The sequence below is a fragment of the Equus caballus genome, chromosome 5 (assembly GCF_041296265.1).
Source record: "Equus caballus isolate H_3958 breed thoroughbred chromosome 5, TB-T2T, whole genome shotgun sequence".
In the NCBI taxonomy this organism is placed as follows: domain Eukaryota; kingdom Metazoa; phylum Chordata; class Mammalia; order Perissodactyla; family Equidae; genus Equus; species Equus caballus.
The window spans coordinates 78,484,735-78,556,823 of NC_091688.1; the positions used below are offsets into that span (position 1 = coordinate 78,484,735).

Below are 72,089 nucleotides of genomic sequence, written 5' to 3' on the forward strand. Positions count from 1 at the left end.
AACAACTGAAAGTAATGGTTGCCTTCATCAGAGTAGACTGTAGAAACTTCCTGAAAAATTCTGATCCACACTCTAGAAAGTTTTAACATGACTGAAGTAAATACTGTGTTAGTTGAAGGAATCACTTTCTCCTCATAAAAATGGATCATCTAGTTCTTGACTATTTGGAGCCTACAATTTAATGAGGTAGAATAGAGGTGAGCAGGGAGAGAATGTCAAGTTCATTCAAGACCTAGTGCCTTGGACCTAGATTTTTTCCCCTTCCAGGAAGGCTCTTTTTGTCATTTTCTTCTTCAGAGAATGCTCTGCTGACAGCTTGATATAAAGCAGTCACCCAGTTACTCTCTACTGAATCCCTCTATTTTAATTCTCCATGTAGTGCTCCCCAATGTCTGATAATTTTCTTGTTTATGAATTTTGTTTGTTTTATTGTTGGCTGTCTCCTCTCACTAGAATGGGGGAAAGAACACTTTATTTAACATTATCTCCAGCACAATGAACAGTGGCCAGCATGAGTAGGAGCTCGATAAATGTTTATCAAATAAATGAATGATGGGTAGCTGAACAGGAGTAAAAAAGAAAATGTTTTATTTTGAAACAGATTTGCAAACATGTTGAATGACCAAGCTTGGGATATACCTCACATGAGAACTATAAGGTGGCTATGTTTATCATTCTGCATCAAAGAAAAGCCAACGTCAGTTGGCATCAATATCTTGCCTCTTCTGAAATTAAATTCTCTCAAATGACACACTGGAATAAGTGTATTCCTGGAGAATTCCTTCTTTAGACATGACAAATTCCCAGAGATGTTAAGGGTTTTGAATCTAATGTAATTCATATGCATTAAACCCCTTTATTGCAACATGTCTCAGATCATCTGATGAACAAGATGCATTTTTGCTGTAGAGATGGAGTAAGCAAATCTCTCTTTCAAAAGCAATATGACCCAGGGGTGTAGTAGTTAGGTTCACGTGTTCTGCTTTGGCAGCCCAGGGTTCGTGGGTTTGGATCCCAGGTGCGGACCTACACACCGCTCATCAAGCCATGCTGTGGCAGCATCCCACATACAAAACAGAGGAAGACTGGCACAGATGTTAGCTCAGGGCCAATATTCCTCATGCAGAAAGAGGAAGATTGGCAGCAGATGTTGGTTCAGGGCCAATCTTCCTCACTAAATTCCCCCTCCCCCAAAAAACGGATCTGAATTCTTGGGCTGGGGCCTCCTCTATATGACCCAACTGCTTTGGACTCTGACGCATGGGGACTGACATATCATCTTCAGACAATCAACTAAAATCTCAGTTTTGAAATTTGTGTCTGAAATGAGTGTGAAGACCAAAGGGATGTGGTTGCAATTCTGAAGCTAGAAGCTATGGCCAAAAAATAGGTCAAGAAAAAAAAAAAAGACAAACAAAAGCTGCATAGAACTGGGCCCTGCAAGGACAAGCCCTACTGGTTCACCACACAAGAAGGATTCCTCAGGAAGCCGCAGGAGTGGGCTCCATTTCAAGCCAAGCCAACCAACTGAGCACTAAAGACAGGCTCACATAATAACAGCTTTAGTAACAGTTACACCAACTAACATCTATTGAGTGCTTACTGTGTGCCCGGCACTCTGCCAAGTGCTTTATATGCATCGTCTCATTTAATTCCTCATGATATGTGCCAGTGAGGGAGGGATTAGTAATTTCTATCGACAGGCCAGGAAACTGAGGTTAATCAACTTGCCCAAGTACAGCTTTTCCTGACTCTGAAATTCAAGGTTTTAATCACAACCTCTCCAACTTGAAACGTCATTGTGAATGTCATGAATAATGATAACGGTTCTAGAGAGGCCAAAAAAGGAAAAAAAAAAAAAAAAGCACGAGATACGAAAATGTATAAATATAGATATATTTCATTTGAGTCTTCCTACAATAAAGAGGATCAAATGTTTAACTCAGGAGACAATATGTGGTACAGCGGAAAGAGCAGAGCATGTCAGAGCCTGTATGTGTCCTGCCTCGTTCCTGCAGTAACCATTAGTGTGACTGCAGCGCCCTCACTCACCTTCTCTCTGTCTCAGTTTCCGAGTCTATAAAATGGGACTAATCCCTGCCCTATATGTTCCAGTCCTGAGAAAGCTTCCTGAAAGGCCTGACAAGGGAAGGATTGTAATTTAGATTGTCTAAACAGTTTCAATCCATTTTAGCCTTCAGTACTTTTTTCCACTGCCCACTAGGTACACGGGGGAAAAAAATGCCACAATATAATCACAATACAATCAAATTCTCATCTGTACAACAGGAAACCTATATCATTTTCTATGGTTTACATTGTGCTTTTTCCCTTTAGAGGAATACAAAAGGGAAAATCTTATGATCTATGCTGAAGAGGCAGCACGAGGTAGCTTGGAAGGGGGGTGGACACCACGTTCTCACCTCACAGCCATCATGGGGGGCAGCCAGCAGAGTGTGGCAGCCTGTGCAACACCAGGAGCCGAGATTGTGCCATATCCACCTACTGAAGTTCCTTCAACATTTTCATTATCTGCTGTATAAATTATAAAGCTTCAGGATAATATTTCTTTGGTGTTTTCTAGGTAGAAATCTTGGATTAACTCCATATTTATTATATTCAGATAACATGGAGAGGGGTTTCTTGGTCAGGCTGCCTGCCCCTGAGAGGTAGATGTCAAGCGGGGAAAGGGCCCCGGCACCGGGCTGGGGTCTGTGGAGCAGGAAGACTGAGGGGCCTAGAGGTGCTGAGGGAGCTCAAGGCTGGGTTTGAGGGAGGCTCCATGGTTGAAGGGTGGAGTGCAAGAGATGCTTCAAAACAACATTCTTCCTTCCGCAAACGTTGATTGTGTGACACATGCCCAGGCATTGTCCCGATCGCTGAAGATGCAGTGATGAAGACAGTCTTTTATGGTCCGGTTTAAGACAGGCTTTTGAAGCAATCAGATGGGCTTAAATTCTGCTTGTACCACTAATTAGGCGTGACCCTGGGGAACTTGCTTGACTCTTTGAGCTCAGCTTCTTTGACTAAAAACTGGGGACAACCTCACAGTTATGATTGTGAAAGCTCAGTTAGATTATGTAAGTGAAGCATTTAGCCCACTCCCGGAGGTGTAGTGAGGGCATCACTGTGCCACTGTCAGCCCTACGACATAGGGACTGTGTCTTGGATGCAGTTTGAATCCTCAGTGCTTACCAGGGACACAGAAGGTACTGAAAGAATTATCTGCTAAAGGCTTAAAGGTTAATAGAGGAGTCAGATGGGAGGCCAGGAAACAAGCTGAGGGTCTGGAACAGGATAAAAAGTCAAAATGTCAAGAACTAGAAAAGGCAGAAACAGGATGTAGGAGCAGAACCTATAGAGTAACTAAGGCTACTTGGGTGGGGAGGGTGCCTCTGCAGGAGGTGGCAGATGTACGAGTGAGCATGGAATAAAGCATTCTGGCAGATCCTGGGGTCTCCCTCTCAGACCAGCCTCATAGACTATTAACACTCCTCCTTGCTTCCACAAACACATCTTGCCTCTCTTCTAGTAACCATTAATGGTTATAATAATAACAAACACAGTTAACTAGCAGAGCAAGCAGGTCCGTTATTAGATAGTTGCCTACTGTGAGAAAGACAGGCTCTTGAAACCATATTCCCAAACCAGGGCCCAGTTGGGGAGGGAGGGGACCCTGGGGCTGTGGCTGCTCAAACTTCCCCTCTACCCCTTCCAGCCCTCTACCCCACCTAGCTCCCTGATTTTCCGTTTAAATTTGTGCCAATGCAATCGTCAATAGAGCAGGAGCTTTAGGATATACCAATCACCAGGAGATCTTGTTAAAATGCAGATTGCTTAAGTAAGTCTGGGTGGGGCCTGAGATTCTGCATTTCTTAACAACTCCCAGGTGAGGCTGATGCTATTTGTCTGAGGACCACACTTGTAGCAAGGATCCACCATTGGTTCTGACAACGTGACTGTATGTCAGCATCACCTTGGTTGGTTGTTTAAATTACAGACTTGGAGGCCCCAGTCACCTCCCCGATGGGCCTCGAGGGCTCACCAACACTGCTCTGAGACAGGTCCCCTTGAGGAATTTCCACTTGTCTTTGCCAACAAACCTTTTCTTTGGGTTAAGGAGTATCAAGAGAAAATCAACCTGTTAACATTAATGAACACACCTTAGTCTACACACAGGAGAAGGCAGCAGGGACCTGGCCGTTCTGAGATGCGGGGACACTGGGAGGGTAGTGGCTCTTCCTGGTATGAGGAACCCCTCTTGAGTTTTTCCTTCAGACATCCTGGGGTTTAGTTATGAGGCTTTGTGGGAGGTGGACAATATACTGTGGGGGTGAGGGGGGGATGTGGAAAAAAGTCGTCTCTGGCTTTAGGGCATTTTCAATTAAATCTGATAAGATTTCAGATCCTTTCAAAGCCCCAACTAAACACTTGCAAAAGAAATCAAACAGAACACCAGGGTGCTGAAAACAAAGTAGGGAACTGAACTAGATGGGGTTAGAAGAGAGAGGCTTCCAGGTAGAAGTGAATTTCACACTGCGCTTTGCAGGAGATAATCCAGGGGGATTAGTGGAAGTGGATCGAGGAGTTTGCTGAGTCGAAGGATTGAAAGGCAGAGGTACAAGAGGCAGGAAGGAACATGTTCCAGGTGGGGGCCCCTGAAAAGCCGTCAGGTTTTAAAAATCGAGAAGAAACACCTGAATTTATCAAGGACTCACAGGGCACTCTCCTCTAACAGCTCCGAGCGCCTGGGGCGGCGGCGGGACCACACCGCGCCCTCCAGCACCGGGATGGTCCTGCAACACACTTGCCAGGGCTCTTGGAGACCTCCCCGCGGTGTTAGTTTGATCATTCTTGCCCAGCAGTAAAATAACACCCAACTAACGAGCTGTCAATCGCAAACTGTTCCAACCTTTCTTCCCTCCCAGCCCCTATTCCCATCAATCCCGGAGTAGCAGACGTGAAAGGTGGAAAAAAACCAGATTTTCCACGCACTACAGAGCAGGGTCAAGTGTAAGGCACAATGGGGCTTCTGAGGCAGAGAGGAAGGGCAGAGAAAGGGCTGCTCTCTGCAAGACAAAGCTGGGGGAACAACTGAGTCTTTGCCTCGTTGACAAAGGAGAATGAGGGACTCGCGCCAGGCTGGCTTGAATTGACTGGAGAAAAGTAACTTTTGTAATTCACGGCCCTCTGCGTGCTACGGAAACGCTGGCGAGGCAGTGAGACAGGCATGCACTCTGCAGGCAGAACGATCATGAACCAAGAGACAATTTCAGGCTCCAGGGTCAAGGATGGGGTTGCCCAAGGCCCGAGGGTAGCCGCAGGGAGGCAGGGACTACTTGGGAGAGGTCTGGCCGCCTGTTCAGGCCTCAGGGTCCACGGATCCCCCAGCACAGCCCACTGGGCTGGACCAGGTTGTGCCGGCTCCGCCCGCTTATATGATCACGTGAGGCAAAGTTAGCCAATCCAGGGGTGTCGAAGAGAGCTGGGAGGCTGCTCTGTAGGGAGGGAAGGCAGGAAGAACAGGTGAGGGAGTTGCAGGAGAGAACCCAGCGTCCTATCTGTCAGCTGGTCAGCAAGACTTTCCTGAGTGGTTGTGCTGGGTTAAGCTCAGTGAGTTTGGCTCTCACGGCCTGACTAATGGGCTTTGGGGCACAGGTAGTGAATAACTTAGCAGGGATGAGGTGTACTGAAGACTTGCCCTCAAAGCCACCACATGAAGCTCAAAGAGGAGGAGACATCCCTGATAAGTGGCCGATATTGGATTTCTCATCAGTGTTGGTGGGAGGCGCCAAGTCAGAGATCATGGTTTAGAACAAATAAATGTGAAGTTTCTTACATCCAAGTGGTCTGGGAAAATCCATACTGCTTACGTAGTACAAGCCTGTTGTGGTCATATACTAAATGGGGTGGCAGTTGAATACAGCTGTGGCGAGGTGGAAAGCTCTCTAGGGGCCAGGGTGATCACGACAATTTTGTGGAAGAGGGCGAACTGGAGGTAGGTGCTGATGGATGGGCAGATCTATGGATGGGCAGAGGAAAGTGGAGGCATTCCAGGAGGGAGGAGGCAGCGTAACCAAGACCCTGAGAGGAGCATGGTGAGTTCGAGGGGCTTTAGCAGGATTAGACTGTTTGGAGTTTAGCAGGTGCTCCGAAGAGCATGGGAGAGAAGAGAGCACAGGCAGCTGGGGTTTAGAGAGGAGCTCACTGCAGGACCTCACCGTGCTTAGGAGAGTCTCAGCTGTCAGGGTCTTCTCCTAAGACTCATCCTCAGCAACTTTGGAAGTTTAGGAGATCTTTCATCAGAGTTCCAAGCAGTTTAGTTGATTTTCAGTTCCCCCTCACTGAATCCCCATGGAAGGGGGCCAAAAAACCAGGTGCTACTCCTCTGAGGTCCTAACCCTCTGGTGCTGAGAGGATGAGGCTGCTCCAGAGGGGTCTTTGAGAGGCAAATACAGGTGTCTTATGAGCTTCAAGTCTTTTAGGCATGGAGTCAAGAAGGCAGGAGGAGATGCTGAGGGGACACCCTAAAGAAGGAGAAAGGTTTTGAGCACAGGACTGGCTGTGGGGGTGGGAAACTAGGCTTTAAGGCAGGGAGCAGGGGTTGGGGAGAAGAGAGATGACAAGAGAGTCTCAGGCCACTGCTGGAAAGTTGCCATCCTGTGAGATCCTGGGTATCTGCAATACCTTCTCCTTTGGAAGAAGCATCAGGGCTCCCTTTGAAAAGAGAGCGTCCAGGGTCTGACAAAGGATGGGGCAGAAAAAGGCAAGAATGTTTGGTCTCATCGCTTCTATTCAACTTTATACAGGAGGTCCTAGCCAGTACTAGTGGGCATGAAAAAGACATTAAAGACATATAGATTGGAGAAGAAGTAAAATTGTCCTTATTTGCAGATAACATGATTTTGCATGTAGAAAACCCTAAGAAATCTACAAAATTCTGCTAGAGCCAATAAGCAAGTTCAGTAGAGTTGTGGGATACACTATTAACAAACAAAAAATGAAGTCAAGAAAACAATTCCATTCACAATAGCACAAAAAAAAGAAGAAAATACTTAGGAATAATTTTATTAAAAGAAGTGCAAGACCTATACACTGAAAACCTCAAAACATGCTAGAGACCTGTTCATGGATTGGAAGATTCAATATTATCAAGATAGAAATTGTCCCCAAATTGATCTATAGTTTCAATGCAATCTATGTCAAAATCCCAGCAGGTTTTCGGTTTTTTTTGTAGGACTTGACAAGCTGATTCTAAAATTTATATGAAAATGCAAAGGACCTAAAGATATCAAATAATTTTGAAAAAGAAAAACAAAGTTGGAGGATTTATTATAAAGCTACAGTAATCAAGATAGTGTGGTATTGACTTAAAGATCGGCATACAGATCAATGAGACAGAATAAACTCCAGAAATAAACCCTTACATTTACAGTCAATTTACTTTTGACAAAGTTGCAAAGGCAATTCAGTATTCTTTTCAGTAAATGATTCTGGAACAATTGGATATCCATATGCAAAAAATGGACTTATTTCCTTACCTCACACTATGTGCAAAAATTAACTCAAAATGAATCATAGACCTACATTTAAGAACTAAAACTATAGCATTTCTAGAAGAAAACATAGGAGAAAGCCTTTGTGAACATGGATTAGGCAAAGATTTCTTAGATATGACACCCAAAACATGATGCTTAAAAGAAAAGTATTGGTAAGTTGGACTTCATCAAAATTTAAAACTTTCACTTTTCAGAAGATACCATTGAAAAAATGAAGAAGCAAGACACAGACTGGGAGAAAATATTTGTAAATTGTATATCTGATAAAGAACTTGTATCCAGAATATATAAAGAACTCTTACAACTCAATATGAAGATAAATTGATTTTTAAAAAATGAGCAAAAGATTTGAATAAGCACCTCACCAAAGCAGATATACGAATGTTCAATAAGCATATGAAAAGATGCTCAACATCATTAGTCATAAGGAAAGGCAAATAAAAACTACAATGAACTATGACCACCTACCATTAGAATGGCTATAATAAAAGTCTGATGATATCAAGTATTGGCAAGGATGTGGAGAAATTGGAACTCTCATACATTGCCTTTAGGGAATATAAAACAGTTTAGCTAATTTAGATAACAGTTTGGCGGTTTCTCAAAATGTTAAATATATATTTACCATATGACCCAGCCGTTCCACTCCTAAGTATCTACCCAAGAGAAATGAATACATATATCCACACAAACACTTAAATGTTCCTGGCTGCATTATTCATAATAGCCCCTGAAGGGTAGCAGAATATGCCCCTGCCAAATATGCCTCTTTGGCATAAGGATTATTTTGAGAAACAGCAGACACAGGAGAAGGTCTGAAAACAGAGTAGAAGTTACCCTTTGGTAAGGGAAATTTACATTTATAAAGGAAGTCTCCATTCGTCAGGGTGTCTCCCTCTCTATCAGGAAGAGAAGGATGACTCTAAATCACAAGAGAATCTTATCAATAGAGAAGGTACTGATTGAAAGCTGCACAGCAAAACTTCCCCTTGTTTACCGTGCTTTTCCTGGGAACCTCCCGGAGTCGGCCGCCACCCTACCCACTCCACACGTACAACTTTGTTTTGTCTTTAGCTGAAGATGGTATTTAAGATGGTGGTTTAGGCCACCTCAGGGAGTTAGTCATTTTTCCTTGGGTATCTTCTATGTATACATGAGGCCTACATGTTAATAAACTTCTGGGGTCTTTTTTTCTCTTATTAATCTGTCTTTCATTACAGGGGTTTCAGCTAACTCAGAAGAGTGGAGGGAAAGTTATTTTTTCTCCCCTACACCCCAAACTGAAAATAATCCAAATGGCTGTCAAATGGTGTGTAGATAAACAGAATCTGGTACATCCAGACAATGGACGACTAGTCAGCAATAAAAAGGAATGAATTACCAACACATGTAACAATATGGACGAACTTCAAAAATACGCAAAGTAGAAAAAGTCAGCTACAGAAGACTACATTTTGTATGATTTCATTTATATGAAAATTTTAGAAAAGGCAAAAGTATAGAGAGAGAAAGCAGATGAGAGGAGTTAGGTTGGGAACAGCGATTGCCTGACTATGAATAGGAGGGAAATTGTTGGTGGGGTGGAAGTGTTCTAAAACTGGATTATTATGATAATTGTGATGATTGTACAACAGGATAAATTTACATCAATGATCAAACTGTACACTTATGATGGATGAATTTCATAGGATGTAAATTATACATCAATAAAGCTGTTAAAACAAAGGACAGGGAAACTCCTAGAGAGGTGTTTGGGGAGAGGGTGTGTGTGGTTGTCACACGAAGAGAGAGAACATCTATGGGAGATAGTTATGAATTTAAGGCAGCGGAAAATCACAGGGGTTCTGGAGCCAGAATGCTGGGTCTGATTCTCGGTTCTGCCACTTACTACCTGTATGAACTTGAGACATAGCACTTAATTTCTTGGAGTCTATGGAAAGTGGGGCTAATAGGAAATACCAACACAGTTGTGAGCATTGAAGGTAATGTATATGAAGTGCTTAGCCCAGAGACTGACAACATAGTAAGTACTTGCTGAGGGAAAATTCTGGACCATTTACTCCTACGGAAAATTCAGGGCTTTGTTGTAACTGTAGAATTATGGGCTCTCTGGGTATGTTGTAGCAGAATTAAAGCCTCTCATTGACTGGATTTAGCAGCTTTATTAATGAAGAAGCTTGGGACAATGGGCCGAAAGCCTTGGTTTCCAATACTGGTTCTACCACAATCACACCATATGACCCTAATGGGGTTCCTTAGCCTCCCTGGGTTCCCAAGTTATGCCCCATCTTCCAAATGGGGTTGTTGGGATGCTTCAGAAGTCAGAGCTCATTGCCAACCTCAAAAGTGTCCTGTGTAGGTAATGATGGCATAAGCACAGAGTGGGGGCTGGGGCCTAGAATGAGAGAAATATAATGTGGCCAGGGTCACTGTGCCTATGAGCTGGGATATGTGAACATCAGCCTAGCAGGAGGCCATGGAAATTTTCACAAACCAAAATTGGCATTTGGAGCTGAGCTGGAAAGCTGTGAACACAGGATGTTGCTGAAAATGGTGCCGGGCAGGGTTGCTACCTGAGGTTTTGGCAGGCTTCACCCCCTGCCAGTTGATTGCAGAAGGATGTTGGATCATCAGGAAATAGGGATTTGAAAAGATCCCACAGGAAGGTGTGAATAACAACAGAGGCAACAAACAAAGCCAGCCAGGCCAGGTCTGACCAGGGGGTGTGGGGTTGGGAGACAAGTGAGTTCTCACTTTCTTCAACACTTGAGTAGCTTCTAAGGAGGAGCCCAGCTGGCATTCAAAGATGGCTTTGTGATAGAGTCCTTCACCTCCCCTCCTCCACCATTAATACTTCCTGGAGGAGGAGAGAGAAAAGTAGCGGCTTGAAGGGACAACTCATTTCTGGCTCAGGATGCTGGCAGTCCTCCATGTAACGGTTTGTAGTGGACACTTGCTATAGTTTTGGATGCCCAGCACATGCTCCTACTTTTTTCTGGTAAAACCACTTGGATTCCTTTTTCAGGAGTTTCCTTCCCCCATTATGTGCAGTTTTGGTGGGGCTGTCAACACAGGGACGCTACCTCCTCTGTCCAATTAAACTCTCCCTCCTGGACTCTGAGTTGAGCTGGGTGATGGCTGAGAGTGGAAAAAAACCGTTGAAGAGGATCTGACTCCATGGCCCTCGCTCAGCCTTAACTACACTTGCTGCTTGAATCCCAGCTCCACCTATTTCTTAACTCCTCTTCTATTTTGTGAGTCCCTGATATCATTCCAATACATTCTGTGTTGCTTTTGTTAGCTGTGGCCCATTACTGTTTCAAAGAACAGACATAGAACATGGCTATGGCACTCTTGCTTGGAGCAGTTTTCATAGAGGACATGCAAAGGGAGCAGAAAGAGCCCAGCTTCAGTCACCACCTTCAGTCATCTGACTCCTCAACTTTCTAACCATGTAACCACAGGTAAGTCACTAAATCCCTCTAAGCCGCAACTTCTGTAAAATGCAAATACTGTTACTTTGCAGATCTATTAGGATTAAATGTATTTATCCGTTCGTTCATTTAATATGTACCCAGCAGCCACATTTTCTTGGCACTCTATGAGGAAGCAGAATACAGAAGTGAGCAAGACAGGCAGAGTTGAGTCCCTGTCTTCATGGAGCATATACGCCAATGGGAAGAGAGACCCTGAACTTACATTTACAAGTCTGATGATGTTATAATAGTTCAGGGCACTGTGGGAGTGGTTAATAAGGAATCCAGTAGACAGCCACATATGGAAGGCCCTTCATGAATGTGACTTCCTTTTCCCCTCCTTCCTCCTGGCTGTTTTCTTCTTCATCATGGTACATTCACCACTGATTAGTCCACTCATGTCCACGTGCTTACAGAAGAACTAGGACACTCCAGAGAAGCCCTGATTTGATTCAGTGACTAGACATCTGCCTATTTTGTTTAAAGCACAAGTTGAAAGCCACTCACTCCAACAGATGGGCCAACTTGGTGCAGCGTCCTTACCCCGCAAAGGAGTCAAGGCAGGTAAGAAGGTCAAGGTTAAGATGATGAGGAAGGGAACAAGAAGGCACTAACACCTTTAAAATTAACTGCTTCTCAGGTTAACAAGATCTGGTAGGAGTCAAGATGGAAGAGGCTTGTCTAAAGTTGATATTGAAAAAGCAAGAGCAGGCAATGTCCCTGACCCGCTAGGTATATTTCTAGCTTCACAAAGTCTCAAAAATGATTTATAAAATATTAGCCAGAAAAGACCTTAAAGGACATTTAGAAAGCTCCTTCATTTACAGATGAGGACACCAAAGTTCACTGGAATTAAGTCGCTTATCTGTGTCCGGGGTGTGCAAGCCTGTGACACCTTTAGAGAGAGGCAGTGAGAGAGCCCGGACTGGGTCCTTTTTCATCTGGATAAGTCCTGATGGATGCATCCCCTGAGAAACAGTCTAGGTCAACCTCCCAAAGGGCAGGGACCAAGGGAGTGATGCTCTGTGCTAGGTATTGGGGAAGGACAAAGACAGTAAGACACCAGTCCTTCAGGGTTCTTCCGACATAGTTGGGGAGCTGAGACATACACAATGCTATGTAATCACACAGAGTGACAATACATGGGAACTGCTTGTTGGTTATGGTCACATGGATGTGCTGGTGCCATTTCCCTCTTGACGTCGCTGAAACCCATCTCATCATTTCTGCCTACTTTTCTCCCAAGTCTGCTACTGGAGGTGCTTTCTCCTCAGATGCCTGTATCTATTAACAGTAACACTATTTTCCAATCACAAGGGTTTGAATTACTGAAGTTAGTTTTTATTCTTGTCTTTCCCTCATCCCCACATCCAGTTAGTCACTAGATCCTGTTGATCTGATCTTTAAATTCTACTTCATCCTATCCAAAAACACCAGAAGAGTATTCCTAATATACAGCTCATATCATTTCCTGCTCAAAATCCTTCAGGGTGCCACAGAATTTGTAGAATGAAACTCAAACCCCTTAGCTTAACATCTGTGGTTCCTCATGATCTAGTCCAGCTCCCATGTCCTCCCTCAAGTCCTGCTACTCTCCTACAGAACTATATCAACCATGTATTATTTATTTATTTTTTTGCATATCTATTCTTTGACATCTGGGGCCTTGCTGACCCCAGAGGGACTGCCCCTTCCAAGGCTAGACAATTCCTAGAGATGGTAAACAACTAGCCCTTGAGTGCACATTTCTGACGCAAACTGGCCAATCCAGAGCCCACCTCCCTAACCACCTCCCCTGTCAGGCTGTCATACTCAGGGCCACTATTCCTCTGCCCAAAACACCCCCGGGTCAGGTACCAAACAACTAGGGACAAACCCTGTGCCCCTGAACTCACTGAAATTATTCAAACTAGCCAATCCTAAACCTGCTTACCTTGTTGCACCCATTCCTTCCTTTGGAAACCACAATAAAGGCTCTTGCGTATGTTTTCCCCTGGTCCTTCTGCTTCTTAACTGTCCCCAAGGCTTCCCCACGTGGCCCCCTGTGGTGCGGCATGCCCCTCTCTCCTGGGACATGTGAGTATAACTATCTTTTCAATAGCAGTCCTCTAATAACCTGTTGGCCTTGTCATACCTAAATAATAATGAAACCCATACTTTAAAACGAGGAAGCTGATGCTCCAGAGAAGCTCTCTCTGCTTCCCAGAAGGCCCCTGCTTTCCTGCACCCATATCTTTGCCTGTGCTGTACCTCATTCTCAGAATGAACTCCCTCTGCCATTTCTGCATCTTACAATTCTATCCATCCTTCCATGTACTCTCACCAGCATTGGCCTGAATCCCTGATGATTTAAAGATGAGTGTGTGAGGCTCAGAGTGGCTTGTGACTTGAACTGTATTACACAGCAAGGAGAAGGCAGTGTCAGGTCTCAAAGCCCGGTAGGCTTTCTTTGTGCCCTTTTCAATCATTGTATTGGCTCAAGTCCTGTGAGTATGTGCAACAGAAACTGACCTTAGCCAACTTGAGCACAAAAGAGATTTCCTGGAACGATGCTGGGCCAGCACACATAATTGGAGGACCTGAAGGACTAGACTCCAGGTGAAGCGACACAAGAGCAGCTCCAGCGATGTAAGCCTTTGAATCTTCCCTCAAGATCCCAGTCTTTACTAGGACTCAGCTCAAGCCCACTTTCTTAAAGTTTCAAATATCTGGAAGTGAAAATTTGAGGGACCCCACCTGGTCAGATAAAAGCCCTGGATCAATCAGCTGTGCTGGGGTGTGTTTGGGAAGGGGCAGGGTAACAGAACACTGACATGATGATTGGGGAACCACTCCTATGTATTAGACAGTTCCCCAGAGAAAAAGGGAACTGTTGAGTCCTGGGCATACACCCCAACTTGAGTCTCCTACAGCCATCTCTCTAATGTTTTAAATAATAAGTTCCCCCAAATAAAATTGGGTATTGGAAGGGTTGGATGAAAATAGCTCCACAGCATCTTTAACAGTTCCACAAATCATCATTGAACGCTTACTCTGTGCAAAGTACTAAGCTAGACACTGGGTGGGGAAAGGGATGAGGTTGGGATTGGAAATCAGCAAGATCTGGCGCAAGGATAAGACAGGCCTATAAATCATGACAACGCAGGGCAGGGTAAAGGCACGACAATGCAAGGCTCCAAAAGACGCACAAAGTGCTATGAGATTTTACAATATGGAGAGGTTCCCTAACATTCATATCCAGAGGAAAACCAAAAAGTCAAGTCCAGATTTTCCTTCTTATTGGAACTTCATCATATGCTGGAGAAACCATACATGACTCCACATGGAAAGGAACACAATGTTCTTATTTCCACCTCCTGCAGCCCAGCTGCCAATTCAAACATCTGTCGCCCCTTAAACGTGCACTTAGGGAAGCAACAGGTTCAGGGGGCTCATGCGCCCTTCTTAGATGGACTGTATAAACACGGTATCTGAGAAGGAAAAAGGGAATTGCCAGAGGAGTCCTGCCTATACCCCTGCGAAGATTTCAGATGTTAGTTCCATCAAGGAGACACGTCTGAAAATCCATGAGCACAGACAAAGCCCTCTAGAATTCTTACGGATGGGGTTAAGGACAGAGACTTTGCTGATAACATCGCTGTACAAGGAGAGTTTGCTGCAACATTTCATAACTCAAGAGCTGCAGGCCAAGGCCACGCTGTTGCAACATATTTGGATCCTTCTCATGGTGTGGTGGTGAGAGAGTGAGAATATAAACATCTCGGTCCCACTGGGATGATCAAAACAACCTTGCTTTATTGAGCACCAGGTGCACCTCATGACCCCTCAGGGTCAGGGAAGATCAGTTTAGGATCTGATATGAGGGTGGGCAATGCAATGGCTTCTTCACTTAGTACTAATCCTTTTGGCTTGTCTTTAGTCAGTGGTTACAGCAGGAGGCAGGGGCAAAGGGGATGCAGAGGAAGGGAAGGCTGAAGAGAAGCAGGGGAGCAGGGCGATTAAGGAGGGAGGAGGGTGCATGTGTCTGGGAGCAGAGGGAAAGGGAAAGACTGGAGTTGTTTAGCGTGGTTTTCACTATTGAAGTGGAGGAGAGTAGGCAAAACAGAGTCAGTCTCACTTTTAGCAGTAGAGAGCAGGGAGGTGATCAGTTGAGGGAGAAAAGGAGCCAGTCAATTAATATTTCTGTAGACCCACTATGTCAGGCACTGCTGCATTTGCTTCAGCTTGGGAACTTAGGGACAGAGAAGCCTCCAGCATTCGTACTTGGAGATTTACAAAGACGTATCAGGCCTCTCTTCACCCTTAACACACACACAGGCTTCATCTCTAGGATGGAGCTTTTAGCCGGGTGTTCAGCCTCCACCACCGGGTCGGACAGCTTAGAAGGCTTTGTGTGGAGGATGAGTTGTCATGCTCACAGTCAACCTCAAGGCCGTAGTCAGCACTGGGGGAGTTGGGGTGGGCAGGGGTGCACTGAGCTCGGGCCTCACAGTCACGCGAAGGAAGCGCAGGGCCTCAGATTTAGATTTCTGACAGTTATCTCCAGGTGAGGCAGTCTTAGGCTAAACTATACAAAATTGGTTTTGGAGGTTAAAAAATGATTGAACATCAACCATTTCATGTGGCTTAACTTAATACATAGTATACATTGTAAATTATATACATGTTAAAGATGTTAATTTGTTAGATGAAATATTAAAAATTATCACTTCCGTAAACCTGCTTTGTCATCTTGTCATTCTTTTTAAAATAATATGTTGGGATCTTCAAAAAAAATGAAAGTTACCTAGGCTCTTCTTGACTCTGGCCAAAGCCAGGTTCTACCTTTAGCTTGGGACCCTCACAGAGGCCTCTGACACGTGTATATGAGCATCATATGACCCGGCGCACAAGAGCTCAAGACCCAGAGCACGTCTTTAGAAGAGCTTCTCATGTCCAAGTCTATGAGTCTTTTTCTTCTTCTGAATGCTACACCTCAGCCCCATTCCTTATAGCCAACTGTCTAAACCCACATAGGTTCTCCTGTTGGATATTTTTATGTCACCATATCTGTTTGGTCACCAGATGGCTGCTCACAAACATCTTCTCTTTCTCTTCAAATCTTCTGTGGCCTCCTAACTGCTTGCTCTGCAAACCATGTTTAACTTCCTACAAAGTTTGACATTAATTCTAAATTTCTCGAGAATTCAGGCCAACATAAGACCTATGCATTTAGTGTAGCTGCTGTCAGAAGTCCACCTGGCTGACTCTGAATGTACAGATGCTGCTGTAGCAAAAGAAAACCTAGTAAAGGTCCCTGCTACCATCTCTCCCCTTCTGCTTCTCTGAGCTCCTCAAAAAGCAAAACCAAATCATTTGCTTCACCGTAGTAATACTGTGTGCATATTATAATTATGTGTGCTCATTTTTCAACAAACATTTATTGAGGCCTGATTACATGCCAGGCACTGAAGATACAGTGGTGCATAAAATATACATGATTCTTGTTGTCACGAAGTTTACAGTCTGGTAAGTGACACCAGCAAGAGAGACTGATACTATATGCTGCAAGTGCCACACAGGAATGACTGGAGGCTCCAGGGTGCTGTGGCAGCACAGTCATCCCTTACCATAGGGTTTTAGTGTTAGCTTGTCCTAAACACTGTTCTAGATTCCAGAGGAAGAGATGATAAATAAGTAAACCAGGAGGTCTGTTCAAGGAGGCAATACTTGAGCAGGGTACTAAATGAGGAGCAGGATCCAGGGACTGGGGAGGAAGGGTGTTGTGCATTGCACTCAAAATAAGAGGTCAAGGAAGGCTTCCTAAAGGTGGTGATGTCTGAACTGAGCCTTGAAGGATAAATATCAACAGGAGTTATCCAGATGACGGAGGCTAGCATTTGATGGAGAACTGTTCCAGGCAAAAGAAGCAGGATATGCAAAAGCCCAGGGAAGAAGGAGTAGAACATATGAGAAATTTGTGCTGGAAAAGATGAAGGTGTAGCAGATGACCACTAGCTCCCCCTTTGCCTGGTAAAATTGTTTTAATTGTGTAAGGGCCAGTATTTTTGTGTACATTCTTTTCTGTTTTAGTAGCCTTACTGATACACTAGTCCAAACATGTCTGGATAGATGACAGAACATGACAAAGTAACTCCTGCCATCTAGTGGACAGACAGAACATCACAATGCGTGGAAAATTAGCATTTACTACATATAGTTTCAGGCTCACAGCATCTCAGATTATGGTAATTTTCCACTCCATAGTTTGAAAGTCCTGCTGTGCTAAAAAAAAAAAAAGTTAAGAAATATCTAAGAATATTGTCAGGCCAAGCTCCCCTGTTGGAGGGAGATGAAGGGAAACCAGGGGAATAAAGGAAGGAGGGAAGGGAAACAATTACGTTCTGTGTCAACATTATACTTAGGGGGCATGCTCTCACTTATTCCTCCAAACGATGAGGTACGCATATAAACTCATTTTGCAGCTGAGGAAACCAAGACTCACTGTACAGGGCTGACTCCTTTGTGTTATGCTACCTCTAGTCAGGGTTCATTCTTACTCAACGAAGTGTGAGTAAGGAGCATTCGTTTCCCATCTATACTTTTAAGTGTGAGAACCTCAATGAAAATACTCAAGGCCCCATTCGGTCCTCAGGAGACATTGGTAGACTCTCTATTTTACTCAGTAACATACACATCAGCTGGTTCCTAAAGCAGAGGAAGCCTCAAATGCCCCATGTCAGACATATTTTCAAAGCTAAAAACAGGAAAGCATTTCTAACAATTTCACACTACTTCTAGTTGAGAGACATTCTTAGAAATGCAATTTGGATGCAGAATTGTTGCGATTCTCAGAACACATCAACAAGGACTGACATTTTTGGAATTGAAGCTGTCTCAGAAAAATCCAAGATGAATAGCGTCCTGCATGTATGAAGATGCATCACGTTAGCGAAGGATAATCAAGTGTGCATATAGTGACTTCCCGTAGTACTTTATACCTACTTACAAGTTCTTAAAACATTTTTTTTTTTTTTTTTGGTAATGGTGCTTAGCACACAGTAGGAGCTAAAAACATGACTGCAATTATGAAATTTTTCCTCATACGCCTCTTATACTAGGATGTGAAAGGTTATTACAGACTGTCCACCAGTTGTTCTCTGTCTGCACTGAGGCCAAAGCAATAGGGATGGAGCACCAGCAAATCAGAGGTGCAAATAGGAGTGCAGAGAAATTAGAAGTGACAGGGCTGGGATGGGGCTGGGGAGCTGGGAAGTCTTAGGACAGACTACCAAGGGAAAACAGCATCATCTTGTAGATGTTCAAGAGTAAAAGGGGCTATCTTTAGGCTGGGATTATTCTGGTGGGGTTTGGAAATAACCCCTGGTGTCAGGCTCGTAGTCAACTCCAAAGTTTTGACTGAGTACTTGAGTCTCTAATGTGGTAAGAAACGTAGGCCGGCAGGGGGCCTGGGGGCAGAGGCGGGATGACACGACACACATGAAACAGTTTCTTCCTTCCAGAAATTTATAATCTGGACATAGGAAATCAAGGGAACGATCATTTGGATTGGAACGATCAGGGAAGGTTTTGTAGAGGGAGGAGTCAGACTTCTGATAGCCTAATAAGAATGAATACATTCTGGGAGATAGAGAGGAGGAAAAGGCATTGTAGGTAATGGCAACTAACACTCCAAAGATCCCTTCACAGCTATTGTGAACCTAAAGCCTGGCATCAAAATCTTGCCTTCGTTTAAATTACATATTTATTAGGGGTTGGGGGAAGGGTGGGAGGAGATGGTCTCTACTAGAAAGAGACTGTGAAAGGAAGAATGAGGCATCTCATTTTCCTTACCATTTGGTGTCACTCCCTATCAAATAAATTGTACGAAACTTAGGAAAATAGGCACCCTTATTAAGAGTACACATTTGGAATGGCCATTTATCTATGGAGTCTCAAAACAGAAAATTAAAATGACAGAAAGGACACCCACAGAACACCTGGCATTCATTTCACAAACTTGGGGGGAAAGTGTAAAAAGGGGCATTGCTAACACTTCTCTAAAGATTACTCATATATACATAACAAATACAGTGGGACTGGTTTTTTTAATCAGAACATTTGAGTGTAGGAAGCCCAGCAACATGCCAGAAGAAATAAAGAAACTTCTACTGGGTAAAAAAGCATTAAGATGAGTGTCTAGAGAAATTCAGAGGGGGTTGGATCCCCAGCCCCTTGCTCCTTTTGCTTATGGACAGAGCTGAAATAACAGTGTGAGACTACAGAGCCATACATCTGTTTCTGATTTACTGTCTTGGTCTTGTCCTAGTTGGAGTCATTTCTAGATCATATGCTAGTCTTCAGAGAAGTTACAGAAGGAATTTACACAAAGGGTGAATATATAATTAAATACACAGATACAAAAACACCATGGATAGAATGTAGATAAGAAACATATGCAAAAATTCTGATGAGAAGGAAATTATCAGATGGCTTTCATTTTCTGATTTGTGCTACTCACCCCTCAGCTCAAAGATGTTGATTTCAGGATGTCAGAAGCCCATCCATGATTCATCTTCTTGGGTTCCCTACCTAAGTGACATTCCTCTGAAGTGGGCTTCTCTAAATCTACACCTAGAATCTAGAAGCTGTTATTCTCTATTTTCCTTCATAAGACAGCATTAAATTTTGTAGTACTAAAGCTGTTACTTTCCGCAAAGAATTGCTTCAGTAGGGTCCAAGATAGAATCTGCTTAGGGGATAGGTGAGCGTAATGTGTTCAATTTAAAAGGGCATTTTGCACATGGTGCATGTGTAAATCGAAATTCTAAACCATTTATATCTGTTGTCTACTCATCTTTTATAAAAGATATGTACACACTCTCCAAATAAGGTTTTTGCTCATCCTTCTTAATTCTTTTCCATAAATTCTTAATTTTTTAAAGCACTCAAAACAGAGGTTGATGACAATTTTATTCTTTTTGTTCATTTTTTTCTATTGAGAAAAAAATTAGCACGTCAAATTAAGCCTGAACTATTTTGCAATCACTTTTCTCAACTTCATTTTCATAATTTTTTTTGCCCAACTTGCAATCGCTTTCCTAAGATCATGCTTTTCACTTTAGATATCTAAAATGTCATTATTCACTAAATATTTGCCTTAGCACTGAACTTTGTGGTTACTTTGTTGAAAATCTTGCTGTAATCTGACACAGCATCAACTATTTGTGATTACTTATCTAGTACATGGGTGATAATACCCACCTTCCAAGAAAGGCAGTTCAAACAATTTGACAAAATTAGGAAACGGTAACATCAGTTCTAAGAAACAGGGAAAAATCTCCACCGAGAGTTGACATTCCTGCCTGGTGTCAGATAGTGTTCTTTAAAGACCACAGACAGCACGCACAAATGTAGGCGGAAATAATACATCTGCAGACACTGGCAGACAGCACCACCCGCCAAATTTGGCCACAGTTTCTTAAGATAAATAACTTTTTGGTGACGCGTAGGGCTGAAATTACATAAACAGCAGAAATTACTAAGACATAAGCCTACGAGTTTTGTGGGTTTCACAAGATTTTATGCAATCAATATTCTGACATCTGTAACACCATTTTGTTTCTAAAAAGCTGATGCCAGAAATGTGAGATTAATATCATTTGATGACTTTTGTACAGATTTTGAAATAAACTAAGTTTAATCCTTTGGAATAACCATTCTTGAACCACATTTTTATTTAGGTCATTAAGACAACCATAATCATCTCCTTATAAGGAAAAGTTTCATTAAAATGCTAGAGCTGCAGCCTGTTTCAAAAACCAATACTTGTAGCTTGTTATATTAATAGTTCTAAATGTCTAAGGCGTATTAAATGAAAACACCCTTAACAGTTTTATCTCAAGAGTTTGAGCAATAAGAATTTTAAAAAGCTGACATGAAAAATAGCTAAATATTCTGGGAACTTCCATTACAATAGGAAATGGCATCAACCACCTTCTTAATCTTTCCCTAGAAGTGGCTATTTTGCCTAACTAAAATCTTTTTTTTTTTTTTTTTTTTTTTTTTAAAGATTTTATTTTTTCCTTTTTTTCCCCAAAGCCCCCCGGTACATAGTTGTGTATTCTTCGTTGTGGGTTCTTCTAGTTGTGGTATGTGGGACGCTGCCTCAGCGTGGTCTGACGAGCAGTGCCATGTCCGCACCCAGGATTCGAACCAACGAAACACTGGGCCGCCTGCAGCGGAGCGCGCGAACTTAACCACTCAGCCACGGGGCCAGCCCCCCTAACTAAAATCTTTTAGGGAGATATCTGCCATTATAAAACGGTGTTCAGAAGGCTGAAAACCTGAAGAATATGTGTATGGAAGCTCCTTGCTAATTTTGATCATAGCACCCAAAACCGAGGCAACATTCTCTAGCGGGATTGGAATTCCCTGAGAACTAATCTGTAACACTGGATATCTTTTAAAACATTAGCTCCCTTCAACTCCCCTTGTATATCAACCAAGTTCAATTCTAAAAGTGACTTTAATGAAAGGTGGAGTATTAAACTTCCTGAGAGTGTCTCCTTCCCTGCACTTTTGGTAGTTACATTTTTCTTCTTGTTAATTTTCTGAGAATATGTTAACTTGATTATGAGTCATATTAAGTTTTTTTTAGCTAAGACTTCATTTTAATTACTGAGATGGTTTACTGCTTTACTATTTGTGACAAATATCCCACAAAAGAAGTTAATGAGCACCTTTTCTATAAAAAAACTCTACTTTTATCTTTCACATTTTACTTGAGCCAGGTCAGTATTTGTTAATCAACTACCTACTATACGCTAAAGAGAGAGTATTCATCAAACCCAGAAGGAAAGTACTTTGAGTGGTCAATACTTTTTTTTTTTTTTTAAGATTTTTAAAATTTTTCCTTTTTCTCCCAAAGCCCCCGGTACATAGTTGTGTATTTTCAGTTGTGGGTCCTTCTAGTTGTGGCATGAGGGATGCCGCCTCAGCATGGCTTGATGAGTAGTGCCGTGTCCACACCCAGTATTCAAACTGGCGAGACCCCGGGCCGCTGAAGCAGTGCACTTGAACTTAACCACTTGGCCACGGGGCCGGCCCCTGCTCAATATGTTTTTTAAAAAAGGTACTTTTCAAATAAATAGTCTGATATAAAAAATATAAAAGAACTTTATTAAACATAAAAATTCAAGAACATTCAAATTTTTTTTTAAGATTACAGCATGAGAAGACAGAGCAGATCAATGGTAATGGTTTATACATATACTATACTTACCAAACACAGTAGGTAGACATACTGACTTCAATGCTCAAAATAACAAAATGAATGTTATATGTCCCTAAGCTGTTTCTATACTCTATATCTACTAAACGGGAAACTTCTCAGCAGATCCACACCCCCAGACTTATTTCCCATAGGAAGTTTGATATGCTGTCACTGATATTTATCATTTTGAAATGTAGTAATATATAAACCTCTATTTTCGGTCCTTTTCTATTTTGCCTACTTCATTCTCTCTCTTCCCAACCCACCCAAGACTCCAGCAATCATCCTTCTCTTAGCAGGACCAACTTAGTCAAAACAGGATACAGAGATCTGAATGGCTCTAAGCAGAGGAAATATCTCCAATAATGTTCTCAATTCTGTGTTCACTTTTCCTTTCGGCAGTTACCTAATTACACCTAAGATGATGTGAAAAAAGAAACATATTCAAAGCAAAAGAAAAAGATTTTGGACTATCAATCCTCACATTGGTCCTGCGGCTTCCCTTTATCAACCAGTGTACACATTAAGTTCCCAACTGTAAACACATGCAATATTTAACAAAGTGACCAAAAACTTCGTGGAAAGCACCATATAATTTCCAAGGAAATGTGTTAGGTTGGGGTAGAGAAGGCAGAAAACTCAGGAGAGAAACCATTAAGAAAATCAAAGCAATTCACACAAAAAATGCTTTCACAAAATACTTTTACAAATGGATAAATATATTCAATTTTAAGTGATACTTCCCGCCAACATTTTCTCATTAATTGGTTTAGTGTTCATAAAAGGTACGAAAGAAATAAAATCAAAGGTATGATATATGCTTCCAGAAGAGGAAATTATCTACTTTACCTACAGAATGGTTAGAGCACCAGCACCAGGTTGAGTTTTCCAAAAGTACACATAGCTCACAGCTTGAAGAAACCAATAAACTAAGTCTTTTGACTCATTTAATCCCTATCACATGCCTTAATTATAAAACTTGCATCTCCAACTCCTGTGTACTAGGCTAAAACTGTTCCTTTTTCTGCATATGGCAGTGACAAGTAATTAGGGACACTACAGATCTGCTTATACTTGGGTAGATCTAATCAAAGATCATGTTGTTAATCCAAAGAACTATCCCCGGCATTTTAAGTAATCTTAATCCATATTTCAGAATCTGCCAACAGAGTAAACACTAAAATTTTAAAATAAATTATTGTTCCTGCCCTGGTCTCTAATCAAGAACTTACAGATATTACAAAGAACTCTTTTTCACTGCACCTTACAATACACAATAGCAAATGTTAAATGAAGGAGGATCACAAACTCATATCTTTAAAAAAAGGATGCAACAAAGCTTCTCCTGCTGTTATTCTTGACGCTGGATTTAGATCAAGAAGTTTATCAAGTAGGTCATAAGCTTCATCAGGCACCTCATCCCAGCCCTCTAAGTTGGTAGAACACACATCAAAATGACCCCCACAACCATTACTGTCCCCTTTACACACTGAAGTCCCTGAGGGCTGTGCTTGAGGTGTTTGTATAAGGTGAGAAGCTTTATGGTCAGTCTTCTCTGAAACAGTTGGGTCATGAGAAGCAGGCCCCTGTATATCACTGGTTAATTTGGAAGTCTTAGAATCTATACCTCTGAGCTTCTCACAGAGTTTTCTCAAGTCTTGTGCAGGGACTTCTTTGCTACATAATATTGATTTGCCTAAAGAGAAAAAATACATACATTTTATATTATTTGAATATATCAGAAGCCTCTCTCATGAGAAACATGCAAGTCCAACCATGTGCTTTGTAGAGATAGTCACATTGGGTATGAGATAGAGCGCCACATGCCATATTTGTGTTTTGCATAACATATTTGAAGGTCAAATCATAAGTGGGAGATAGTAAGTAGAAAGCAGTGACTTACTAAGTCGTCTAAGAGATTCACATGATTCTGTCAACTTCTCCAGCTTCATCGTACCCTTCTGTAATCTTTTAGTCAGCTGCAGCTGCAGCTCCCATTCCGTCTCCTCCTTCCAAGCTTCTATATGCCTTTGACTACACGGTTCCTGTCTTTGCCTGGGATGCCCTGCACTCCCCAGTATGCCCAGGATATCCCCACTTACATCACCACTCAGATCAAGAATTACCTCTGTGAGACCTGCACTCTCAGAGTTGATCACTCTAAGCTTGTGTTGCATCCTGTGAAGATTTCTATTCTTAATTTTGCCATCCTGTATTGTAATTGAAAAACTGAATGACTATCTTGCTTACTAGACTATGAGCTCTTTGAAGACAGGGACTATCTTATTTATTTTTGAATCCCCAAAACTTCGACAATGTCTGATATATACTAGGTTCTCAACTAATGTCTGTTGAACTGGACAAAAAGGCATTATTCAGCCTCTCATGTCTCAGCTCAAACATCACATCCTTATAGATGCTGTCCTTGACCAATCTATCTGAAACAGCTGAGCCTTCTTCACGTCCTTTCACCTTTAATCTTTTTTTAAAGATTTTATTTTTCCTTTTTCTCCCCAAAGCCCCCCAGTACATAGTTGTATATATTTTCAGTTGTGGGTCCTTCTAGTTGTGGCATGTGGGATGGCGCCTCAGCATGGCTTGATAAGTGGTACCATGTCCGCGCCTAGGATCTGAACTGGTGAAGCCCTGGGCCGTGGAAGCGGAGCGCGGGAACTTAACCACTCGGCCACGGGGCCGGCCCCACCATTAATCTTTCTCAATACCACTCATCTGTCTGACAGTATATTTTTGTTTGTCTCTCCCACTAGAATTTAAGCTCTTTGAGCACACAGACTCAACAATAGTACCTGGTGCACATAAAGTTCCAATAAATGTTTTTGAATGAATTAATGAATAAACCAGATCTGTTTTTAAAAATCCAAATGTCAGGGCCAGCCCTGTGGCCGAGTGATTAAGTTGGCGCACTCTGCTTTGGCGTCCTGGCAATTACTGGTTTGGATCCTGGGCACGGACCTAGGCACCGCTCATCAAGCCACCATGCTGTGGTGGCATCCCACACAGAACTAGAATGACCTACAACTAGGATATACAACTATGTACTGGGGCTTTGGGGAGAAAAAAAAAGAGGAAGACTGGCAACAGATGTTAGTTCAGGGCCAATCTTAAAAAAAAAAAACAAATATCTTTGAAACGAGTTCACAACAGGAGTATCATCAGACATGGGCAAAAATAAGTTAAGCACACAAACGTACTAATTTTGCCTTATATTTCCTTATTGAACAGAAATGTGGCTGTAAACGATGAGTAGCACAGCATTTAGACTTCTTTCTCGGGTATGTTGATTGCTAACAAAGAAATTAATCTACCTTTGGATGTTAAAGAGTTACTTTTACATATTTCGATCTAACTACTGGGTTGGAATACTAAGAGAAAAAAGGTAGGGGATGGGGAGACAGGCAGGGAGGAGACAAAGGAAACAAACTACCAAAAGCTAACTTTGTTGAAGATACAACATGCCAATCCTTTTTCACTTTTACATCTATTTTATCATTCCTATTCTCTTGAGAAAACTATGGCCAGAGGAGAATAGTCATACAGTTTTATTCCTTAATTTATAGGCTACTCTGAAGTCAAGAAATAACTAACAGTATGTGTTACAGCATGTCCCCAAGTTACACAACATGCCTAAATTATTTTCTTACATGACCAAAGAGAGGGCTCATTATCCAGGGAAAATAATTTAAACTAATACATTCAATCAAAAAATATTATGTTACAGACTACCAGGTGTCAGGTATTTGTTTTAGCTCAAGGTTTTTCCTTTGAATGTATTCGACACAATTCAACAAGTACTTGATGACAAGCTACAATGGGGTCTGTATTCAGCCCAAGGTTATAGTAAGATCTGACTGAAATAACTACAGAAGTAACACTAATAACATGGAGATAAGTGCTACATAGCATTATTTTTTTTAACATGAGATCTGGGGTCTGTATTCAGCCCAAGGTTATAGTAAGATCTGACTGAAATAACTACAGAAGTAACACTAATAACACGGAGATAAGTGCTACATAGCATTATTTTTTTTAACATGAGAACAAGCATTACAACGATAAATCTCTAAAAGCTCTTGCCTGTTATCGTGACACTTGCCCGGGAATCTGTGTGTCAGATGTTGCACTTCTATTGTTGGTCCTCACTGTAACTTTCACTACAGATGGCAGAGATGTAAGTTCTTCAACAAAATGTTTTGGTGTTCTCTGATGAAATTCATGTTCATGAATTTCTTGTGAAGTTATTCAATAGTACATCAAAATTTTCTCAATAAGCTGAGAATAATCATACTCATGTAAAAGTATACTTTCCAAGGTATCAATCTTGCTTCCCATTCATGGTCACTTTTCCCTTGTATGTATGTATTATTTCACCCTATTATCCTCAGACAAAATTTTCTTATAATAGGTGTAAGAAAGGTACAAGTTGCAGATTGATCTTGCTGCAAAAACATTTTTTTGTAAGCCTCTATTATGAGGCTTTCTTCACAACCACGACTAAGTTTTTCTGGCTGATTAGACCACGGCACTGGTGCTTAAGCAAGGGACAATAATTTTCACAGTGGTTCTTAGAAGTAATTCTTGGTCAAAATCACTTATGTTTTCAAACTAACAAGCCTGGACCCTTCCTACACATCATATTTTTCTGAATCACATTTTCCAGGAAAGGGTAAGATGAGAGATGCATACGATTTCTTGAAGTTTCTCAGATAATTCTGATATGCAACCTGATTAAGACCCACTGATCCTGGGACTGGGCACAAGGCAACCCAGCTACTTTTGAGGTGCATTGACTAAAATTTTGTCCCAAAGGGGTGTTCCACATTGTGCAGTAGTATGCTGACTCAATCACATCCATCCACTTTGGAAAGTATTAACTATAATTGTGCATGGCGAATAGCAGAAGGTAGGCATTTGAGTTCAAGTTGCTGGCCAGAGCCAGGCTGAGAGAATTCTCAGGTGCCCTATGAGGTACAGTGTATATCCCAGTCTTGAAGTACAAGAACTTGTGTAGCTAAGGAGATGACTTCCTATGTCCAATATATGCTTACAAGAATACTCCATCAGTAAAGGTGTTCTGTTCACTTCTCTTCTCTGCTACCCTAACTCCAAGAAACCTTACAACTATTGTCTTTCTTACTGCAGTCCTTATGCTGTATTATAACTGTTTGTGAGTATAGACTAAGATCATTTAACGTAGGCCAAAGAGCACCTGATGCTTAATAAATACACAATAAACAAAACCTGTTATTAAAAATAGTTATGTAACAAAGTCAAACCATAACTACAGGCAGTTGAGATTTTATTCCTTATTCTTGTTTAAGATTATAAAGTTGAACTCTAAATAGTGAAGTATAGCATTTTGTACTTGATAAGATTAAACGACTACACGTAGAGAAGTGATAAATTACTTTCTGATTACACAATGCAATTAATTTCCAAGCAACTGAGAAATTTTCTACTTAACATCAGAGAACTTCATGAATACAGGCTATGTTTATTTATAAAGAGAATTTCATAATAATTTATTAAGTAATTTGTAGGAGATAATAAAAGGCATTTGTTTTGTTCTATAATATAAAACTGCTTACCAAAAGTTTTAGCAGCCTGGATAGTTTCCCTGGATCCACGAATTGTCATAATTTGAGCCAAAGCAGTTAAATCATCACTTGCTTTATAAAATGGATATCGTCCACTAAGCAAAGAAAGGAATATCACACCTGCAGACCACATGTCAATTGCTGTAACAGAAAATAAACTTTAAACAAAATCCCAAATCTATAATTTTTCATCTACATCAGAAGTTCTCAACCTTTACTATGCATTTGAATTATCTTGAGAACCTTAAAAAAAATTCTGAAAGCCAGGCCCAATCCCTCAGAAATTCTGATTTAACTGTTCTGGGGTAGGGCTCAGGCATCAGTATTTTTTAAAAGTTGCTTAGGTGCTTTTAATGTAATTCCAGGATTGACCATCTCTGGCCTAACATCCTTAACACAAAATACAGTTTTCTTTCTTGAGCAACATGTTGGTGAGTTTAAAAGGATATTTTATCATTAGAAAACACTAAGTAAATGCACATTTTATAAGATCAAAAGAAATCCAAAAATAGCTATGTGGGGAAAAAACTGGATGCTTCTCAAGAATTACACACCAAAGTAGTGAAAGTGTTTCATTTTAGTAAAAAGTACTGAACATTAGAAGCTCTTCTTCAGCCAGATGCTAATGGTAACTTTTGTGATAGAAGCTTTAATCTCCAGACTTCTGGCAGATAAGATTAAGACCAGCTCAGCCTCATGTCAAGAAACGCATTTTTTTTCTTTTAGGTACTTCTCTCCTAATTGTTGGCCTCCCAGTATCACCAATTATTTGCTCTCTATTCCCTCGGCCACCGTATCATCTGCCTTTCTCGGTTCCCTTCGTACCTCTGCCTGCTCCTTCAACGTTTTCAGCATCAACCCTTGAGTGCTGAGGTTCCTCGGAGTTCCAACCTCTTCCCCTGCATACTCTCCCTGACTGGCCCATCCATTTCATGGCTTCAACTACCATTTATACAACAATGACACATCTATATTTCCAGCCCAGACTTGCCTGAACCTCAGACATACTTTTATTCTGTCGGACATCTCTATCTAGATGTCCCACAAATATCTTAAACCAATTATGCCCCCAATCAACTTTATCTTTCCCTGTAAACCAGTTAAACTTCTTTATTCTCCACCTTGGTTACTGGTATCCATCCAAGTTCCTCAACCTAGGAATCTGATAAACATCCTGCATGCCTTCTCTCTCACCAACCCCCACTCAAATCCCATATCCAAGTATCCACCAAGCTCTGCTTTTCCAATTCTTCACCTTTCTTTTCATTCCTATTACTAATGCCCTCATTCGGGCTTTCATCACCTCTCACGTGGACCACAGCAGGCCACCACTCTCCAAGATCTATCCTCTCTGCAAACCTGCCAGAACACTCCATCTGGAACACAACCATTACCATTCTCTTTTCCTTGAATAACTTTCCAACACCTATAGGATACAGTCCAAGACGCTTAAACACGTGTGATCTGACCTTGTCTACCTCTTTCTAGGTTTATTTCTCATCATTCCTTGACTTCCATCTTACATTCTAGCAACAATAAACTTGTTTCCTGCATGATTAGACCATGCTGTTTCTTGAGTTCCTCTGTGCAGGCCTCAATGCCAACCTCTCCACCCCAATTTTACATTCTCTTCAAAGAGATTCTCTTCCATAAACTTCCTTCCATAATCCCTTCAGTGAAGAATAGTTAGAGATCCCTAAAATATCTTGTATAAAGTTTTATAACCAGGGGCCAGCCTGATGGTGTTAAGTTCAGTGCGCTCCACTTTGGTGGCCTGGATTCATGGGTTTGGATCCCGGATGCGGACCTACACCACTCATCAAGCTATGCTGTGGTAGCATCCCACATATAAAAAAATAGAGGAAGATGGGCACAGATGTTAGCTCAGGGCTACTCTTCCTCAAGCAAAAAGAGGAAGATTGGCAACAAGTGTCAGCGCAGGGCCAATCTTCCGCACCAAAAAAATTAATAAACTGTTAAAAAAAAGTTTTATAACCATACTCAACAGATTATTTGATAATTATTAGAGAGTGTTCCCTGACTAGAGTGTAAAACACAAATAGTTTCATTCACTTTTTTGTATCATTAGCAAGCACAGAATACACACAATGAATGAATGCATTTCTTTAAAGTCCATAATCCAAGTGAATAGCAGGATTCATCTATTCAATAAGATGTTCCTGGGTTCTGGCTCTATGACAACTTCTTTACATCACAGACTTTTTTCTCTTTCTAAAATCCTTTTAATGCTATTATATTGTATTACTATAACAAAAAATAATTTCAATCAAACACACAATCATATGTACATCACAGAAAACTTTTGAGGTATTAGGCAAACAGATAAAATGCTATAAGTCTTACATTAGCAAAGATTACTAAACACAATTTTTTCCCCCACAAAGGCGATATTAACAAAATCCCTGATAAAATCATCTTATAAAAGATAAGCAAAATGCAATCTATAGAAAAAAGTTGTTTAAAAAAAAGGCAACACTAGAATTAAAAACTTTCATAAATAGCATTATCTCAAAAATGGGAATGCCACACTGTTAGAACCACTTACATAATTTAATTAAAAGCAGGAGAGCTTAAGTATTAGTGATAAATAGACAAAGATCATAAAATAAAACATACCTGGGACAGTCAATTTTAATAGGGTTCTGAATTTCTAGTGCAACATACCTGTAGTCTGATTGGGGCACTTTGTCAAGACCTCTGGTGCTCTGAATCCCGGTGTACCTGCCCGAGGGGCAACCTGTTGCCGCCTGATGACAATGAAATAAGATTACTCTAGTTATGTTAAAGTCTAATTATTTAAGACCAAAAAGTAACATTTATCAATTTAGTTCACACTAAATTCTGCCTTGATATCTACATAAATAAAAGTTATCATAAAGCAGACAATAATCCAGTGTGATAAAAATCCTAGATTTTGCTTCTACCAGTCCTCCCACCCCGCCCTGCCACCTAGTTCCCAGGCCTTATTCCAGAAAGGCTTGAAGGTAACTTATAGGCATAAAAAAAGATAGTAGATGATAAGACCCATAAAAGAAAAATAGAATACAACAGGAATTCAGAGGTAAAAAAATCCATTTCTGTTTGGAGTGACTAATTACTGATATACTTAGTCACTCACATACTTGAGTTAACTGGGAAAGGCGCATGAAAGCCAAGACTTGAAAGAAAGGGAGGAATTTATGTGGCAAAGAGCTGGAGGTGGGAGTGAGAGAGGAGCTTTATTATTTGGTTCTGGTTATTCCACAATGGCAGGAATAAAGAAAGAAAACAAGATAAAATCAGCAAGCAAAATGTGCAATTCTAAGGTTCCAAAAGAGCTATCCCCTGCATCAAAATTATTTGCATATAAGAGCAAATGTGTTTTCCAAAGAGCATACGCATGGTAAATGAACAATACCTAACTATAATTATCATGTGCTCTTCAAGGTACCACTCTCATCAGTGCCTGTGTTCACAGAACTGTGCTGTTCCTGACTTTCACACACTAAACCAACTGCCCACCAAAATCAATGCAATGTCTCTCTTGCCTTGCAGCATGCTGGTGATTTCACAGCACCATTAAAACACATTACCTTGAAAGGCAAATACTGCAAACTTTATCTGTTGCATAACAGTCACAGGTCAGGCTAGCTGGGCAAGAACTGGCAGTTTTCCTCATCACACCACTATTCATAACTTTTGTAGAAACAGCCTTCTTTTTTGTTGCTAACTTTCTAGAGAGTACATCCACAGTCTTTGACTGCTTCATAAGCTGTAAAAGAAAAGTCATATTTTCTATCTTTATGATATTTAACATGATGCCCTCAAATGCTAGGATGGCAAAACACAACAGTGGAATCACAACTTTTAAAACTGCCGAATGTGGTACTGGATTGTAAATAAACAGTTCTCTAAGAAAACATTTAAGGTCTGTTTAGGTTTTTCTGAATAAACACTAAAATTTACTAATTAGTTCTAGTTTGGTAAATATTTGACTTATACTTTATTAGCACTTTTCCTGATATGTTACAAAAACATAAAACAGTTACGTTCTAGTGTCTAACTCCATTTCAGAACTGTAAACTGCACAATTACATTGGCTAAAATCAGGGTTTTAATTTGTTGCTCATGCTATCTAGCTGTTACAAGATATCATATGTCAATTTAAAACCACTGAACACTGATGACAATTTTGTAAACTTTACAAATATCTTTATGCCATCAACTGTGTGTCAGAAATGTGTTAGTTCTTGGGAGCTCACATTCTAGCCAATGAAAGAAAAGGCCTAATGTTCTAAATGTTCCTTCAGAGAAAGAGCAATTATAGTGAGCTAACCAAAAATAATGAAAAATTCCACCAGAAAAGTTCAGGAAAAAACTGGAGAAAATAAAAGTGTTGCCTAGATGCTCAAAGCAGTAGTAATACCTTCTGCCAAAGCAAAACCCTACTTTTAAAAACTTACTGATAATAAACACTAATCTAGCCATCCTCTAAATTCTCTTCAGGGTACGACTGGCTGATGATTGCACTATTAAGCTACATTACTTACTTTCACTGCAGGGCTCTCATGTGAAATGGAGCTGTGTATATTGAAATTTCTTTCTCCAAAAACAGAGCGCTGGACAGAAAGGCCTACAGATCCCTCCTACAATACCAACAAAAACAAGGAAAATAAGGATTATATCTGTAACACTTTCTGCCAGCTGTACTCTGCCATAGTTTTGAAAGAGTTAAGTGACATGAAACAAAAACAGCTGCATCCAAGTCATTCTCAGGCACCAAAACACTTCTGTGAACGGAGAAAATAGTCTAGACAGAACGCTTAACACCCATACATGTTATCATAGTCCACAAATACATATATATACACAAATAAAAAAATTTAAAAAACCACCTGCATGGATGTTACATTTGGCTGTGCAGCTAAAATGGAGATAGACACTTCAGAATTTTTCCCCTATAACTGATGCTTTCTTTTGAAAAGGATAATTAATCTGAATTTTATAACATGCAGGGAAAATTTATTATTTTCCATTTTTGTTATATAATGTATAATGATAAAAACATTCTAAAACTTCCAAGTAAATTTCAGTTTTGAAATAGTAAAATGATCCATTACAAATCTTAGTGAAAATCTCATCAATTGAGTATATAACAAATGCAAAAAAAATTTTTTTAATTGCCAAGTATTATCCTACTATTATACCTCCCTTTGTTGGATAAAGGAGTAAATTTCTGAAATCATATTAGTACTTAAGAAATAAAAGAGGTAGAACCTTTCCATCTTTTCCATGTTTAATCTGAATTTGCGCATTTGTGTAGGGCCTTTTAACAGAAGTTTTTGTGGTGGGCTGCTGATCCAGCTCCTTAGGTGCTGCTAGGCCACTCAATGAAATCTTGTTTCCTGTGATCACGTGGGATTTATTTTGTAAACAACTTTCTTGCTGAGCTTCCGATTGGACAAATTTGAGCAGCTCTATTTTTGTATCATGGGTTCCCTGGGCCAAACCAAAGTCTACCAAGGCATACCTAAGAAACAAAAGCAAGCATTTTTTACTTCTCTGTAACAGTTAAAGCTTAGTAACATCACAATAGGCTCAAACCATATTCATACAGAAACTGTAATTCTTTTGGGGATCAATTAAGAAATTGTAACATTCTTGAAAAAAGAAAAAAAAATAAGTTTTGCAGACAAGGTAAGGATTTAATAGCTAACTAGGATTGAAAATCCCACACACACACAAAAATCTTTTATCCCCTTTCTCCTATACTGACAAGGCAGACAAGGAATGCAGGATATAAGCACAATCCTTTGTTCTCTGATGGTGGCAGAGATGGCATCACAGCAGATTAATTTTTAACTAAACAGATTTAAAAGCAAAATAAATTAAAATCATAGTTTAAAAATCTGACTTAATTAAAGAAAATTAAAGAGAAAAGTCAGGAGTATTTTAAAAGCCCAAGAAAAGAAGTTATAGTTCTATTCTTCCTATCATACTCACTATGATATATTGTATAAAAAGCAGTATTTAAGTTTTCAATGCCTCTATGTATATAATCAGCATAAAAAATATACATAAAAACAGAACATTAGTGTTCAAACAGGAAACTGGATATCCTATGGAGCAATCCCCTCATTTACGAGAAAGGAAAAACACAACACAGAGATAAGAGAAATGTGTAAGGTCAAAAAGGACTAGATCCTTTCTAAGTTTCTTTCAGCTAAGTGCTATTTCCGTTGAGCCATGGAACATCTAATGATGTATATTGCTGTACCAACACAATTTTATCTTCTCATTCACTGTATTTCCCCCTTCCCCAATCACAATGAAAATTTGAAATAGAAAAAATCTGTGCATGGCTGCTGCAGTATGTTCTATGTCTAAAAGATGACCTCATAGCACAAATTCATTCAAGCGTAAATATTTTCTGGTAACTTTCCATACTTACTTTTTCAGACGCCTATTATATAAAAAATTGCTGGGCTTAACATCACGGTGAACAATACCAAACTGATGAATGCGTTTCAAAGCTTTGAACAGATTAAACATATATTCACGTACTTCTTGAAAGGAAAGAGAATTCAAAATGTCCTAAAATAAAGTTATGAATAAGGTTATAAAATTGTTTCCAATTAAATATTCAGTTAATAAAAATTCAAGAAATATTAAAACCTACCAAAAAGGACTCATGCTCCAGATATGGCATAGCAATAACCACATGATCATTTTTCCTAAAGCAGTATTTAACTCCCATGACATTGTCTTGCCCCCTAGTGGAAAAATGCACAATGAACTTTAGAGGAAAGGTCAAATGAACTGAAATTTTATGCCGAGTTCTTTTAAAAATGTAATTTTAGCAATGCATAAATAATGATAGAAAACTAACTTAAAGGACAGTATACACATTTAACTGACTTGTACAAGATAAAGATTTTTTTTAAAAAACAAAAATAGCACCAGTTGTGAGGTTACTATAATAATTTAAACATGAGATAATTATAGTTTTAATTGGGGAAGTGACAGAATGAGAAGGAAAAGATGAATAACAAGAATGAATTAACAAAACTCAATAGCAGATAAGACAGTAATAATAATAAACAAATTAATAATAGCTAACATTTATTGAGCATTTGCTATATGCCAAGCTCTGATCTAAGCACTTGACATCTATTAACAATTCACTTAATCTTCACAACACCCTATGAGAACGGTGCTATTATTTCCTCCCTCTTTTTTACAGATAAGGAAATTGAGGCACAGAGAGGTTAAGGAACTTTCCCAAGGTCACTAAATTAGTAAGTCATGGGGCAAGGATTTCAATCCAGGCAGCCTGCTTCAGATCTATGTTCTTAACCACTATGCCACACTGCTTCATAAAAGATGAGGAAAATAGGGTAAAGTTGATTTCCATGGTTTTGAACCTAATTGAGTAAAACAACATGGATACCAACAAAGTATGTAGAGAAATGAGGAAAAGAAGCATCAAAACTAAGACCTCATCATTTTGATAAAGATATCTAGATACAGAACTAAATCTTAAGTGAGAACTCAGGACAGTACTTGCAAAGAAACGAAACCCAAAGCTGTGAAAATGATTAGACAGAAGAGAAAACTGAACCTTGGAAAAGTCTCAAGTTGGAGGGCAAAATAAGGAAGATGGGCCAGAAAGCCCAGACAGGAATGTCACCCAAGTGAGGAGTTTTGAAGGGTGATCGGCTTGAAGGTCAAAGAGAATGAACACTGAGGGAAGGCTTTTAGTTTGGCCAAGAGGAATTAACTGGTAATTTTTCAGAGAGCAATTTAACTGGAGGCAAAACAGTTATTTAGAGGCAAAACAGAATTTAAGGAGAGAAAATAGGACACAATGGAAGCAGAACATAAAGACCACTTCCTTGAACTATCTGACAAAGAAAAGAAGAAAAGCCAGCATGGGAGCTAGAAGGGAAGCAAGATCAGATAAAGACTTTTTTAGCACACACTGTTTCAAAGTACAGGGAACGGAAAAGTGGTAGAGAGAGACATTTAAAGTGTAGAAAAAGAAACGATCTTATTCAGGGGACTAGAATGCATATAATCATGTCTTAGAGAGGCCACCTCATGCTCTATAATAAACAGAAGGGTGAAACAAAGAAATAGGCTTGTTCATTCATTCAATAAATATTTAGTGGGTAGTTATTTGGCAAACACTATGTTACACATTAGGGATGCAATGGAGAATTAAAATTAACATGATTTCTGCCCTCATGGAGTTTACTATGTAGTGGACAAAACAGATAGTAAACAAGGTAATAAATAATGACAGTTTGAGATGAGGGTTTTGAAAGAGATCAAGAGGTGCTGTGACGAGAAAAAACAGAACTTAATTTAATTCAGAGACCTCTTTGAAGTGGTGCCACTCTTGCTCAGATCAGAAAGATGAGCAGTCAGCATGCAAAGACGGGGAGGGGTCTTCCTGAATGGGGAAACAGAATGGGAAGTGCCTTTAGGTAAGAAGGCTCGAGACAAATTCGAGGAACTAAAGAAACCGGAGCAGAGCGAGGGAGGTGGGAGGACTGCCATGAGATAAGGCTGGATTTTTTTTTCAAAGTACATTTGGAAACTATTGAAGGATTTTAAGTGGTGGGACTAACAGTATCCACATTTTTATATTTTAAAGATCACTGGCTGTTTTACGACCACAGAATTAAGAGGGAAGAGAAAGAAACAGGCTATTGTAGTAACCTAGGTTTGGACTGAGGTTGTTGTTGAGTAGATAGAAAGATACGGATGGGTTTTTAGATATATTTTGGAGGCAAAATGGCCAGGACTTGGTGATGGATGTGGTTTAGGAGAGAAATGGAGTCAGAGGATGACTAGGTTTCTGGCTTGAGCCACTGGGTAGTTGGTAGTGCCATCTGTTGAGACGGGTAGATGAAAACAGGTTGCTGCAATAAGGTTTTTTTTTTTTTTTGGCAGGTGAAGGTGGATTAAAATTTAATTTTTGGCATATTACATTTGAGATTTTTATGCAGTATCCAAGTAGAAATGCAAATAGGCAGGTGGACATATACAAATCTGCAGTTAAGAGGTCTGAGGCCAGCTATATACTTAGGGGAATTGTTACTATGTATTTAAAGCCAGGTAGAAACACGATACTACCTAGGGAAGAGTCTAGAGAAAGCGAGCCCAGGATAGAGCACTGAGGAGCTCCAACAATTACGGTTCAGGTAGAAGAGGAAGAGCTGGCAATGGATACTGAAAATGAAAAGCTAAATAAAGCAGGAAGAAAACAAAGAGCATGGGGCAGTAAAGAAGTCAAAAGACGATGGTTCAAATCAATTATCTTAAACACTGCCTAGAGTTCATGTGAACAGAAACAGGAACTGGCAAAATGGAATCATGGTTGACTCTTACCTACAGTAGTTTCAGTTTAGCATAGAGGAGAGCAGCCACAACGTGTTTGTTGTGAAAGGAGGGTGTGGAAGTGAAAACAGTAGGTGTAGGCAATTTTTGAGAAGTCTTGCTGTGAAGGGAAGCAAAGAAATGACAGAGCAACTGGAAGAGGGATGGCAGCACAGGAGTGACAAGAGACACTAGATCACGTTGGTATATTGAGAGCAATGACCTAGCAGAGAGAGACCAATGAGAAAGACATGCCAGATGATTCTGCTGTTCAAATAAAATATGAGATGAGGCTGTCAATAGCTGGGGAGATGTGAAATATGACTTCCCCACAATTTTTTTTAACATCTAGACCATGGACGCCAAGGTTTATGATTTGGCAGGAAGATTAGAAAAAGAAGTGCTAAGAAAACAGGAAGTCAAGCTGACCCTGAAAGGAAATCCACTCTAAAAATTAATATAAATTTAACTAACCATTCCAAGGTTAGAGGAAAACTGCTAGCAAATTGCACAGGCCTGACTGAAAACTATGTTTAATTCATGGACAATCTCATCATCCCTGTTAGACATCTACTCAAAACTCTTAAAAATAATATATAACCGGTTCAATTAAAATATCTTTAAATTGCCTACCCAGCCACTGTTAGGCACTGAAGTTCAGCTGCAATTCTTATAGGATGACTTGTTGGAATTAAGTGTTTTAGAGCAATTTTCTCTTCAGGTCCTACTTGTAACTGTGCTGTAGCCAAATAAACAGAGCTGAAAGTGCCTGTAAAACAATTTATCAGATTTTTCAATATTTGGTTTTTAAAACTGTTAATGAAACAATGCTAAAATAGATCTTAAAAACTGTTTGGAACCCATAAAATTATGATAATTACCAATATTTTAATGACAATGAACACAAAGAGCAACACATCTATAAATACTTCTTTTTTTTTTTATTTTACTTTTCCTTTTTTTCCCCAAAGCCTCCTGGTATAGAGTTGTATATTTTCAGTTGTGGGTCCTTCCGGTCATGGCATGTGGGACCCCGCCTCAGCATGGCCTAGATGAGCAGTGCCATGTCCGCGGGCGCCCAGGACCTGAACTGGCGAAACCCTGGGTCATGGAAGCAGAGGGCGCGAACTTAACCACTCGGCCGCAGGGCCAGCCCCCTACAACTTATCTTCAATCTTCAGTAAATTCTTAAATGTCCTCAGTTCTTTAGGGGTTTATTAATTTACCAAAACTCTATAGTAAATCTGTTTGACTGGGTTAGCATAAAATATTTCCATGGTCATGATCTATTCTAATAATTATTTTTCTATAATATTATCATTTGAAATTACTTACTTAAGACTTGGATACAGGTCTGTTAGAAGCAGAAATGACAATAGTCTTAGGGGAAAAAAAAAACCCTACAAAAATACCTGGGATTTTAAATTTAGTGTTAAACAGAAAAAATAAAAGATTTAGTAGTCAATTACATTTGAGAAATATGGAGTTATAACAAATTAATTCCTTTACTACAAAATTTCCCAGAGTCTTTAAAGTGTTAAAGAACGTCATGAATAACCAAAAGCAAGTACATATGCTATATTTTCCAAGCTTATTTAGCCTTAGAACACACTCCACCCCTCCCCACTTCAGGAAAAGCTATCAATTTGTTAGGAGGAAATCACTGTTTTCCAAAACCAAGTTTTTGAACATTAAGTCAGTGTCCAAAAATGTAAGGAAAAAGATGTAAAGATATGCTTCTTACATTCCAAATCACCTCATCTTCTAATTTCCCTGCCCCCACTGACAGCCTTTTCTCATCTGACACTTCCCATTGTGCAAAGCAAGCAACAAGGAAATGGAAGTTTTTTACTATTTAGGCATTTATCAACAGAGCCAAAAAGTTCTATAATCTTTTATTTTCTCATTCACTTCACATCTGTCTTCCAAATTCACCTTTCATTCAATCAATATGAGTGCCAGTCTCTCAATGGTATTTATGTTAATATAATCCTATAAATATTGTACCACTTTATTTTCATCATTTTGCCATCTTAGGTTTCATATATGTTTCAATGTACAATTCTACCTAACTGCAATGGAGAAAGAGGAAAAATATTTGGCTTCCCTTGATCAAATCCCCCCATTTGAATCTTAAAATATCCACTTTTAATAATTAATCTATCATTAATATGTTATGAACACATCAATACTTTTAATGGTAGAAAAGCATAAAGAATCAAATAGGACTATTTATTTTACTGTAAATATTTATTTATTCTTCCATTCTTTTCATGTTACTGTTACATGGTCTTAATATTTTTAAAAGGGGGTATATTTTTCAATAAGAACTAATAATGAAAGTCAAGATTATACAAGGAAAACAGAAGGAAAAATAACTTCTAAAGATAATAAAGTATATCCCCAAATTACCTTCTCCAATTTTGTCCTTAATCTTAAACACACTGCCAAGCTGTGGTACAGCTTCATAAAGCTTCTCAATATCTTTTTTAATGCCTATCAAGGAAAAAAGAATTTATAGTTATAATTAATGAGAGTATATCTTATACTTAAAAAAAAACTCAATGAAATTAATTCTAAAACATGAGTAATTAAGTTACAAAGAAAAAAATAGCTATAATAAACCTCAAAATCATGACAAGAATAATTAAAACCCCATCAAGTAGCCATAACTCACACACCCCACTTAAACTAACAGACAAAACTGATTAAGCCCAAGAATCACACACAATTAATTCTTTTACTCTAGAATTACTTAATAATGGATACACTGTCACTGCATAGCTACAACACAATGAAGAAACTAAACTTACAAAATAACTAAACAATTTGTGCTATGATCACTAGATGGCATGACAAGAACACAATGCAATGTTCTTGAAAACTATTTCCTTCCCCCAAAGATACAAAATCTTACAGGCTTGAGAAAGTTTTATGTATTGAATATTCACAGTATACCCTCAGAGAGGTGGTATACTAAAGCTCTCGAGGAAGTTAAGAAATATTTTTAAAAAACTGTTCCAACTACCAATATTATCCTCTATCTTTGACAGCAGATAAATTGCTACTTTTAAATAAATATAAGTTCTTTACAAAAACGTACATGGTTAAAATAAGGAGAGGCAGTAAGACAAAATGCAATAAACTACTGGATACAAAAGAACTACATACTTAGGAATCATCACATTTTATTATAATAGCTAGCCCAAGCAACAGCTACTTTTTAAGTTATCAGAATACTCTGCATAGTGTAACAGTTTAAGACATCTCAAAGCACTTTCACATGCATTATCTTTTCAGATCTTCACAACAGCACAGTGATATTGGCAGAACATGAATTATTATCATGATTTTTCAGATAAGGAAATTCTATTCAGGGAAGTTCAGTCATTTGCCCAGTTTCACAGAGGTATGGCTGATAAGTCTATAGACTGATTCATTTAACAAACATTGTGTTTTAAAAAATGCTCAGCAATGGGCATATTTAAGAAACTGAACAAATTTGGTGCAGCCCCTGTTCTCTAGGAGCTTAGCCTAGTGGAAGAGACAGATGTTAAAAGCTCACTCTTAATACAAGATGATAATTGTAATAATAGAGGAATGCACATAGTATAGGTGGGGGGTGAGGGGAACGAACACTTCTGAAGGTGCCAGGAAGCTTCGGGTGACACTTAAGCTGTGTTTTGAAGCATTCACCAAATAGAAAAGTGGAAGAAGGCATTTTAGGAAGAAGGAACTATGTATGCAAAGACATGGAAATGAAAAAAGGCATGGATTACTGTGTGTGTGTTAGGGGGGAGATAATGAAATGAAATGTGGCTAGGAAAGGGAAGGGCAGAGAATGCAAGTGAAAACCATGGAAAGGTTCTAAGCAGGAAGATGATATGTGGAGGATAACTTGAGGAGGAAGAACATTAAGAGCTGGAGACTAAATAAGAGACCAAGGAGATCTAGTCCAGTATTCTCTCCACTGTATCAGCCCATCTAAGGAAATGGGAAGAACTTACCTATGTTACCCTCGCTTCCCTGTCTATCTCATAGGTGGACTGGAAAAGCTTCATGGATTTCAATACAAGAAGCAATATAACAATAATTCTGCGTGCCAGTTTCCAAGATGGGAGGCCTCAGTTAAAATCCTGGCTCCACTATTTACCAGCCAGTACGACCTTCTTTGAGCAAACAGCTTATCTCTGTGAGCCTTAGTTCTCCATCTATAGAAAAGGGGGTAATAACAGTACCCTTGCCCTGGAGATACTGTGAGGATTAAATGAATAATATATATGAGAAGCTTTTCATGCAATGTCTGGCACACAGTAAATACTAAATAAGTTACAGTGGTAATTCTTATTGTTGTAGTTATTCTTATTACTATTTCTTTAGGGAGTTTGCTCTTATTATTTCTTCTGCTTGGAATCCTCTGCCATTGTAACTTCATGTGGTTGGCTCAACTGTTACAGTCTCCTTAGTCTCCATCCTATTTAAATTAGCACTCCTCCCATTACTCACATTACCCTGTTTATCGTCTTTGGCATACTTATCTACTGTAAAATTATTCCGTTTATTTGTCTGCCGTTGTCTCTTCCCACTAGAATATAAACTTCACCAGCACAGGTTCCCTGTCTGTATAATTCACCACAGTACACTCAGCTCCTGGTTAGAACAGTGCCAGGCACATCTGTCGAATGAATGAATTATTACCATCATAATAAGCATTCAGAGGTAGCTGTAGGAAAAAAATAGAAAAGTTTACAAGAGAGTGAAGCCAAAGACAGCAGCAGGTCCCTCACTATCAGCTACCACACCACTTCACTCTAGAAACCAAACCAAGGCCTGGAGGAAAAGCCAGCTTTCTAGTAGTCATGGTTGCCACAGTCAATTAGAATATTCCCTAACGAGTGTCAATTCCAACCAGTTTCAAATCCAGTATCATAGGAAAAGCACCATGAACGGGTACTAAAATATGTTCAATTTCATAGTACATTTCTTTGATTCTAAAACACAATTTTAATAACTCTGAAATTGGGATGTAACTTATAATTGTTGTCAGCCAGCATCAAAACTTACGGAATAGGTGTCAGTGACTTGAAAAAATCCAAGAAATCATAGAGGAGCATTCACATTTAACCATGAAGAACCAAATAGTTGTAGGGAGGAGTGGTAGAGATGGTGAAGAAGAAAGCAAATGCAGGCCAGCTCCACATAATCGGACTCTTAAGAGCCCATTAATAATGGCTTTTTCTAAAATTGGATTCTTCAAAGAAATTCTGCATCACCAGTATATAGAGAAGAATATTGTGAGGGGGAAAACAGAAAATCAACAAGCCTGAATACAAAAAGTGATTCAGAAGAGATAGATGTGAAAGTTCATTTTCCTTTTTAAGTACATACCAGAGATATACAATTATTTGTCTAATTAGGCCTAAAAGAACTCTTTCAACAAATACAAAATAAAAAATTCTAAGTGATGAGAAAGCACTGTGCCACAGTATAACTGACAGCATGTCTGACCAGTACATAAAATGGTGTATCTTACAATCATTCATGTTTAGATATGACGAAATATTTTTTTTTTAAAGATTTTTTTATTTTTTTTCCTTTTTCTCCCCAAAGCCCCCCAGTGCATAGTTGTCTATTCTTCGTTGTGGGTCCTTCTAGTTGTGGCATGTGGGACGCTGCCTCAGCGTGGTTTGGTGAGCAGTGCCATGTCCGCGCCCAGGATTCGAACCAACGAAACCCTGGGCCGCCTGCAGCGGAGCGCGCAAACTTAACCACTTGGCCACGGGGCCAGCCCCGATATGACAAAATATTTTAAGAACCCTGTTTATAGTCTTTTTACTACTAAATGTACTGAAGTGTTTATGTGCATGTTTTGCTGTATGTACGTGATTAATAACACCAAAAGTTTTGTAGGAGGATGATAAAGAATTATGCTATCCACTAGTTTCAAGTGGCTATTTAAATTAATCAAAATTAAATCAAATTAAAATTTAATTTCCTCAGTCACACTAGCCACATGTGACAATATAAAGAAATTTCTGTTACTACAGAAACTTTATTGGACAGCACCAATAAGAAGAAAGCCTAGAATCTAAAGATCTGGATTTAACTCATCATTAAACCACATTCATGTTCAATTTCTTAATCTATAAAACAAAGGAGTTGAATCAGATGAACTTTACCTTCCAACCATAACAGTTTATGGTTTTCCTATGAGTTCCACACATCTTGGAACTTCCCTTTGCATAAGCATGAGCTGGCAGTTAGTAGCAGAAATGCTGATAAGATGTTAGAAACCACCAGAAAGAAAATACATGTAATAAGAAAATACTGTAATGCACAAGCATGTGAATGATCACGTAAGCTCAATGTGCTTCCACCTCTACTCACTTACTAAGTACTTACCTATCTTTACAAAACTCAGAATATTTATATTGAGGTCTCCTATCACTACAGAACAACTTTGACATTTTTAAACAATAGTAAAACTTCCTGACAATCAAAACGAATGCAAAATCCTCAAATTCTGAAGTGGGAGATGAAAGCAGACAGAAGAAAGTATTCATGTCAAAAGCAGGAAAATACTACTAAAGACAGAGACCAATGAATATATATTTTGAGGACTGGGGGGAGATGCTGAAAGTGCATCAGCTAAAAAATTATTTAAATGCCCATGTTTTATACAAGAAAGTCTAGGCTTCTGTTTTGAAATTTAAAGTGATTTTTTTTTTCGTGCTACTTAATACATCCAAGTTGGCTTTAATACAGCCTCCTTAACTGTACTCCCTGCTTTCACCCTTGCTGGCCTACAGTCTACTGGTAACATGGTGGCCAGAGTGAGACTGTTAAAGCTCACCAAATCATGTTTGCTCAAACCCACTTTCAAATCTTGCTCCATATAAAAGCCAAAGAACTACCTCCTCTCCTCACCTCTGACTTCACTCCCATCATCCCCCACTTCCAGTCACAATGACCTCCTTGCTATTCCTCCATGCCAGGCACACTCCCATCTCACCGCCTTCATGCTTGCTTTTTCCTCTGCCTGGAATGCCTCCCCCAGATACCTGCATAACTCACTCCTTCGCCAACTTAGTTTAAATGTTACCACACTGAAGCCTTCTCTAACCAATTACACTTATTAAAATTGCAATCTCCTCCCTTGATACTTCCCATTTTCCCTTCTCTTCTGTATTTTCTTCACAGCACTCATCACTTTGGAACATACTATTTATTTGTGTTTACTGTCTATCTCTTTCTGCTAGATTGAGGGCATTGACTTTTGCATGTTATGCACTGATTTATCCCTAGCACCCAGAAAAATGCCTGCACATAGTAGACATTTAATAATAAATATTTATCATATACATGAAATGTTTTCAATCACTTACCATGGAGTAAAAGTGACACTCCAGGAATTATATGTCATACTAATTCTGGGGCTTCATGTGCTGCCTGATTGACACCTCCTATAACTAAGGAGATCATAAAATTTAGCCCAAACTGGGACACTCTTGAGAGTGAAAAGGGCACTGATAATAATTATTACACTCTGACAACACAGCATAAACTGGATTTGTCCCAGGCAAACCAAGATGGTATCGATAACCCATTTTAGAAGCATGAGCTAAGAATATCTATACAACACACCAAAAGCAAGCTTTCCAGTACAGTTCAACAGTATGCAGGAGACAGTCGGTGTATACATAGTTTATACTTCCTTCTTTCACTGAACAGATCTTTATCACTTAACTAAACTTGGCATATAGCAGATACTTAAAAAAAAAAGCTTGCTGAAAGAATGAAAGAATAAACACTTGATCCAATACTATGCCAGGTACTTTGTTCATTGCAGCATTTTTCTTAATAGGAAGAAATGGAAAATAATCCAAAGGTTCAATAAGAAAAGGCAATTTAAATAAATTATAGCATACTATGCAATGGAATATTAGGCAGTCATTTTAAATCAAGTTACAGAATATTTAATTACATAGGAAATGTTCAAGATATATATTGCTAAGTAAAAAATCGAGATTAGAAATAAGTTGGTGGGGGCCGACCCGGTGGCGCAGCGGTTAGGTTTGCATATTCTGCTTCAGCGGCCTGGGGTTCACCGGTTTGGATCCTTGGTGCGGACATGGTATTGCTTGACAAGCCATGCCGTGGCAGGCGTCCCACAAATACAATAGAGGAAGATGGGTACGGACGTTAGCTCAGGGCCAGTCTTCCTCAGCAAAAAGAGGAGGATGGGCAGCAGATGTTAGCTCAGGGCTAACCTTTCTCAAAAAAAAAAAAAAAGAAAGAAAAAAAGACAATAATAAGTTGGCTATGATCCCAATTTAGTTTTTTAAAAAATGTATCTCTGTATGCACAAGAAAACTAAAGGAATATAATAAAATGTCAACATGGGAAATAATGGGATAATATTTTCACATGTTGGCTTTCTACATTTTCTTCAATAACCATGTGTAATTTTTATCAGAAAAAAGTTATAAAAAGCTGACAAATATCCCAAAACAAAGAGCTGTGTTATTCCTCCATGACACTAAGTATTTTACTTTATATCCTTTCATTAAACCACTCATTCAATATTTTCAAGCACCTACTATGTGCTGGATACTGTTAGGTTCTGGTAATGCAAAGACATATAAAAAATCCCACCCTTCAAAAGTTATTCCATCAGGGGAAAGTAAATCACATCAGATCATGAGACGGTTATGTGCCTGGACCTCATCAGCTTTACTCCTTATTGAAGTTACGTTTTTGATATAACCTTAGCTTTTGAGATCATATAAAAAAGAACTGTATGAATAACATTTCAGCATGTTTTATAAATTATCAAAGGTACTGTTTATAATGTTCAATGTTCTGTTACATAAAAGCCACAAAAGTTTGAAAACCTGGAATAAAATCCACTCCCCCTTTGTTGCCCAGATTTTCAGAAGAATATTAGAATAGGAGCTTTCACCTGAACATGATGCTAGAACCAAGTCAGATTTATCCATTCATACACTCTGCCTAGTGCACAACACATATCAGGAGCTAGTTGACACACTGCCTTCAAGGAGCTTATACTACAACTGAAGAGACAAAATACACACAGGGCTAAACAACACAAGAATAATAATACAATGACTGTGTTATTGTGCTATGTCTCCAAAGACATAAGGGAAAGGTGAATCATGAAAAATAGGTAATTGCAAGAACAATGGAAGGGAAGAGGTGCAGCATCCACAAAACTGGATGAAAGTGGCATTTTAAGATTATTCTTAGTAGCAATGTACAAGATGGACTGGAGGATGGAAAAGAAGTGAAAGCAGGCAGTTTAGGTGAGAAACTTCACTGTAATCCAGGAGCAAAGTGTCAGGGAATAAATGTGGTGAAAGCGGGAATGGGAAGAGACAATGCCATACATATTAAAAAGTAAGAAAGCTGGGTGACTGAATACAGAGCAAATACAAAACATAAGTCGAAGACAACTCTGAAGTTTTAAGCATAGGTAACTGGAGTAACAGTGGCTTTCATCACCAAAAACAGGGGCATCAGGAAGGATACTCATTTTGACACCAAAGATGAGGTGAGTTTTAGTCAGAAAGCAAAAGCGTGTGACATCATACTTTTCTAGGTTGGGGTTAAAGTCTATTTTGTAGTGTTTACGTATACACCACAGATGAAAGGGTAAAATTAGTATCTTTTGGACAAGCACTAAATATGCTTAAGACAAAGATGGAAAAGAAGATTTAGCTATCTTTTAGGGGAAAAAAATAGAGTCGACTGAAACTCCTCTATTTAACAAACATTTATTAAACACCCAGTATGTCCCAGCACTGTGCTGGAGCAGGAATGAAGGCGCACATTTCAGGGCACAAGATCAGGTACTCTTTGACTCTCTCTCACTTCAAGGTCTGGGTTAGGGTCAAACAACACTTCATGGTATACACTGAGATACAGTGACCTACTGCCACAAATAAATACAAAAATAAACTTCATTTATTTTTGTCGATGAATTCTGCTTTTGAATACTTAAGAGAAAATCCCTCCAATGTCGATTTCTAAATCCAAGTTTAATGCAATATGGTGAGTAGATACAGGAACACAGGTCTCTAGAAGAGAAATTCTAGTTCTGGTATCAATAACTTCGTGTTCTTAGACAATCACTAATATTTAGACCTTAGCAACTACGTCTGTGAAATGACATGGTTGGACTACAATCCTAAAATGCAATCCAATCCTAAATCTAGACCTTAGGAAGCTTTACTGATTTGTAAAATGCTCCTATATAAACACACAACTCACTTTAAGATTCAGGAAGTTATTTTTTCTAAATAATCGAAATTACAGAATTGTTGCCGTACATCTTCGGAATTAAACACATACCTGGTAGTTTAAAATTCTGCTCATGTTTTTTTAACGAGCCATCCGCCTGAAACCGGTCACGCAGGGGAGAAAAAGCCAGCGGGTCATCCATCTGAATCCCCAAAGACGCCTCCATCACAAAACAAGTGGGATGCAAAATGCCAGCTAAGGGGTCATGTCCAGAGGGGCAGCAGAGCAGCTGTGGAAATTAGAATACTGGAGAAGACGAGAAGTTGAAATCACTCACTGAACCAAGCACTGAAAAATGCCCCTGCCTCCAAAGGGGCAAACATTTAACGACGCACCCTATGTCCAAATCCCCAAAGGAAGGAAAACTGTGGGCCAATTCTAAGGATTCCATTTGCTTCGCTTTCACCTTCCAGACATACCGGCTGGGCGCCGAGGGCAACTCTCCCGGCCGGGGAGCCTCCCGGGCGGCCGGCGGCGGCGGGCACCGCTGGGGCCGCGAGCCCGGCTTCTGGCGAGTGGGGCCGGGGCGGGGAAGGCCTGAGCGGGGAGAGCGGTTTGACCCGAGGAAGAGGACTGACGGGGGGAATCGTTTGCCTACAGAAAGGGAGCGTCAGGAGGCTGGTCCAAAGCCCCATGCAAGTTGGTGGAGAACTGATACGATACTGGCCACGAGCGCCGGGCGGAGGAAGGGAAGGGGGAATGAATGGGATCCTTCCCCGAGCGCGGGCAGCGAGCTCCGCGGGCAGGGACCTTCCTCCCTCAGCCCAGAGACCGAACAGGATGCTTAGTGCGCAGGCGCACCACTTTCCCGCCGCGACTCAGCGGGATCCGAGGGGGGGGGGGTGGGGAGTACTGCGCTGTGACAAGACTGAAGTCATGATCCAGAATTCGTTTCTAATCCCTCACAATCCCGCGCCATGGAACAAACCGTCGCAAACTCACGGTTTAAGGGAATACGACTTCTGTGGCTCCCCAGATGCCTGGGTCGCCGCCTCCAAGAGCTCCCCACTTAGCCAGTCTGCCAAACGCGCCTGCGCAACACTTCCCGCCTCGCCGCTTCTAGTTGCTCATGCGCACTGGAAAGCTTTCTGCGCCGCGGAATCCGCTACTGGGCGCTTGCGTAACCAGCTCGGGTTACTTCTCCAAGTCCGTGTGGGTGGCCGAAAGGGCGGTTACAGAGTAAAGAGCGGGAATAATCCTTCACTAAAACGTAGAGTGAACCATAAGCTTAAGGATCCAACACAGTTTTCAGGAAAGAAAATAATTCAGGGACAGAAAAGGTCCTGAAGTCCTAACACATCCGGACATACTGCGGCCACACGAGACAGCGGACGCTCTGGATAAAAGTCACTTTCTTGACTCCCTGCTTTTACTTCTTTTTGTTGAGTGCCTACTTCTCCGTTAAAAACAAACAAAAAATGCAATTGCTGGTTGTTTATGGCTGTATTCGCAGATATGAGCCTAATGGCATTTATTCATTCAGTAAGACTATAGCATATTTATTGAGCCCTTGTCTATGATGCAGGTTTCTAGAGACTGGGGTTACAGCGGCGAACACGGCGGAAAAAACGCCACCCCTTTGTGAAGCTAAATTCCAGTGAGGCGGTGACAATAAATGAATAAATGAGCAACATTCAGATATTGATTAGTGCTCAGAAGGAACTAAAGTAGGAGGATGTGATAGTGACTAGGAAGGAGGCACTGTGATGGCAGCCAGTGGGGAAAGAGGCTACCAGGCAAAGGACAGAGCAAGTGCAGAGGTAGGAATGAGCTTGGTAGGTTTGAGGGAGAAATTTCACAAAACATCAGCATCAGACAAGGCCACTCTGTGACTATGATGGATCAAGACAATAAGATCATTCTGTAATCATTTCTGAACATAGACGAAACATGAACATTACCCAAGCCAAAAAGATCAGCAAACATTTCTCTAGCCTGGCAAATATGAGTGACTACACTTCTTACCAATTAGTTTTAGCCTCAGTCCAGTAGATAATACTCAGTCCTTCTAGATAATACTTACTAAAATACCCAATTATAGAATGACTCCTACCTCCCTACAGCTTCCAATCCAGAGCAAAGTCTCTTTTCCTTGAACCCTTCACTAAATCACCTAACACAAGACCAAATTTCTAACACCCTCTTACTGAGATGCCCCATGGTTCTCCATGGTGTGCATTCTCCCTTACTGAAACAAGTAATAAACCCAACTTATACAACTACAGTTGTGTTCCTAGTGGTCTTTGACTGGAGGGCATTGACAATAATCAAGTCCAAGATGCCTATTAGATATCCAGTGGTAATGTCAAGTAAACAGATGAATATATTGGTCTGGAATGGGGTCTAGATGGAGACATGACTTTGGCAGTTATGATTCTATTTTTGCAACTTAAAACCTTGGGACTAGATGAGATTATCTAAGCAAAGATTGTAGATAGAGAACTGGGCTATGAGAACCTCCAACATTTCAAAGTTGGGCAGAGGAGGAAGACGAGCAAGAGACAGAAGGAGCAAGCTGTGAGGTAAGAAGGTCATGTCACGAAAAGAAAGTTTTACAATTGAAGGAGGGTGGTCAACTATAGCAAATGCTGCGTGAAAGTCAGGTGGTGAGGACACAGAATAAAATAGTACCTTCGCTATTTTTCCTTCACAGGATGTTTGTTCTACCTCTAGGTCTGTGTGTGTTTCTTGTTTTTATCTTTCGTTTCTATCTATGCATCCTCCAAGGTCAGTGAAAGTTCCGTTTCTCTGGATATCCAAGCCTAGGATCTGGCCCTTCCCTAATTCATGGTTAACTTCTTATAGACCAACTACAAGTAATTTGGTCACATGCTGTTTTGTTTTCTAATTAACTGTATTGAACAGTTCAGTTCATTATTAAATATACTGTCACATTTTCTGAGCTACACTGCTCTTCTGTGCATTTCATGTTCTAACTAGACTCTAATCTTATGGAGAAGGACCTTGTCTTTTAAGGATTTCTTTATTCTTCATAGCACTTAGTTCAGTGCTAGCCGTAGAGTAGGTGTTTTATTAATGTTTAGCATCTTTTTTTGCACTGGCCAACACATACTGAGTTTTTGATCCTATCTAGTTGAACTCATTTTTTTAGGAAAGGGAGTTAGTTTATCCAGTAGGTTATTTTCTCTTTCCGTTACTTCCAAAGGAGATAGTTAAGGATTACCAAGAAGGGGAAACAGAGTTGAGAACAGAGACTTAAAAGAGACAGAGGCAGAAACCAATTGGTGTAAGAATCTGAAGGTAGTCTTATTTCAAAGGAATGAGAAAGCTCTGCAATGATTTTAGACAATTGATATCAGAACAGGGCTGTATTAGATCCTTCTATGGTTCCAAACTATGTCAGAGAAAAAATAATGAATATGTAAAATAAGAGTTTTGAATTCTTCATCTTCAAAGGTAAGAGATAGGGAATAGAAAGGGGAAAGTAGAAAAGGAGGAGAAAGTGGAAGTAGAAAAGGGAATTAACACGTGAAAATACAGACCGTTGTGCTCACTTTAATCTTATTGTTCTAGATGTTTTGTGGGGAAGGGAAAAAGTTGATGGAGGAAGGGATGGGGTCCTTCAAATGGGAAGAGGACAGAGGTTGGTGGGTCTTGTCTGCTAGAAGGAGAGGTGGAAAACTTGAGTGGAGAAATGGCTAGGCAGTACTTACAGGAAGACTGGCTCCCAGGCCTGGCAAGATGACCATCCCCGTTGGCACAGGACAGGGACCCACTGGGCTGGACAATGGGTATCTCATCACTAATAAGTGGCCTCTTTAGTGCTTTGGTGCTGCATGAGACACTTCCCTGGACCTTTGTATGATCTTGGCAGGGCTTAGAGAGGTAGGGAGTGAATTTTCTACCATCTTATTAGAATGATAGCTTAGAGATAAGTTAAATTGGATTCAGACAAATAAATGAGGCATTGTTTTGAACAGCTGAGTTGGAAGTTGGACTTGCTTACAGGTTCGCACAACAGTAGATGAATCAGGACTTATAATACTACTCCTTATGTCATAAAGCCTGTGCATTTTCCATTGAAGGAGTAAGTGAGTGAGAGGGACAATTAGCCATTCTCTTTCTTTTTTCTTCTCCCCAAAGCCCCTGTGCATGGTTGTCTATCCTAGTTATAAGTCCTCCTAGTTCTTCTACATGAGCTACCACCACAGCATGGCCACTGACAGATGAGTAGTGTGGTTCCATGACTGGAAAACGAACCTGGGCCACAAGATGGAGAGCAGGGAACTTTACCCACTAGATCATCAGCGCTGGTTCAACAATTAGCCATTCTCTGCCTGGGCTGGGGCCTGTGGTACCATATGACCCCAAGTCCTCCTATATTTATCCAATTGTGTTAAAAATCCTTAACTTGTCCTGAAGCAGTTGTCAGCAGAACTCTTCTCATCCTTCTACCCCTTAATCTCTTAGCACTCTCTCAAAACCTTTTACTCCTGATTGCTAAGTAGAGCAGAAATTTTCATTTGCCAAAGAATTACTTAGTGCTGTCTTCCTAGGTGGCTAAGAGTGAATTTTACAGTGTCAGAATCACACGGTCTGGGTAAAGAAATAAACATTGTTAGGATAAGTTATTAACTAAGAGTTAGCAAGAGAAACCACAGACCTGTTGTTGCCAGTGAGATTGTGGATCTGTGCTGCAGCAAAGGTTATCCTGCCCTCCTGTTGTTCTCGTTTCTTATAGGCAACACATGAGAACAATCTTATTAGTGAGGTTCAAACTACTCGGATACCAGGCAGTCTGTGTTTAGATGCCAAGTGGCTATAGAAAACTCGTCTGGGGAAAACCAGGCGCCCAGCAAGTGGAGACCTTGGAGGCTGTGGAAATTTTGGCTTGCATGCAGCCTCTCCCTCTGGGCAAAGTGAGGAGTCCCTGGTCGGTCCCTTGTACAGTCTGTGCAGAATAAGTTCCCAGCACAACTTTCAAATAGTTCTGTTCATCTCTCTTTCCATGAAGGTACCCGTGGAAGAAAGGAAGGAAGGAAGGAAAGAAGGAAGGAAGGAATGCCTAGTGTACAACAAAAAGGAAAAGTTATTGGAAGTCTTATCTCCTCTCTGCTTTTTTTCCTTTACCTCCACTGTTAAGCTGAGGCACTCTGTTAGAAACTCCTCAGTTAGACAGCCTAGGATAAAGATAAAGCAAATACATTGCTTTTGAATATGAAGGGACATGTTCTCTTAGGGCAATTGCTAGAGAGTGAATGTTTATGTTCCCCTGAATTCACATGTTGATGTTGAAATCTAACCCCCAATGCCGCGGTATTAGGAGATGGGGCTTTGGGGAGGTAATTAGGTCATGAGCATGGAGCCTCATGAATGGGATTAGTGCTCTTATGAAAGAGACCTCAGAGAGTCACCTCACCCCTGCTGCCAGGTGAGAACACAGCAGGAAGACTGCTGTCTATGAACTAGGAAGAATGTTCTCACCAGAAACCCAATCTGTCTGGGCCTTAATCTTGGACTTTCCAGCTTCCAGAACTGAGAGAAATAAATATTATTTAAGCCAGCCAGTCAAGGGTATCTTTGTTATAGCGGTCTGAATGGACTAAGACAGAAATAGTTGTGTAAATAAAATAAACCCCATGTTATGAAATAAAATCCTAGAAAGTCATTGTAAAATATACATAGAACAAAACACTTAGGGTTTCGTAGGGGGAAAAGTTTATTTGAAAAATAAAATGATAAGTTATTGAAAAGTCAAAGAGCTATTCCTGAGTCAATTCTGAAACGGCAGTGAAACATCAAGGAATTTTGGAAAACACAAAGGTCCACGACTGAACTGAAGTTTTTTCTCAGTTAGTAATGTAGGAGGGAGAAATAACTGCCTTGCAGGATTGTTATAACCAGGTTGAATAAGAAAATATTTAAAGCGTCTGGTAGAGCTTATAGAAGACACCTAACATTTTAATTTTATTCATTCGATAAATACTTTCTCACACTTGCTTTGCCTAGCAATAGAATAGATCTGTTACATGGAGATGACTAAGAAGAGGACTCCTCCCTCAGGTGGCTTCAAGTCTACCTAGGGGTTGAAGTGGACAGGTTCCATCTTCATCCTTTGCAACCCAGCTTTAAACATATCTTTCTCAGAGAAGCCTCACCAACTGAATAGGTTAGGTCCCCAGGTGCACACTTCCATAGCATTCTGTTTTCCTTCTTTCAGCACATTTTATTATAATTACTTGTTAATGTCAATCTTTCTCATTAGACTTGTTATCTCTGTTAGAATATGGAGGAGACCTGTCTTGAACATGCACGCTGAGGCTGGATTGCCGGGTGCCCATGGGCAAGTTACTTAACCTCTCTGGGATTCAACTGCTTCATTTATGTAATGGCACTAATAAGAGTATCTACTTCACAGAGTTGTTGCTCAGGTTAATAAATTAATACATGCATATCGTTTAGAATAGTACCTGGCACATGGTGAACTCTATGTGAGTATTAGCCGGGATGAAACAATGATAATGAGATTCCCTGGCACAGCACTTGACATCTATTAAGTAGGTCAGTAAATATTTGCCAAATGTTATTGAATTTGTCAAATAAATGAATCAGTAAGATGGAATAAGTGCACAGGACAGGGAGTTATTAACTCTGAGTCAGAGAACTTTTTCTGGGGAAATTAAAGTCCAAGTTGGGTTATGAAGAATTAATAGGAGTTTACCAGGTGAATAGGGGACGGAAAAGGCATACTCTTAAGCATTCTAAGGGGACTGAAACAGACAAATATGTTCAAGGAACTGTTAGTTATTTGGTATTACTTCAGCACAGATAGAGAAAGATTGGTAGGAGATGAGCTGGAGAGTAGACAGGGACCTCATCACGAACATTTTTGTGTGTTATTTTCAAAATGAAGGCAATAGAGTGTTCTAAAGGGTATTAAATGGGAGAGGGAGAGAAATAAACTTGATCATTTATTAAGATCACTTTGGGGAGAGTGTTGAAAATAAACTATAGGAGGAAGAGGTTATAAGATGGATGAGCTACTTAGTAAATGTTTAGAGAGCAGGCAAGAGCAAGAACTTGAAATGGATGACCTGAAATGGTCTCTTTTTTGAAAAAGCTTCTGTTTTTTGAGTTTACTCCTATGTGAGGCTTTACACTGCGTACAAGGTATTTCTATTTTTCTGTGTTTATTTCTTCTTGAGAGATGTTGAAAGGAGAGCAAGCATCTAGTTTGCTTATGAACTGAAAGATTTACAAGAAAGCAAAAGCAGCAACCCTGTTCTCATTGCTGACATGACCACAAGGATGCTGCTTCTGGTGTTGCCAGACGTGCTCTCCTCTGCAAGAGAATAATAATAACTAGGTCAGCGATTCTAATGAGGAGATGGAGCAGATTAGCCAATGAAAAATACATTCCTTCTTCTGATGTAGCCACTTTTAGAGAAGGTGGATTGGTGAGCAGTGGATCACTTTTAGGAGTAGGAGTTGGGGAGGGGACAGCCTGAACCCTGGACACGGGAGGAGATTCCTATGTGTATCCCGCTTGTGTGGGTGATGGATTGAGACTTGATTCTGCCTTTTTTGACTTCTCTCTGAAGATGAGAGTCAGTAACAGTCAAAATTGTGGTCCAAGAAGGGTCCCTAATATGGCACTTGCCTCCAGACACGTCTCTCCTGTGAGAAAACACCCAAAACAGGAGAATATGCTGCTCTGGGATCAATGGTGGGTATGAACAAACAGAACAGATATTACCTGTATACAACAAGAGTCTGGCAGCTGGCGATAGGACTTTTTTTTTTGGCCTGCTTCTCCTTGAATTAATAGGTCTGTTTGTTTTTAAGAACCTGATGGATAGTTGAGAGAGAATTGGGATAAATGGTTCCAACCCCAACTCTTTTCCTCAGAGTCCAGCTGTAGTTGAGGTAGGTAGATAATATTTAAGCTTAGTCTTGGATTAGAATAGTGAGAGAAATGGGTATTTACAGGTAAAAGAACACAGTATTGGCATTGAGGGACATAAATTCTAGTGACCAAACTGGGAGGCTTCCCTCCCATTCAGGCATCTTGAACAGAAATTAGGAAAGTTCAATAGCAGTGCTGTAAGGGAAAACCTCCAAGAATTCCCTCTCAATCCCATTTGATGTATATTTGAAATATTGGTATAATGAGAGGAAGAGAATGGGATACATTTACTACGCAATGTCATAGGCACTGACTCAGATACTGCAATCAGATCTTTATATGTGTTATCTCGTTAAGTCTTTTAATTATTAGACCTATTTTATGGACCAGGAAAATAAGCTTTAGAAAAGGCTAAGTGAATGGCCGACAACAAGCCAGTAAGTGTCAGAGCTGGAATTTGAATCTAGGACTCTTTGATTACAAAGGTCTTGATTTACATTAGATCTCAACTATACTTAAAAAACAATTTGCATGTGTGGTAAAATACACATAACCTTGTGAACGAAACTGGGATCCCCACCCCCTATCCCCGCCGCCCGCCCTGGTCTACCAGGCGAATCTAGCAAGCAAGCTGCATAGGCTTAAAGTCAGTACGACAGAAATCCACACTGTCCTGTGAAGCAGCTGTGCAGGCCATCCCAAGCCTCTGTTAGAACGTCTTTGCCAACCCGCACCTCATGACTGAAGGTGCCAGCTGGACAGATCCACAACAGGAAAAGATAAAGGGTACCTCACTCCCACTTTCCCAGCTGCATTTAATTAATTAATTAATTAATTAATTAATTTGAGGAAGATTAGCCCTGAGCTAACTATTGCCAATCCTCCTCTTTTTGCTGAGGAAGACTGGCCCTGAGCTAACATCCGTGCCTATCTTCCTCTACTTTATATGTGGGACGCCTACCACAGCATGGCGTGCCAAGCAGTGGCATGTCCACACCCAGGATCCGAACTGGCGAACCCCGGGCTGCCAAGAACCTAACCGCTGCACCACCGGGCCAGCCCCCAGCTGAATTTCTTAGAGATTGAGGGAAAAAGTAATGACCCTGGCCCTTACCTCCCTCCTCAGTGCATAGATGACACCAACATTACAACCAAAAAGCTCTTGTTCACGTTCTCTTTAAAGTATATGACTATCAGGTGTGTAAGCTCTCTGCCGTCCGGACACTGCTTTGTTAAAAAGTGTATAAACTGCACTCAGATCTGTAGACCTTGGAGCAGTTCCTCAACACACTCTGTTGGACTGTTTCCCGGGACTTGAGTTCCTCACCTTGATTATCAAATAGATTTCTTTAATTATCTTTTACCCAGACTATTTCATTCGACAACCGTAACCATCTTAACCATTCTTAAGTGTGCAGTTCGGTGGTGTTAAGGACATTCATATTGTTGTGCAGCAGTCACCACCATCCATCTCCAGAACTCCTTCCATCTTGTAAAACTGAAAATGTATACCCATTAAGCAATAACTTCCCATTCCCCACTTCCTCCAACCCCAGCTACCATCAGTCTATTTTCTGACTCTAGGTACCACATATAAGTGGAGTCACACAGTATTTGTCTTTGTGCCTGGCTTATTTCACTTAGATAATGTCCCCAAGCTTCATCCATGTTGTAGCATATGTCAGAATTTCCTTCCTTTCTGAGGCTGAATAATAATCCATTGTGCGCATGTAACACATTTTGATTATCCATAGGTGGACGCTTACGTCGTTTTCATATTTTAGCCACTGTGAATAATGCTGCTATGAACATGGGTGTACAAATGTCTCTGTAACACCCTGCTTTTAATTCTTTGGGGATATATACACAGAAGTGGAATTGCTGGATCATGTGTAATTCTATTTTTTTTTTAAGATTTTATTTTTTTCCTTTTTCTCCCCAAAGTCCCCCGGTACATAGTTGTATATTCTTCGTTGTGGGTCCTTCTAGTTGTGGCATGTGGGATGCTGCCTCAGCGTGGTTTGATGAGCAGTGCTGTGTCCACGCCCAGGATTCGAACCACTGCAACACTGGGCCGCCTGCAGCGGAGCGCGCGAACTTAACTGCTCGGCCACGAGGCCAGCCCCACATGTAATTCTATTTTTAATTTTTTGAGGAACCACCATACAGTTTTCCACAGCAGCTGTACCATTTTATATTCCCATCAACAGCACACAAGGCTTCTTCTAATTTCTCCACATCCTTGCCAACGCTTGTTATTTTCTGTTTTTGGTAGTAGCCATCCTCATGGGTTTGAGGTTGTATGTCATTAAGGTTTTGATTTGCATTTCTCTAATAATTAGTGATGTTGAGCATCTTTTCAAGTGCTTGTTGATCATTTGTGTATCTTCTTTGAAGAAATGTCTATTCAAGTCCTTTGCCCATTTTTGAAATGGATTTTGTTGTTGAGTTTTACGAGTTCTCTACATATTCTGAATATTAATCTCTTATCAGATATATGACTTGCAAATATTTTCTCCTATTCTGTAGTTGTCTTTTGACTCTGTTGATAGTGTCTTTTGATGTACAAAAGTTTTTCATTTTCATGAAATTCAATTTATTTTTTCTTTTGTTGCCTGTGTCTTTGGTGTCATATTGAAGAAATCGTTGCCAAATCTAATGTCATGAAAATTTTGCCCTTTGTTTTCTTCTAAGAGGTATATAGTTTTAGCTCTTATGTTTAGGTTTTTGATCCATTTTGAGTTAATTTTTGCATATGGTGTTAGGTAAGCATCCAGCTTCATTCTTTTGCATGTGGATATCTAGTTTTTCCAGTAGACCTCAACTATACATATATATATATATAGGCACCTGAGCTAACATGTATTGCCACTCTTCTTTTGTTTTTTCTCTTCTCCCCAAAGCCCCCCAGTACGTAGTTGAATATTCTAGTTGTAAGTCCTTCTGGCTCTGCTATGTGGGACACCGCTTCAACATGGCTTGATGAGTGGTGCTAGGTCCATGCCCAGGATCCGAACCAGCGAAATCCTGGGCTGCCGAAGCGGAGTGTGCAAACTTAACCACTTGGCCACAGGGCTGGCCCCTACCTCGATTGTATTTCTAAAAAAGTTCTGTTCAACATAGCTAGCAAATAAATGGCTTAGATTAAGTTAAATTTGAAATTCAACTTTAAAGTATAGATAATTGTGTGCTCTATTATTGGAAAGAAGATACTGATTTTTGTCCTATGTTTTTGTAGCATCATTTAAAGAGATACAAATCTCTCAGGATTAAGTAAAAATAAACAAAAAAGGAAGCCAAGCTATTCAGTATAATAATTATCTATCTTGTTGTCTTGTCTTGAAAGGTGGAAGCTCCTCTGGGTTTCATAAAACCTAAAATCTATTCATCTATCCATTTTTGTGGTACCTGTGGTTAGTTGTAACTCAATCTCAAAATTAAAAACATAAAGAATAGGATGCTCTGTAAGAAAATCTGGAAATCGACCAAGAGGGAAAAAGTATTTATAAGATGAAATAAACATGCTATACTTGAAGGTGATTGCAGCATACAAAGAAAACAAACAACATGTTTTTTCCCCTAAAACATACAGATTTCAAACACTCTGGAGTAAATCTTGTTATTATTACTAAAATTCAGAGACACCCACAGGACAAATTCATATTTTAAAAATTTAATTACAAACTTATGAAAGTTGAAATTTTCTTTACATTCACTGGGCTCCAATATAGAGTAAAATACTATTAAGACCGGGGGGTCAAGGAGAGAGTACTGTGATGTGTCGAGTTGAGTCTCCAGGGCCCGAAACTTGCTAGCATCTGGTACCACTCTGAAATGGGCTGACAATTTCAGCTCAGCCATTAATGGGAAAAATATTCACTACAATGAAGTCATAATGATTTGACTTCCAATTGCTTATTATCTTTAAAGAAAATAATTTAAAGTTTTGAAAAATCCCTAGAAATTCCAAGTTCAGGGCCTTTGTCTTGGTGCCCTTTTCCTGGAAAATAAGTATGCTTGAGAGTAAATTTTAAAAATGACGTATCAATATTGTATAACAGTTTTAATAGTCTTGTATGTTTTAAAATTCCAGAATAAGATTATGATTAGTCAACTTTTATTTTAAAAACTTAAAAATGTGAATGTCCATTATTATTAAGACAATTTAGCAAGATATAGTTTAATATAGCAATGTTAATTGGGGTTCAGTGCTAGAGATTTTTCAGATTTAGAAGAGTTGTCTTCTCTGTTTTTGTTTTTAAATACCAGATTTTACCCCAAAGATGAATTTTAGTTAGGTTGTAAATCCCCGCCCCTCCCCAAAAATACTAAAGTAGAATTTTAAATGGAGGCACAGGCACAATTTACTCTGAAGTTTCAAACACAATAGTAAACTTAACTCTCAAAAATGTGATAACTGGAGCATCAGAGGTCTGTGAACTACAATTTGTGGGCCACATCTAGCTTGCTGCCTGTTTTTGTACACACAGCAAACTAAGAATGGATTTTTCATGTTTAAGTTATTGAAAAAAGAGTTTTTAAACATAATATTTTGTGACACATGAAAATTATATGAAAACTAAATTTCTGCGTCTATAAATACAGTCTTGTTGCAACATGGCCACCCTCATTTGTTTAGGTATTGTCTGTGCCTGTTTTTGCCTTACAACGGCTGGGTTGAGTAGTTGCCACAGAGATGTGTGGCTTGAAAGTCTAAAATGTTTACTATCTGGCCCTTTATGGAAAAAGTGTGCTAACTCCTGGAGTGTCACAAAAGCAGCTTGCATTGTGGCATGAATATACAAATTAAACAAATGTCACTAAGGAGTGCAGAAGAAATTTTATCGTGCATTAAATCAGCTATTTATTTTGGAGAAAGAAGGAACACAAGTACTTACTTAGTATTTGTTAATTACAACAGTTAAGAACTGTGACTAATGCTTTTTTCTTGACAGCAGAGCCCCAGGTCACCCTCTCCATGTGAAAAAAATACAGAAGACAGAGATGGAGGAAATATAGCATGAATCCATATGCTGAAGGCTTTGTTAACAGCGTGACAATGGGTGGACAGTGACTTTGGTGTTTACTTTTGACGGGAGGAAGGAGTAGCCAGCAAATACTCAGTGCCTCTTTGAAATGAAGGCAAAGACCCACTGAGTTTTTCCTTCCTGCCCTGGTCCAGCTGGGAACCGGTTGTGGTAGAGCCAGTAAAATTACTTCAACATCCTTTAATAGCAATGATGCTAACCCTTCTCAACAGTTTTAAGTTCTACTTTTGTTGTTACTGATGCATTCTAATACATTCTCTCTCTCTAGCCACATGAAAAGGATAGAGTAGCACATGTGTCTTAAAATTTGGAGCAAATTAAAATAAGCTACGTTATAAACTTTTCTTGAGAATTTTTATGACGCCTCTTTAGAAAGCTGGAAGCTCCTCTGGGTGACATAAAACCTAAATAACGTGTATTATATTCTCACTGTCTACAAATAGCCCCTTGTTTTCTTCCCTTAAAAAAGAGTAACTATGATTTCAGATATGTTATGGGGAGCTAAAGTGGATCCCTTGCCTACTAGCCATCGCTGAAGATGATGAGCTATATGCTTTAAGAACGTATAGCTACCATCTCTTCCAGCCCTCTCATAGCTAAGAAAGTGGCAGAGGGTGGCAACCAAAAAAATAAAAGAGAAGGGAAAACAGAGGCCCAGGAATAGGGATGATTGGTGCCTTCTTACATGTGACGTAATAAAGCATCACATCCCAATAAACAGCGGCCTTGCCAAAAAATATTAAAATAAAAAAACAATGTATTTGGGCTGGCCCCGTGGCTGAGTGGTTAAGTTCGTGCACTCTGCTTTGGTGGCCCAGGGTTTCGCTGGTTCAGATCCTGGGAGTGGACATGGCACTGCTCATCAGGCCACATTGAGGCAGCGTCCCACACACCACAACTAAAAGGGCACACAACTAAAATACTTAACTATGAACTGGGGGGATTTGGGGAGAAAAAGCAGGAAAAAAAAATTGGCAACAGTTGTTAGCTCAGGTGCCAATCTTTAAAAAAACCCAATGTATTCTACTTTTAGATCCTATAAGCAGATAACAATGATTATATAAACACTCATCTTCTATATAGCCAAAAAATCACATCTCTATGATCTGTGCTAGGCTCCAGTTCTCAGTATTTCTGGTCAGATGAAGCACATCTGGAACTTGTCAAAGCAGGTTAACTTTACAAGATAGTTCCTTGTAGCAAGACCCCTGGCCAATGCATTCTTTCCACCACATTTCCACTGCAGTTTACCCATGGATAGTCACCATGAATATTAAAAATGAAGGGTAAGTTCCCTTAAACTTTACATTTTACTTGAACTAAGTGAGCACTTTGTTGTAAAACTGGTCTAAAAACCAGCATTCCAAGTTTCCCTGTCTTTTTTCTATTTTTTAGTAAGCCTTGAGTAGGCAATTAGAGAGATGAATGTGTTTGTGGGATATGCCCGCTTCCCTCTTCTATGCCATTTTGTGGTTATCATTTTACATTTGCTCTTTTTCAATATGAGATTGGGAAGTCCTAAGAAAGACATTAATAGAGGGACTAAACATGCTACTTAAGGCATCTGAAAAGCATTGGTATTCTGTTAGAACCCGGGATCCCAGACTCTGCGCTAAAGAGCTCAGTCTCAAAATTTATGTAATAATAACTCTTCAAATATTCTGGATGTTAACCTACAGGAAAGTAACAATTGTTAAAGCCAAGACACATAAGATGGTATCTTTGTCTGGGTTCTCGTTGAGGCCAGTAACATTTATTGAACAGTGTGACTCTGGGGAGCAGGCGTAAAAGGCAGGAAGAAAGAGAAGCCAAGACAAAGATGTGTTAAGGGGTTGGCCAACCCTGAGGGTGACTGGTGCGTGATCCTGTAGAATCATCTGAGGGGGCTTTTGAAATGTGTTGTAGAACTTTCCATCTGGGTTTAAAAGAGGAAGCAAGTATTTGTCCATTGCCAAATACTGTTTCTCATTGGTCAATTCCCTCTACCTTTCCAGATGGCACATGCCAGAGTGCTGAGTAGGTTCCTACGGGTGTTGCACACAGGAGTGTCAGAAGTTCGCCAGAGTAGACAGCTAGAGGGACACTTCACAGGTTGAAGCAAGGGTACTATCAAATGTTTCTCCACAAAATTAGCTGAGATCTACTTGGGACAAGCTGCAGCAGTTGTGGCTGAAGTGAGAGTTATGGCTGATGGGATTTGAAGCGGTGCACCGTCAGGAACTGTGAAGGGTCCAAATTTTATCCTTCTTGCAAGCTAACAAGGTAGGCGGTCACAGTTTCATGGATGCTAGTAGAAGATATGAGATTGCTGGGTCAGAGACAAAAGACTTCATTCCTTACTGTACAGCAGGTAGCATGAAATTCATGTTCATGTTAGTTCCCCTTTACTCCAAGTCCCACTGGGACAGTGAAGAGGTGAGTCCACGTGGATGAGGCCCACACAGTGTTAGGAACAGCTGAGGAACTGTGAGCCTAAGAATCCTCAATTTTTTAACATAAGAGCCACAAGCAAACCTGATCAAACTTTTCACTAGTGGAAGACAAGACCTTTATTTTACTGGTTGGCAAATAAATCTGCCGTCTTCCCCGAAGAAGAATATTACCTCAGTCATCCAAAGCTGTTTGCTATACAGACAGCCTTGAAGAGATAGTCTAGAGCAAAAGCTATTGGTGACTCTACTCACAAGACACGCATAAAAGTGAGAGATCAATAGAAAATTGTCTCCTGACATGCACAAGAAGTGTTCAATATAAATGGTGTTTAACAGGTTTAAGCAATAGAAATGTTTAGAGTCTTTCGAGCCTGGTTACCTTGCTTAATGAGATAACTTCTGCAGAGCCTATCGTTCCTGGGTCTGGAAAGCTCACACAATTCTCTAAGCTAAACTATGAAAAAACTTAGTTCAATGGGTCTGGCTTGACTCTCACCCATTGCCACACGTTACTGTCATGACTAATAACTACCTGCATTTGTGTCTCATTGCCAACTTGTCCTATGCATACAGTACAAAACTGGGCTTAGGGAGATTTATATTCCACACCAAGGTGGGGAATCTTCAGTGTTTGAGTCGTAGTAAAGAGCAGAAGTCATGTAAAATTTAACAACAGTGCTTTGTTGATGGCTAAAAGTGTTTGAACAATCTACAGTATTTTGTACAACCTATAAGCTATAACTAATTTTCCTTTTGGAGTAACTTGGATGGAAGGATATTTTATTCATTTTTATATCACTGTCACTTAGCACAATACCAGGCACATAATACATACTCAAAAAGATATTTGTTGAATGAATTATTGAATGAATAAATGAAAGACAAAGGTCACCTGAAAGAAAAGGTGAAAGACCAAAAAGAAACCTAGATAGCAATATTGAAGTACAACACTCCTTGACTTACTTAATAGGATATTGCTATTTTATTTCTGCTTAAATCTTCCTGTCCATTCAGTTGTCAAGCAGACAGAAAATATTTATGAACACTTATATGGTGAGACTACTTTGTATGTTTATGGTAAAAAAAAAGATGCCTTGATTTTTCTTTTCAATGTCATGCTCTCTATAAAGAGAATAATTTATGGCAAATAAATTATGGCAGGTAGTGTGGTGCAGTGGATAGTGTGTGAGATTTATGATCAGACTAATTTAGGTTTAATCTCAGCTCATCACTCCTTAGCCGCGTGACTGTGGGTAAGTTACCTCATCTAAAAGTAGGCAACATAATACTACTTGACCAGGTTCTTTTGAGGGCTAACTGAGACAACATGTTTGAGGCTTATGGAAGAGAGCTAGCATGCAATAAATGTTAGTTCTTGTGTTAGTTTCTTGTGGCTGCCGTAACATATTACCACAGACTGGACAGCTTACAACAGAAGTGTACTCTCTCCCACTTCTGGAGGCCAGAACTGAAGTCCAGGTGTCAGCAGGGCTGCGCTCCCTCTGAAGGCTCTAGAGGGAATCCTTCCGTGCCTGGTTCAGCTTCTGGGGGCTCCAGGCATTGCTTGATTAGTGGAAGCGTAACTCCAATCTCTGCCTCTATCTTCACATGGCCTTCTCGTTTTCTCTCTGTCTCTCCTTGTGTGTCTCTCATAAGGATACCTGTCATTGGGTTTAGGGCCCACCCGGATAAACAAGAATGATCTCATCTTTAGACCCTTAGCTTAATTATATCAGCAAAGAGTCTTTTTTTTTTTTTTTTCAAATAAGGTCACATTCACATGTTCCAGATGTGTGGAGTTGACATATCTTGACATATCTTTTTGGGGGCACCATTCAACCCACTATAGTTACCTTTCCATTTCTCCCTCCCCCTACGTTCATCCAAGTATGTTAAAAGGGATATTTATTAGCAAATTATACCTGATGAGTGAAAGCTGAAATCTCACAAAAAGAAAAAAAGGAGAGAATGAAAAAAGCAGTCAAGTAATTAAAAACAACTTGTTATGAAACAAGATAGCACGAAAAGGAAGAAAGAAAACTATGCCTATTATGAGCCAGGCATTTTGTTTTTCACATAAATTTTTTTAGTGTAATATTCCAATAATCCTGTTAGGCAGGTGGTAAAACAAGTTTTTCTTTTTTTCAAATGAAGTGTGATGGTTAATTTTACGTGTCAACTTGACTGGGTCAAGGGATGGTCAGAGAGCCAGTAAAACATTTTTTTGGAAGTATCTGTGAGGGTGTTTCCAGAAGAGATTAACATTTGAATCAGTAGACGGAGTAAAGAGCATTCTCACCAATTCAGGGGGGGCGTGATTCAATCCATCGAACAAAAGGCGTAGAACAAAAAGGTAGAGGAAGGGTGAATTTGTGCTCTCTGCTTAAGCTGAGACATCCTTCCTCTCCTGCCCTTGGACGTTGGTGTTCCTGGTTCTTGGGCTTTCTGACTCAGACCGGGACTTCCACCATCAGCCCCTGATTCTCAGGCCTTCAGACTTAGACTGAATTACACCACCTGCTGTCCTGATTCTCCAGCTTACAGACAGCAGATCGTGGGACTGCTTGGCCTCCGTAACTGCATGAGCCAATTACTGTAGTAAATCTGTCTCTCTGTCTCTCTTTCTCTCACTCTCTCTCTCTATACATATATCTCCTATTGGTTCTTTTGAACTCTAATACATACAGATTTACAAAAGTTCCATTCAGAGAGGTTATGTGTTTTGCCCAAGGTCATATAGCCGTCAAGTATAGTGCTAGAATTTTAAAAAATCTGTAGCTCAATTGGCAAAGAGTTTAATTAATTATAATCTTTGATTTATGGACACACTGTTATCACTGTGCCATGCATAATCTGTTATCTGTTTGTTTCTTTTTAATAGTATAATGAACACCTACAAACCCATCATGCAGCTCAAGAGCTAGAGCATTAGCAATCCACCTCTGCCTGTGTGTTCCTCCCCTGTTCCATTCCCCCAAATTTTGGAGATTTGCTCTTTTCCTTGTATCATAATCTCTGACATATTGAAGGAAGTGGGAAAAACCTTGGCTTGGAATTAGAAAACCCATGTTCACCTCTCAAGTCCACACAGGAGTGGTGACTTTATGCCAATGCTTGTCTGTGTCTGCCCCTTTCTTCCTGATTCAAGTATTAAAGACAAATCATCTGCAGGCTCAGCCCTTCCAGACAACAGAGAGCCCATCTTGGTGGTATATTAGGAATATCCCACCTGGTTCCAGATCATTCTAGGTGAACTGTTGTGAATTAACATAAAATCTTAAAATATTTTCCTTATTTTATTTAAAAATAAGTAATTATATTATCCTAGTGGCAAAAAGAATACTTTATATTCATATAGCACCTTTTTTTGCAAAAACTTTTGAATACTAAAATATTGGTGAGAGTACTATGTCAAGAAATGCTGGCCCATAGGAACAAAATAATTAATCTTAAAGAGTGAAACACAGAAACCAAAGTGACTCCATTATGCCCTTGGATCAATTTTCTAGAAATCGTTTACGTAAATTAAACCTATTGAAGTATAGTCTTGGAAAGAAGAGTAAAAAGAGATAAAAATATCCTTCATTGTTTCTTTACATTGAGTACAAGATTTTATATAGGAAAAGTCAACATAGAAGGTTTTTGTTTTCTTTGAGAAAGAATATTTAAGTATAAGCTATACATGTTAGTAATTAAAGTTTAAACTTCAATTAATGCTAAGATTTTTACCACATTATGTGCTATAGCTAGGATGACCGTATACTTTATCCAAAGTTGTTTAAAATGGGATAATTTTGAAAGTGAAAGGGGGAATCATTGATAATGCGACATTAGTCATTAATGATGTGACAACAGGCGTAAACTGGCATTGTTCCTGAAAAACTGGAACATGTGATCACTCTACTTCTGGTTTATTTAAACCATCACTTCAATATTCTCATACATACAAAGGAGGTAGGTACTTTTAACACGTTTCATTGGTCTCCAAAAACTCTTTAAAACTGCACACTACTTTGTTTCAATTTTAAAAATCTTCGATTAACCTCTATCTTAAATATACGGCACCAATATTTGAAACAAAATTCTGTTCATTTCATTAAGTTTCATTAACTAAAGCTGTTGACTTATTGCTTTGTGACTGGTCAAGATCAGACCATAATTGTTTTCTTCACTCACTATAGCACTTGGAATGGAGGGAGATGGGTAAATAAATATATTATCTGGAATACATTTTTATTACATTAACGATCATATAAATTATATTATAATACACTTTAGAATAAACTTCAGGTTATAGTATATGATATTTAATGTTTTGTGGAAGTGATTCCTATGGAATAAGAGTATGTATGTGAAATGAATTTTTTAAACTACAAGACAAGGTATAGCATAGCCTAATCCTATGCTGTCCAATGTAGCAGCTACCAGCCACAAATGGCTATTGGGTACCAAAAATGTGGCTAGTCTGAATTGAAGATGTGCTGTAAGAATAAAATACACAATTATTTCAAAGATATAGTACAAAAAAATAGAATGTGAAAAATCTCATTTTTTTATACTGAATACGTGTTGAAATGATAATTTTTTGGGTATATTGGATTAAAATATATTATTAAAATAGATTTCACTTTTTTACTTTTTTAATGTGGCTGCTAGAACATTTAAAACTACATACGCGGCTCATGTTGTACCTCTATTGGATTGTGCTGGTCTAACCTGTTTCAAAAGATGGAAATGGGGGCCGGCCCCGAGGCCGAGTAGTTAAGTTCTCGTGCTCCACTTCGGCAGCCCAGGGTTTCGTTGGTTTGGATCCTGGGCATGGACATGGCACCACTCGTCAGGCGGTGCTGAGGCAGCGTCCCACATGCCACAACTAGAAGGACCCACAACTAAAAAATACACAACTATGTACTGGGGGGCGGGGCGGGGGGGAGAAAAAGCAGGAAAAAAAAAAGATTGGCAACAGCTGTTAGCTCAGGTGCCAGTGTTTAAAAAAAAAAAAGAAAAGAAAAGATGGAAATGAAGATGGAACATAAAACAGTAATGGGCACAAATGATCACATAGGACAAATGAACCATTCCCTAGTGATCTTAATGTAACCTGTGTTTGGCTGATTCTTGTCCTACCTACCAATGTAGGTTCCTAGCTCTGGGAAACCCCTATCCCACCCCATCCGGGTATTCCTGGGTGAGATCAGGGGTTGTCATGAAAAAATTTTAGTTACCATATGGCTTTTTTTTTCTCCTGCTCCAGCTCCCTTCCCATAGGCATCACCTTGCCTGGCACCACAGCCCTGCTTCTGTTTGTGAACCATTGCACTTACCTAAAACTGCCAACTTTGTGACTTCAGAGGAAGCCTCAAGGTACCACAATAGCACCTCACTGCAAATGGAGGAGAACACTGCCCTGTCCCTTTTGGGTTTTACTATTAGAGAGAGAGCGAGAGCACGAGCAATAGCATACTGCCTGTGCTTCAAGGTCTTTTAGGTAGTTTTAAGTGCAATAGCTCACAACAATGTCAGAGTCTCTGTTCTCCACCACATCTAGACGTGAGTCCATGGGGAGCTAAGCTGAGAGAAAAACCTGAGCAAGCAAGAATTAGCCCTCCTGTTTATCATTTAGGTTTTGCTACTAGGCCAGGCATGCCTGTCTGCCTTTTTCTTTGTGCAGCAGCTGAAAACTAGCAGGTAGTTGAGGGGTGGAATTCAACCACAGACAGTTTTTGTTGGCAGATCACATTGTTGCTGTTTGAATGCTTGAAGGCAGAGCATGGTGCTCCAGTTCACCAGGGTTCCCACTAGTCCCCAGCATGTTGTACTGTGTCCTCCTGCATCACACATCTGTACCAGCTCGGACTCTGAGGTTGCACTCCTGTTTTACAGCCTCACTATCTAAAGTGTGCTCCCGGGACCAGCAGCATCAGCATCACTTGGGAACTGGTTAGAGAGGTAGGTTCTCAGGCCCCACCCTAGGCCTGTTGAATCAGAATCTGCATTTTTAAAAGATCCTACGTGATTCCTGTGCACATTGAAGTTTGAGAAACCCTGCCTTATGTGCTTTGTTCCGTGCCTGAAAGTCTCTGCAGCCCTCGTTGGATAGGATTTGGCCCATGCACCCAGATAAGTGTGGTCTGCAGAGGGGTCACTGCTTAGACTATACTTCCTGCCACTCCAGTAAAAACCCGCTTTATAAGAGAGACCAATCCTTGAAAACCAGGCAGGAATTCCCCTCTTTGTTTTACAAAGGGAGGTCAATATCTCTTCTCAGTTGCTCTTCCATTTCCTCATGTGGCTTATTCTCAGGTAGAATGTCCCAGTCTCACCTCTTTTCGTTCAGTGACACCTCCTATGTGTTTACATTTTACATGTCAAATCGAGGGGATTGCTATGTTATTTTTAAGTCCAATTAGAACTGTTCTGTTTATGAATTTGGGGAGAGGGAGGAAACCCAGAGAAACAGATCATCTGAGTTTTCTTTTGGCTTAATGGCAAGACCCTCCTTGAAAAAGCCAGCCCCTGTTTGTGCTGCCAGATGGCCTGCAGTCCTGCCTTTTGGAGAACTTCAGTTTTTGTAAGGTTATAGCAAACGTAGTTGGCAGACAACAATTTGGGGGCAGGAGGAGGACGGGAGGCTGTTTCTTAGCAGGGCATGGAAGTCCCTGATTAATCACCTCCCAGCAGTGTTTTAAGAAAGAAAAATACAAATTTTTAAACAATAGCTTTGTGGAAAGCAATTGAGCAAGAAGTATTGTGCTGGATACTCTTCTCTGCACATCACTCTCCACCCTTCTCCACTCTTCTCAATGCCCTGAGGCTGATCTCTACTGACTGGACCACATCACTCAGGCTCCCTTACCTTCCAGACTCTGAATGAGGTCGGTTAACTGACAGGCAAGAGGAGGAGGAGGGGAGAGAGGTTGGGGTTTTATTTCCCCAGCTCCCTCCCTGCTAGGCCTCGAATTGGAGGGGCTGTGTTCCCCACCTAAGGCCACGGCAACCCCAAATAGCTCCTCTCCCATAGTTTTCACTCTCCAGCTACCAAGAACAGCTCCGCCATCCACCCTTCACGTCCAGAAAATGGAAACGGTTCCCTACCCCTCATCCCATCCCTTTTGCTCTTGTCAGTCCCTCTGCAGTTTCATTAGCCCTTGATTCTCCTCATGCCTTCGTAACGAGTCCTTCACTAAACTCTCCTAAATTACCCTTTTCAGTATGCTTTTCTTATTTTTCCAGAACATTAAGCCTTAAAAATCTGATACCTTTTTCTTTTAACAGTAATTCTGATTCTCACAAGAAAAGAATCAGCGCTACAAAGACTTATGACCCCACCTCCTGCGGGGGGCCCAGTTCCCTGCATTCTGTTCCCCTGGCCAGAATGATTGTTTGGAAATTAGCCAGGTGAACTAAGCATATTCAACCAGGGAGAATTTTGGGTCTCAGGTCTCTTGCTTGGAAATCCCCTGTCAATGAGGGGGACGCTTTCTGTCTTTCAGACCAGGAGGCACAGTGGAGAAATGAAAAGAAATTGGATCTCTGATGACAGGCACTGGCTTTTTTCTTTTTAAAGATTTCATTTTTCCTTTTTCTCTCCAAAGCCCCGTGGTACACAGCTGTATATTTTAGTTGTGAGTCCTTCTAGTTGTGGCATGTGGAATGCCACCTCAGCATGGCTTGATGAGCAGTGCCATGTCCACACCCAGGATCCAAACGGGCGAAACCCTGGGCCACCGAAGCAGAACGCGCAAATTTAACCACTGAGCCACAGGGCTGGCCCCTCGTGCTGCTTTTTAAAACAGTTTTATTGAGGTATAACGACATATAATAAACTGCACATATTTAAAGAGTATAATTTAATGAGTTTTGACATATGCATATCCCGAAAAACCATCACCACAAACAAGATAGTAAATCTCTCCATCACCTCCAGAAGTGTCCTCCTGCGCCTTTGTAATCACTCACTCCCACCCCTTCCCATTCCCCAGGCAACATCTCATATACTTTCTCTCACTACAGATTAGTTGCGTTTTCTGAGTTTTATACAAATAGAATCATACGGATGTCCCTTTTTTTGGTCTGGCTTCTTTCATTCAGCTTAATTATTTTTGAAATTTACTCTTGTTTTGTGTATCAAAAGCTCATTCCTTTTTACTGTTGAGTAGTATGCCATTGTATGAATGTACTACCGTTGTTTGTCCATTTACCTGTTGATGGACATTTGGGTTGTTTCTAGTTTTTTACTATTACAAATAAAACTGCTGTGATCATTTGTATACAAGTCTTTGTATGGACACATATTTCCTTTTCCCTTGGGTAGATACCTAGGAATAGAATGGCTGTATAACACGGTAGGTATGTTTAACTTTCTAAGAAATTGTCAAACTGTCTTCCAACGTGGTTGTACTATTTTGCATCCTACCAGCAGTTTATGAGAGTTCCAGTTCCTCCACATCCTCACTGACACTTGGTACAATTAGTCTTTTTCATTTTAGTCATTCTAATAGGTGTACAGTAGTATCTCATTGTGCATTTCCCTAGTGACTAATGATGCTAAGCATATTTCATGTGTTTGTATGCCAAATGCATATCTTCTTTTGTAAAGTGTTCAAATCTTTTGCACATTAAAAAAAATTGTTTTCTTATTGAGTTTTGAGAGTTCTTCATGTATTTTGGACGCACAAGGCCTTTATCAGATATTTGATTTGCAAATATTTCCTCCCAGTCTGTAACCGATCTTCTTATTTTCTTGACATATGAGTGACAGGAGCCAGTAAATCTCCTTTATTGTTTAAGTGAGTTTGCGGTGGAAATTTACAGGTTTACTTATAATACTGAAAACCTGGAAACAATCTACATGTTCAACAGAAGGAGAATAGTTAAATGAAAAGTGAAACATCAAATGGGTGATTATACAGACTATATAAAAAGTGAGAAAGAAAGAAGCAGCCCCGGGCATCCGAGAGCTAGCCTGGTACTATCGGCTAGGCCTTACTGTTCCCCTGTTGAACATACACAACTTCACAAAACAGCAACATCAGACATGGCCACTCTGCGACTCAGATAGATCAAGGCAAAAACAAGACCACTCTTTATTTATGTCACAACAAAACATGAACCTTGTACAAATCACAAAAACA

At 40.0% G+C, this 72,089-nt stretch overlaps 1 protein-coding gene across 7 annotated transcripts; it reads right to left on the reverse strand.

Annotated features, from left to right (window-relative positions):
* Window positions 1–22,174: 22,174 nt before the first annotated feature.
* Window positions 22,175–48,700, reverse strand: CDC7 (cell division cycle 7). Of its 7 annotated transcripts, none has more exons than XM_070267299.1 (13): window positions 48,551–48,668; window positions 47,660–47,854; window positions 45,343–45,558; window positions 39,701–39,784; window positions 37,922–38,057; window positions 34,584–34,677; window positions 34,356–34,498; window positions 33,182–33,434; window positions 32,455–32,550; window positions 31,498–31,676; window positions 30,590–30,672; window positions 27,896–28,045; window positions 22,175–23,985 (listed from the first exon to the last, which is right to left on the reverse strand). In XM_070267299.1, the coding sequence occupies exons 3-13, from the start codon at window positions 45,419–45,421 to the stop codon at window positions 23,591–23,593; spliced, it is 1,692 nt and encodes a 563-aa protein (XP_070123400.1). In that variant the 5' UTR covers window positions 45,422–45,558; window positions 47,660–47,854; window positions 48,551–48,668; the 3' UTR covers window positions 22,175–23,590. The 7 variants fall into 7 exon arrangements, with proteins under 7 accessions (XP_070123400.1, XP_070123399.1, XP_023497440.1 ...); XM_070267298.1 differs by having other exon boundaries at window positions 48,028–48,565; XM_023641672.2 differs by lacking the exon at window positions 45,343–45,558 and having other exon boundaries at window positions 48,551–48,700.
* Between the last annotated feature and the right edge of the window lie 23,389 nt (window positions 48,701–72,089).

Bases quoted from the DNA above. Each gene is read 5' to 3' on its own strand.
- CDC7 (XM_023641672.2), bottom strand. From the start codon at position 47,774: ATGGAGGCGTCTTTGGGGATTCAGATGGATGACCCGCTGGCTTTTTCT. The intron at 34,678-37,921 runs GTAGGCAATTTA...TTTTTCCACTAG, and splicing joins CAGTGCCTAACAGTGGCTGG to GGGGCAAGACAATGTCATGG. The intron at 34,499-34,583 runs GTAGGTTTTAAT...ACTTTATTTTAG, and splicing joins TGGAGCATGAGTCCTTTTTG to GACATTTTGAATTCTCTTTC.